Source organism: Schistocerca serialis, chromosome 5 (assembly GCF_023864345.2).
Source record: "Schistocerca serialis cubense isolate TAMUIC-IGC-003099 chromosome 5, iqSchSeri2.2, whole genome shotgun sequence".
In the NCBI taxonomy this organism is placed as follows: domain Eukaryota; kingdom Metazoa; phylum Arthropoda; class Insecta; order Orthoptera; family Acrididae; genus Schistocerca; species Schistocerca serialis.
The window spans coordinates 755,614,996-755,687,084 of NC_064642.1; the positions used below are offsets into that span (position 1 = coordinate 755,614,996).

The following is a 72,089-nucleotide window of genomic DNA, read 5'->3' on the forward strand; positions in this document are numbered from 1 at the left end:
AAACATGTGCCAACATCTTACCTCAGATCTGCTGTGTCATGCATTCAAATATGTGAAATTCTGGGTCACTTACTTCCTCCTGATTGGACATTTCAGAATGCAGCAAGGAGGTGAAAGTTGTAAACAATAGTTGCATATTGACAAATTTATGTTGAGTCTAGTAGAAAATATGGCCATACACTCTTTTTTACACATAATATGAAACTTCTAATTGCATGCATCAGTGGAGAGTTGCACTTCTCAACTCGCCCATGCAGTGAATGGATTCGAGATGGCCTGGAGTTTTGATATGCTGTTTCCCTTTTTGCCATGTTATATAGCTTCCTGCCTACATGTCCTTCGTCAACAGTACTAAATCAGATTTGATTCACTGGCCGATATATGCCCAATAAGGAAAAAGTCCACATGAGGAGAGGCTGTTGCTCAGCAGACACAGAAGGCACTGAGGGGCATACAGGCAAACCTAAAGGACTCTCCAAGTAGAGAACTGTCTGCTGTTGAGTGCTTCTTTCTCTGTCTGGTAAACAGTGATCTGTCCTCATTTTCATAATGTTTATAATAATATGGGACAGGCTTAGCATCATTTGTTGTCTTCTTTTATTTATGTAACAGAATGCAATATTGTATACAGGCGGAAAACACTCCCTCCCGCCCACATAAAATATTTTTTAGTCGAAGGAAGAAAGAGGAGGAATCACAGAACATAATGAGACATTAATGTATAAATGCGTAAATACACGACAGTATTCACACGACAGTATTCAACCAAATATTTGAGGAAACATTTAGGAAATACTGAATTCGGTTTTCCAACTATCTCAGGCCTATTAAGAACGTGCATAATAACCCATATTTCTTACTTTGTTTTCGATTTAACAAACAGATATATAACAAAGTTTACGTCAGTAAGAAAGTAGGCTTATGAACAAGTAAGTGAAATACACACATCAAAAAAAGTTTTGCATCATCACAGTTCCCAGAACGTTGACTGTGGATACTGTATTGCAGACACAGCCCCTTTGACTGTTCATAGATGTCACTAAATCTGCCCAAAGATGTAAACAACCATGCATAAGCAGCGCCTATTAGACGGAGGGGGTCTAACAGCCGATCACTTCCAGTCATTCCACCAGGGAGGAGGTACATGGCTCGTGTTGTTTGTAGTTCGACCATGCCTAGATGGTCAATACTGCAGTTCGATCGCGCCAGCATTGTTACTTTGTGCCAGGAAAGGCTCTCAACAAGGGAAGTGTTCAGGCATCTCAGAGTGAACCAAAATGATGCTTTTCGGTCATGGAGGAGATACAGAGAGACAGGAACTGTCGATGACATGCCTCGCTCAAGCCGCTCAAGGGCTACTACTGCAGTGGATAACCGCTACCTACGGATTATGGCTGGGAGGAACGCTGACAGCAACGCCACCATTTTGAATAATGCTTTTCGTACAGCCACAGGAGGACGTGTTACGACTCAAATTGTGCGCAATAGGCTGCATGATGCGCAACTTCACTCCCGACATCCATGGCGAGGTCCATATTTGCAATCACGACACCATCCGGTGCAGTACAGATGGGCCCAACAACATGCCGAATGGACCACTCAGGATTGGCATCACATTCTCTTCACCGATGAGTCTCGTATATGCCTTCAGCCAGACAATCGTAGAAGACGTGTTTGGAGGCAACCCGGTCAGGCTGAACGCCTTAGACGCACTGTCCAGCGAGTGCAGCAAGGTGGAGGTTCCCTTCTGTTTTGTGATGGCGTTATGTGGGGCCGACGAACGCCGCTGGTGGTCATGGAAGGCTCCGTAACGGCTGTATGATACGTGAATGCCATCCTCTGACAGGTAGTGCAACGACATCGGCAGTATATTGGCGAGGCATTCGTCTTCATGGACAACAATTCGCGCCCCCATCGTGCACATCTTGTGAATGACTTCCATCAGGATAACGACAGCGCTCGACTAGAGTGGCCAGCATATTCTCCAGACATGAACCCTATCGAACATGCTTGGGATGGTCTGAAAAGGGCTGTTTTGAGACGGCGTGACCCACCAACCACTCTGAGGGATCTACGCCGAACCGCCATTGAGGAGTGGGACAATCTGGACCAACAATGCCTTGATGAACTTGTGGATAGTATGCCACGATGAATACAGTCATGCATATTGCAAGAGGACGTGCTACTGGGCATTAGAGGTACTGGTGTGTTCGCAATCTGGACAATCACCTCTGAAGGAGCTCTATTCCAATTTTCTGTACAGTTTCCGGAACTCTCGGAACCGATGTGGTGCTAAACTTTTTTTGATGTGTGTAGAATGTAATATCTCTATTTGTTGCCAGTTAACAATACACATTAAATTAAGGTTTCATTTAAACGATATAAATTAGGTCAAAATACATCAACAGTATACACATACAGAATAGCTGGATGCAATTACTGAAATTCGTTTTCATTACACACAATGTGGAAAAATATCCAAAAGAAGGATCATATGATATTAAAAATTGCTATAAACAAAAATTAGGAAAGAAGTTGATATGACACTTCATCCTACAGAAAGGGGATACTTGTAAGCAAATGTTTTAGCAGCGCTAAATTTTACCTGCCACAGAATTTCTCAAAGCCACAAATTTTACAAAAGCAGGCTACTGTACGCTATATAACTTTATGCTTGCACTAGTGCCTGTCCTACCACCTAGGAGCAGCCAATCAGTAAAATAGTGTTCAGTATTAAAAATAAAACTTCTAGAGCTTTAACCGACAGTGTACTTGCCAAGACAATGCATAAAGGGCCTTTACTATACATGGGTAATATATTATTGATATTTAATTACAACCCACCATATCTAAAACGCGCAAAGGTTCTCTGTGTAGTCACCATTTACAATACCAGTTCCATAAAAATCAGACGAAGAAGAATATGCAATAGGCATCTTCCCAGGCCGGCCGAAGTGGCCGTGCGGTTAAAGGCGCTGCAGTCTGGAACCGCAAGACCGCTACGGTCGCAGGTTCGAATCCTGCCTCGGGCATGGATGTCCTTAGGTTAGTTAGGTTTAACTAGTTCTAAGTTCTAGAGGACTAATGACCTCAGCAGTTGAGTCCCATAGTGCTCAGAGCCATTTGAGCCATCTTCCCAGGCCCAACTATTACCCTTGACAATATTATTCCACGTTTGCATTAACGATTACACAGAATGTACCATATAAGTGGAAACAAACGTATTCGGAACTGATGACAGCAACTTTTTAATTACTGTAGAGTCTCACCTCAAGAAAGACGACCTTACGATGTGAGTGCTGCCTCTGTGCGGGGACATCTTTAGGTGACATCAGGTAGGTGGACAGTTAGAAACTTGGTGCGTCACAGGACAACTAGGCCCCTAGTACGTTCGGCATTCGCATATAAATGTGGAAGGATAGGTGTAATCCGCAATAAAGCAGACGGAGACTACATAGGACGCTAGTTGCACTGAACATTGAATCATGTTTCCATTCGGTTGCCCTGTTCGCATCCTCTATGGAGGAAGACACGGTGGTCTGATGGACCCGGTAGGCCACTCGTGGCCTGAAGACGGAGTGCTTTTTTTTTATGAAAAGGAGAACTTCAAAAGATGTAATTCACATTCGGAAACTGAGGACGTTACTAACCCTTGTTAACGTTTCTTACAGTCAAGTACGATCTTAGGCTCTTCATTTATCGGTACTTTCCCTGCTGTGTGGACAGTTCATGTAGCGAAGAACACTACAATTTCTCCTCATATAAACCTTTTGTCAAAAAGAACGTTTTCAAACCATATGTGCACTGTGACAGGCAGTTAATGAAGAAAGAAACCCCAAATAATTAAAAATCAGTACATATCATTGTAAGTTCCAGGCACATTTTTAACGAATGGCACTACTTACAAGAACGCGCTTCAAGTGATGACTGCCGGCTGCTGTGGACTAGCAGTTCTAGGCGCTTCAGTCGAGAACCGCGATGCTGCTACGGTCGCAGGCTCGAATCCTGCCTCAGGCATGGATATGTGTGATGTCCTTAGGGTAGTTAGGCTTAAGTAGTTCTATATCTAGGGGACTGATGACCTCAGATGTTAAGTCCCATAGTGCTTAGAGAGGAATGTAATAGAGCCCTATACGTATTACTTAAACAGGGATCGCGAATACACGATTAAATTAATCACAGATCGCACACAGGAATTTAAACAGCCCTAATAACTGGCACAATGTAATGTGACCTCTGCCGCGCGCTTCACAGTGATTTTCAGAGCACAGATTCAGATGTGGTTAGATTAGTGAATTTAGTATCACGTTATCAATTTTGTTTCGAATCTCTCCAAATTTACACCTGATTAATTTACACCTGATTAAAAAATGAGAGAGAAAAGAGACCACAAAATAGATTCCTGACGTATTGAGGACCAGAATGCCGGAATATAAATTCAGCTGCGATCATTTTGAGATGATTTCATTATATGTCCAAAACTGCGACAACCATTAAATTCAGATGAAATTCAAATTGATCTTCTTCTTCTTCTTCCTAGAGGAATCGCAGTGCTTCAGATGCGACTGTTCCTAGGGTAAGATAGAAGCGCAAACATCTGTAGACAAAAGATGATGCCTATCTTCCAGGTCTGAACAGGAAGTCACTGACCACTGCCACTTCCAGCAATTGGTACTCGCCTTATGTTTGTGGGTCAGAAGCACAACACCGTGTTGACGTTTACAAGTCATAAAACTTCGGAGTGCAGTCAGCCCCAGTTTGTTTGCCAGCTTCTCTTTGGGCCAATGGCTGCAGCAAAACGAGTCTGAAGTGCACGCGGTATACTCTGGGCATTTTCTGTCTTCAGTCATAGCAATGTTTGCTTGCTCAGTACCTTACAATAGTCAGTCGCATATATCCATAACTGTTTATAGTCGGCGAGCATAACAATGGTCTTACAGTGCGAAGAATCGCCCCATCATGTGATAAGCCATCATCGCAACCATCTGCTTTCCATCTCCTCCAATGCCAATTCATGGATGGACCTTTCTTTTAATTACGTTAAGATTCTCACATGAATTCAACTCTCTCATGCACTTTAAACACCAGGGTTCGTTAAGTTATTGGTTATTTGGTTATCAAACCATGGATGCTGGTTCTTGCATTCTTTGATTACTATCTTTGTATGTGAGCAGTTTATCTGGTCAAAGAAGACTGCTCTCAGCTATATGTTTGCAAATTCTAGAAGAATTTATCTTATTGTTTAGCATTTGTCTCTTTTAATTAAAGCTGTATCCCCTGTACAGTCCCCTCAGTCTCCTAATTAAATGAGATCACAGAAAGGTGTACGGGTTTATGCTCTGTCAGTACAAGGATGTTCAGTGTTTGTTTCGATTTCTATAGACTGAAAAAGAAGGTGCGAATATATCTGATGCGATTTAGCAAAACGATGAAATATAAAGAAATATTTTTGTAATTTCTGGTTTTCATATTTATATAATATAGATTTTTTATATATGTGTTGATAACCACATGTATTACGTTTTCCTTGTGGGAAGGAAAGGTTTTTGGATAATTTGTGTTTATTACAAAGGCATTAGATATCATATTTGATAAAAAATTATCTAATATTGTTCAAAGTGCTGTAGTTGTGAATTTTATATTGTTGATCACTAAAAGAACCTGAATCATGTATCTTAATATAAGACAACAGAGAAAAAGTGAAAATTTATATTTCAGTAGAAAGGAAACAAAAGTGATTACTCAAAGATTTGAAGTTAGAGAAGATATCAATTCAAGATGCACTGAAACTCAAAAAATATATCTCTTTAAAACCAATCGAGGTGGGTAAACTCTGGGAGCACTATTTTATTTCCCTCCTCAACTCAATTTCCCAGCAGCCTAACATTACTTTTAAAGTGATTATTGTTTGATGTACAATAATATACAGCCGAAAAGTCTACAGTGTGCATCAAAATCAGACCAGTAGTTTGGGTTCAGTTCAATTTCAAATGTTATGAAACAGTCGTATTCATAGACGAACAGTAGGACCACGTTTTTCATTGTTCCAGTAGCGTCGAGAGGAAAAACAGCATAGCTACCAAAGGCGATGGCGAATAGGATGACATTATTAGCTTTTGTGTACAGAAGGGGTTCGATGTGGTTCAGATCGTCGTTGTTTGAACCTTATAGAAGGTTGGCATATATCACTATGCCAGTTTAACTAGTAGAAGTACGCAATTTAAGTGAAGCAAAATCTCTTGAGTCGAGACTGATGGACTCATCCATTTCTCTGAAATGGGGAGTATGCAGAATTGTGCTTCGGATGTTGTAATATTTGGAAGGTAAGTAGAAATAATAAAAATTTCTTATAAAGATTAATTGTATAGGAAATACGCATTTGCTACACTTTTTACTAGTGTTGCCGAGTTCTTCCAAAATGTTGATAAGTGTGTCTTCAGTGATTGTAGCAACAGCTGCTTCAATCCGGTTTCTTAATTCAGGGAGGTCTGCTGGTAGCGGACACATATACACACGATCCTTGCTGAAGCCCCTAAGGAAAAAAATCGCATGGCGTTAGGTCGGCTGAACGTGGAGGCACTGCAAAGCAAGCTCTGTCATTGGTCCCCTTGGGGCCTATCCAGCGCTTGGGCTATAGACTTGATGTGTGCCATGTGACAAATTGTACTCACACTTAACATTTCTAAGGTTCTTGGTAAAACTGTTTGAGTTGCTCTTTCATTTGACATATCATTTATAACTGTAAGTTTGATGTAATAAATATTATAAAGCGTTAAAACCCCGATTTTCATTTATAAACACCCTGTATATTGTAAGAGACAAAACAAAATAAAGGCCTAATGATTGAATTGATGGTGATGATGGTTGAGATGCCATTCACTGTACAAAGCGGTGACAAAAGTCACGGGATAGCTCCCAGTATCGTATTGGACTTCCTTTTTGCCTGGCGTGGCAGGGTCTCAACAAGTCATTGGAAGTACCCCACAGAAAAATTAAGCCACACTGTCTCTAGAGCCATCCACAATTTCGAAAGCATCACTGGTGCAGGATTTTGTGCGCCAACTGACCACTTGATTATGTCTCATAAATGGTCGATGGGACTCCTGCCCACCAATTCTGGGGGGGGCAGACCTATCGTTCGAACTGTCCAAAATGTTCCTCAATCAATCGTGAACAATTGTGGTCCGTTGATATGGCGCATTATCATCCACAAAAATTTCCATCATTGTTAGGGAATATGAAGTCCATGAAGACGAACATAACCATTTCTGTTAATGATCGATTCAGTTTGATCAGAGGACCCAGTTCATTCCACGTATGCCCACACTATTTTGGAGCCACCACCAGCTTGCACAGCACCTTGTTGACAACTTGGGTCCATGGCTTTGCATGGTCTGTACCAAACTCAAACCCAACCATCAGCTCTTATCAACTAAAATCGGGACTCATCTGACCAGTCCACAGTTTTCCAGTTATCTATGATCCATGATCCAACCGATATGGTCATGACCACGAGAGAGGCGATGTCATGCTGTTATCAAAGATACTTGCGTTGGTCGTATGCTGCCATAGCCCATTACCGCTCAATTTCTCCGCACTGTCCTAGCGCATACGCTTGTTGTGTGTCCCACATTGATTTCTGCGGTTATTTAACGAAGTGTTGCTTGTCTGTTACCACTGACAACTCTATGCAAACGCTGCTGCTCTCGGTCGTTAAGTTAAGGTTGTCGCTCACTCCATTGGCAGTGGTGAAAGGTAATGCCTGAAAGTTGGTATTCTCGACACACTCTGGACGCTGTGGATTCCGAATTATTGCATTCCCTAACGATTTCCGAAACGTAATGTCCCATGTATCTAGTTAAATCTACCATTCTTCATTCAAAATCTGTTAATTCCTGTTGTGCAGCCATAAACACGTCAGGTACCTTTTCACGTGAATCACCTGAGTACAAATGACAGATTTGCCATTGCATTGCCTTTTTACCTTGTGTACACAACACTATCGTCATCTGTATATGTGCATATCCAGGCCCATCTTTAAACTATTGGATGCCCTGGGAACATTAGTATAATGGAGCCCCTATGACCTTGACAGATAACTATTTTGTTAGAATAGACAAATAAAGTAGATAAGCGAGGTTCTAGATATATTTTTATTTCTTTACAGTGACATTAAATGAATAGATAATATAATAAAATCCACAAAAGTAATTCACAGGTTAGTGCTAAAAAATCTATATTGATTGAAGAGGTACCCATCTACATTTGAGATGGGCAAAATCAGTAAACACTTCTTCAAAATCTATATTCCATGGACATCAGCAATAAACTGGTTAATCTCTCTTGAAGCATTGTACTTCTTAATGCATTTTTTATCCTTTTTCAATTTGGAGAAGGTGCATTCCACAATGCAGTTGGTTACTGTCATGCTTAAAAATATTCTCAATGCGATTTCTCCATTTGGGAATGTGTCTTCAATTTTGTTTTCTTTTAGAAAGTGATATATTTCCAGTGTAATATTAGGTCCCCCATTTTTACTGTGAACAATTTTCAAATGTTCTGTTAAATGCAGACATTCCATTTCCAACTCTTGCTCATTAACATCTACATAATAGATTTCAGCAAATTCTTTGCAGTTTTGTCTCAGCTATTCGGACTCCAGAGTTTTGAAGGGAAAAAAATAAACCGAAACGTTCGCTAATGTTCTCATATGAACCCAATCACTGTTTTACATGAACGCTCAGAGCATCAGTTACTGAAAGGAAGGTTTCTACTTTCAATTTCTCTTTTTCATTCAGTTGGACTGACGGTGCACAGCCATAAAAAAACTCTGTCGTGAGCTTCTATGTTTTCTTCTTTGAGATAGGACTTTGTAATAGGATTTTGGGTTTCTTTCTTTGCCAGACGATCCGAAGTCATTAAATTTATCCCTGAGGTTAAAGATAAAATCGTCAAGTGAAGCAAACAAATTAGTTTCAACATGCAGTGTTATTGTTTCTTGCTGAAGATAATTGCTTGATTTGTCTGTTCTTTCCAATATAGAGCTCCAAATGTCCGTTAGTATAGTAAATTATAGCTTTCCCATTTTTCTGGCAGACAAAGGGCTTCGTCTCTAGTTTCTTGTAGTGAAATTGTATGCTTATGGAACATTGTCTCAGTTATGTGACTGTATTTGTGATTTCCTGTCAGAGAGGTCACAGTTCGTAGTAAATGATGGAAAGTAATCGAGTAAAACAGAAGTGAGTTCTGACGTTCCCCAAGGTAGTGTTATAAGCCCTTTGCTGTTCCCTATCTATATAAACGATTTGGGAGACAATCTGAGGAGCCATCTTCAGTTGTTTGCAGATGATGCTATCATTTAGCGACTAATAAATTCATCAGAAGATTAAAAAAAACTGCAAAACGATTTAGAATAAATAACAGAATGGTGCTAAAAGTGGCAGTTGACCCTAAATAACGAAAAGTTTGAGGCCATCCACATGAGTGCTATAAGAAACTCGTTAAACTTCGGTTCCACGATAAATCAGTCTAATCTAAAAGCCGTAAATTAAACTAAATACCTAGGTATTACAATTACGAACAACTTAAATTTGTAAGGAGCACAGAGTTAATATTGTTGGGAAGGCTAACCGAAGACTGCGCTTTATTGGCAGGACACTTAGAAAATGTAACAGACCTACTAAGGAGACTGCCTAGACTACACCTGTCCATCCTCTTTTAGAATACCACTGCACAGTGTGGGATCCTTACCAGATAGGACTGACGAAGTACATCGAAAAATTTCAAAGAAAGGTAACACGTTATCGTGAAATATGGGAGATAGTGTCACAGAAATGATACAGGATTTGCGCTGGACGTCGTTAAAAGAAAGGCGCTTTTCGTTGTGACGGAATCTTCTCACGAAATTCCAATCACCAACTTTCTCCTCCGAATGCGAAAATATTTTGTTGACACCGACGTACATAGGGAGGAACGATCACCACGATAAAATATTAGAAATCAGAGCTCATACGGAAAGATATAGGTGTTCGTTCTTTCGGCGCGCTATACGAGATTGGAATAATAGAGAATTGTGAAGATGGTTCGATGAACCCTCAGTCAGGCACTTGAATGTGATTTGCAGAGTATCCATATAGGTGTAGATATAGATGTAGATGCAGTGATCGCTGTTTCTTTAGAAGTTTCTTTACAGTGACTATGTACCATGGAGGGTCCCTCACATTATGAGCTGTCCTACTGAGTACATATTTATACAGTTCATGGTCAAATATTCTTTTAAACTTGAGCCATAGTTCCGCTATGTGCTAACGCCCTGTGTCAAAGGTTTCATGTTTCTCATTGAAATATGACACAACTGATCTTTTTATCTAGTTTACTGAACATATACGGTTTTCTGCTTGGTGTAATTGTCCTTTGTTCTTTGGTACTCACAGATGCCACAATCATTTCATGCTCACTGATACCAGTTTCAGTGTAGTCAGCCTCAAAGAAGACAGGTCTATTTGTTGCCATTAGATCCAATATTTTTCATCATAAGTGGGATTCCCAACTAATTGTTCTAGGTAGTTTTCAGAGAATGCATTCAGCAATGTCTATGTGATATCTGATCAACCCCACCACTAACAAAACTACAATTTTTCCAATTAATTTTTGGGTAATCAAAGTCTCCAACAATGATTACAGTATCATTGGAGAACTGGCATACAAGTGAACTGAGGCTTTCTCTAAAGTTTTTGGTTACATCAGGAGATGAGTATGGTGGATGACAGAAGGATCCAATTATCATTTTATGCTCACCCCTGGTATTGAGTCTTACCCAAACAACCTCATATGCAGTTTCGATTTCTACCTCAGTGAATTTGAGTCTCTTGTCTACCATGACAAATACACCACCTCCATTCCCCATTTCCCTATCCTTTCGATATACACTCATATTTTCCTCAAAAATCTCACTGCTATCAATTTCAGGTTTCAACCAGCTTCACAATAAAGGATGGCAGCCAAAAACAGTTGCAGGATAGAATTTTTTTATTAAAATTCTTGACCAGCTTTCTAAAATTATGTGAGCATCACTGCTTTTCAGAAGCACTTCAAACTCTGGTACTTTGTTGTGAATGCTTTGGCAGTTAACCATTCAGCGTTTAATACTTTTACCTGGGGAGACATTTCATGCGATCTTACACTGATACTTCTGCAAAGTGCCCAGCGATTGATCATTTTGAAATTCAAGGTTTTTCCCAGGTTTTTCGAGGTAAATTTGTTCTATGTTGATTTTGAGACTAAAACATCCTTTTGTCAACACTTTATATTGATAATTATTAGAATATGCATAATTAATTACAAATTATTTCTTCACTAATGTAATTGACATTTTCAAATTAAAATTTTACAAATAATATTAAATACTGCATTTTGATTTACAGGCAATAAAAAAAATACAAATTCTACTTATATATATATATATATAACAAATATAAATGATTAACAAATATATATGATTAAAAAGAACAAACTGTAGAAATTTGTCATGATAAAAATGAATAAGTCATTTCTTTAAATTTTCTATCTATGCCAAAATCTTTGAGGCTCTGTTCCTCATGTGTGCACTTTTTGTTTCTAATTCTTTGATTTCAGCTTGCTTTTGTTTGTTCAACATTCACTCCTGCTTTTTGTCTTTCACCTTCCTTCGCCTTATGTTTCACATTGTCTTTATATATAGAATGTGTGTTGCAATAAAATGTACAAGACTTTTGTCAATGTTGAAATTGACAGATCCGTTTGTGTCCTAGACTGCATCATATATGTATTTTTGAGCAATAAGGCTTTTTCTGTTTTATTTTCAACTATAATTTCGGAGTTCACTGGAAAGCCTCGCTCAACAGAAGCATTTCGATGTGAGATTATTAAAATAATTTGGACAAAATCTCGGAAATTTTGGCATGTCTTTGAAGATAATTCGATTATATTAATCCAGAATTTATCAAGAAGATTTTCACTTTTTATAGCATTTCATCTCGTCCTCAATTTTTTTCTCTGCAAATCTCCACAAATTCAAGTCTGACATGGTCTCTCTTTGAACCTGACATTCTTCCATTTGATGTCAAAATTTGAAATTCGATCTTCATAGAGCTACTTCCTGGTTTAATGTGATTTCTGAATAAAGGCAGGAAATAGCACATGTTAAGTCACAACTTCTCTACTATGCTGTTTATACATGTTCACATGTTTTCCTTTAGTAACAATATTTCATCTTCAGATGTATTCTTAATTTTTTCAGCACACTTCATGTAGCAAAATCCAGATTGAACTGTTTTGCTGTAGTTAGATTTCTTACCTCATTTAAGTCGTTTTTCATTAAAGATAATTTTTTGCTTTTTAAGACATCTTGTTTCACAACTCGCTGCATCAAAATGTTCATAAGATTATGTAGTACCTCATACAGAAATGGAACCATTGAGACACCACTCTAAAATTGAGTAAAATGGTTGCAAAAAGTTTGCTGTTGAACTGAAGAATGCCAGTTTTGGAGCTAGCAATTTGTCATTGACAGCTTCAGAAACAACTATGAAACTTGATAAGTGAGGAATAGTTTTCAGTTTCTTTTAGCAGTAAAGTAAATTCGAATATGTTCAAGAATTTCCACAGCTTAGTCAAATGCATTTGCAGATTCGATCACAAACCCCTCATAGGCGCTATCCATAACACTTGGCTACAGTAAGAAGATAGCGAGGTGCAGGACTTCTTACATGATATCTCCACAAACCTATCTACAGTTTCACTATGGCTGCCTGGGGCCACCAGTCCTATAATAATATTACATCTCCACAAGTAATATGCGCCCTATCATCCTAGCTATTATGCAAAGATGAATCTTCTCAATACACAATCTGGTACACCTAGGCATTAAAGCAACAACACGTTTGATTACAGAACGTTTAGTCTGGCCAAATGTTGAGAGGAACTGCTAGGCATGGTCATCCATGTGTGACTCGTGCCAAAAAATTAATCTCTTCTTCCTGCCATGCTCCACTAAATTCATTTTTTCTGCTTTGTCTGTAAATTCTTGTAAGTTTTCACTCATTTCCTTTTATTTCTCAATGTTGAAGCCATAATCTGTAGATATGGATGTTAACAGCATACTGTAAAAACCTATCAAAGCTTATTTTATAACTGAAGCAACTAATCTGCTAACCACAAACTGTTTATCCAGTTTCATCGTCACGAAGACGGTTTGCATTACACAAATTTATTTTAGATTTAACTTTTACTTTCCGCTATGTCGGAAAGCACACTCTGTGTAGCAGTATCGCCGACGATACCGCCAACAATGGAGTACCCAACTGTGCTGCTTGCTGCCGGGTTCGCGTCGCAATTGTTGTGTCGGTATTGCCACTTGGTCTCTATGACAGTGTTGCAAACTCTCCCCCTACTGCCAGGTGCTGATGCTTGGCAGTTTCTTTGGAGAGAAACAATGCTTGCTTGTTTTGTTTGTTAATGGACTGCAACTAATTGTTAAGCAGCGAGTGAATTGCGATAGAGTGGTCGAACTCTGCTTTGTGTCGTTGATATAAGTTTATACATGCTGTGCTTGTTACAAACATATTTCATGTGCCACTCACAATTTATTTTGGCGATTAACATCGAACAATAATCATGTATGTGAAGAAGGTTCAGTCACTGGTCTTATAATTCCTCTTGTAGGATATCCAGCAAAGACAACAACAACAACAAAAATTGTGTTAGATATTAATATCTGTACATTCGGTTGACAGTATTCAGGGATTAGTATTTTAATGTGCAAGGGCTTTCTCATTGCGATATGAAGTGTTTCCATTGGGCTATATTGTGGATGTTATAAACTCGTACAAACTGACAAGGACACACTACAACAAAAGTAACATTTCAACATAGGCCTAACTCAAGCACTACAACACAGTTGTATCGAGAAGCACTCTATGCATCAAAAACGACCACAATAGGAGTGCCAGGAATACAGAGACACGAAAAATAAACAGTAAAATCTTAAAAAAGAATTTTGGAACATTACATAGGGATAGTATACAGTTGAAGAGACAAACCAACGAATTATAAGAACACAGGGACAGGATTATTTAGAATGCTGACTGCCATTCTATGGACACTTACATAGAATGAACAGCAACAGACTCACAAAGAGGATTTTTGATGTGCAGACCAATTCACACTGGCCACCTCAGCACTGTCACGCCACAGTACTGTACATCAGAGTGTATTCACACTATCTGCCACATCTCAATCATCATGTCAGGTCTATTGCAGTCATATGATCTCAGATCACATACCTGTTCTCAGCTGTTTTCAACCTATAACAAATAACAAAAGATAACAAAGAATGAATAAAAAAGACGTAGAATAAGAGCTGATATCAACTATGGAAACTACGACCTAACGAAAGCATGATGAAACGAAATATGGACGATGGGAGCATGGCTGTATATCAGGAGGAAATGAGTTTGGGGTTCATGTGATCAACAATGGACAATGATGTCACCCATCAAAAATTTGTTCCTGAGAATCTTTGATGGTGTTGTGATGTGACATGATGTAAGTGATGTGACGGCCAGTGTGAATGTCGCCATTTGAAATGCATTGTTGAATGTTTCAACATGATGTGAGGATCAGTGTGAATTTATCTGAACAGCTCAATAAAAAATTATGAATACGAAATTTGAAATAAAAGAAAGGAAGAAAACAGGGAAAATATAGACACAGCAAAGTAAACAGAAACACAGTCAAAAATTTAAGAGGTTTTGGGAAGAGATAAAGAGAAGGAAACAAGACGAAATTGGTTAACAAGTGACTCTATAGAAAACAGAGACACTCATGCCCATTACTCAATATCTGATTAAAATACACAATAAAGATGGATTTTGATTACTTACATGAGGAGTGTTCTTTGGAAAGAATTGTAAAGCGTTGAACTAAAAGAGTTGAACACAATAGTCATATCAATTTACAGAATTCCAGGAACTACAAATACTAACATTTCTTGTCGAAACTCCATTGACTTCTCGAAGAACTTAAGAAAGAAAGGAAGAAAAATATTACCATAGCAGCTGATTGTAGAGGAATGTGATAAATTATAGCGAATGCTCTAAACAGTTTATTGACTTAATTGCTGGCCGGTGTGGCTGAGCGGTTCTAGGCGCTTCAGTCTGGAACCGCGCGGCCACTACAGTCACAGGTTCGAATTCTGCATCGGGCATTGATGAGTGTGATGTCCTTAGGTTAGTTAGGTTTAAGTGGTTCTAAGTTCTAGGGGACTGATAACCTCAGATGTTAAGTCCCATAGTGCTCAGAGCCATTTTTTGACTTAATTGATATCTCTGGTTTTGAACTAAACTTTTGTGAATTCACTAGACCAAATGCCCATTCAGCTACTCATATGGACAATATCTTAATAAATTATACGTTTGACAGTGAAAAGAAGTTCTGTTTTTACCATTCTGCATTGTTTATTCACCTGCCAGGATAAATTAACCAAATGTTAGGAAAGATCTTATGAAAAGAAACTTTTGTAAGAATAACTTGAATCTGTTCTGTGCCAAGACAGATGCAGTAAAATGGCCCATAGACAGTGGTGAGTACAGTACTGAGAACTCTGATAAATTTGTAAGACATTTCCTAAAAATATTCCGTGTATCATTCCCACCTATGATCTGGCACCGAAAAGTCAAAATTAAACTAAACTGGATTACTTCGGGCATTAAAATATCTAGTGTGAGAAAAAAGAGCTGCCTAAAGATACAAAACACAATAAAAACCTTGACTTTACTAACTATTTGAGACATTACAAGATTGCATTTAAAAATGTTGTTAAAACTGCCAAAAGAATGTGAAATGATAAGATCATTTTATGACAAATAATAAGTCTAAGTCAGTATGGGCTGTTATTAAATGTGAATTAGCTACAACAGTTAACTGAAAGGAAATTTCAAAAATGCTATTTTCACCTCTGCTCAGATATCTCAATGCTTTAGTAAATTTCTTATAAATGTGGCACAAACTAATGTAGATGTGATTACCTAGCAGAACACTGTGTATTTCTTTGAACTGGATTAGAATAATAAGATTTAGTTGTTTAAATTCCAGATGCAAAAAATGCTATTTTGCCCTTAAAATTCTAAAATGCTGTAGGGTGGGATCAGATACAAAAAAATTAAATCTGTGTATTATAAAATACCACATCCTCTACCTTTAATAATCAAGCAGTCAACTGAGCAAGCCAACTTCCCTGATGTCCTTAAGTATGCAGAGGTAAAACCACTACACAAAAAAGAATCAACAGAGGGCATGGGAAATTATTGTCCTATCTATTCCAATGTCAGCCACAGTATTTGAAAAAATAGCTGCAGCCCAGCTACCAAATTTTATCACAGAATGTGATTTTCGTCTCAAAAACCACTATCGATTCCAAAAAGGAAAAAAACACCATGAACACAATTAATGAATTCATTAAAAAATGAGCTCATCATTGGACAAAAGCAATAAAGTGGCAGGTGTCTTCTGCAACCTTACAAAGGCATTCAGTTCAGTGAATCACTCCATGTCTCTCCATAAATTAGAAAAATAAAGCATCAAACATAATGCTCTGCAGTGTGTAGTGATTCGAGAATTTCTGCGTAAATTCTAGAACCTCTCGGCCTTCTACCATCTTGAACACACGATATTTTAGATATGAGTGCGAGAGAATTTGAATCCTACCTACTACAGGTCACATGTTTGTGTGTGCAGGTTGGAACTGAGTCACGAGCAGAATGTAGACGCGCGGTCGAGCTGCACTGACAAGTACTTGCCCTTGGAAATTTAGTGAAAGGGGACAGAAGAACCATGGAGTGTTTATGCTACTCTGTTATAATTGTATTTTGACCATTGTTATAGTAACGAGAACAGTTGAAAAATAACCATTAGAAACTTTCGTCTTAGGCTTAGTGTAGGGAAGATGTGTATTCTGTTTCATGTTGAGAATGGACATGCTTTTTAATCCAACTTTGAAGTTAAAATATACGTCGCTAATTGAAGCAAATGAAACTTGGTATGTCTACTTATTTTTATAAGTAGAAAGAGTCTTAAGAAATTCCTGTACCTAGCAGCATACTTCAGAGAAGAAGTGAAAGAGAGTTTGCAGCAGCAGGCTAACCAGCAAGGAAGGTCGGCCGAGCATCTCAGGTAAGTCATCTCGGAAAAGAAATAGAAGTTTGCATATGTACTTTAACACTTTAAGTCGTCCAAACTGTTAGAAAATGACGGCCAGTGAAAAAGGACTGAAAAACAGGAATTTTAAGAGCAAAAAACGAGAAAAGAAGATGTAGTAAGTTTCCATTGCAACTAAACCAAATACGACAAAGAATTTACTCCAAGACATCGGAACATTCTAGAGTATTAAAAAAAAGCAAAAATTTGAATTGAAAAGTAGAAGATTCCAGTGTGGTTCTCGAAGGAGAAATACGCCTAGATCATTTTGATTAAAAGATCTAGTGCGGGGAGTGGATAGCTCTCGCACACATCGCAGGGATGCAGACATGGAAATCAACATCCGACGCATTCGGCACCAATTTCTGATCACTGGCGCTCACCTGCCTCCACATCCGCTCATTGACATAGCGCAAATTCTCCGCTGGGTGAGTGTAAAACAGAACTGTATTGTTTTAGTACAAAGTGGTACAATCTGTTGAGTGAACTTTAATAGTGTAGTTATTATACTTAAAGTTAATCTTTAAATGATCACGAGGTCTAAAGTTCGTAAAAGTATGGATAACATACAGCAAGTTGGGGAAACTTCAGAACCAGCCATGGCTATGAAAGTACCAGACTGGTCTGAATTAGTAAATCTAATCAAAGCTCAAAGTCTGCAGTCAAATGCTCAGAATGAGGCTTGGAAAGAAATAAGTGCTCAATTAAATGCCCAGAGTGAAGCTTCAAATCCTCAGACTGCTGCTCTAAATAAGAAGCTAAATACAACTTTAAGTGGAAAACTAGACTCAGTACATTCCCAATTCAGTTCTCAATTAAGTGTCCAAACAACAAATTTAGGGTTGTTAAATGCTTAAGTAGACTCACAGAGCAGAGAATTTAGTAATCTATGCTAAGTCATGGATGCTTTAAAGACTGAATTTGACACCTTAAATAGTAAAGTAGAGAATTTGAAATTAGATTTAAAGGATGGATTGACTAATTCCTCAACCATACATGTAAATCTAATGTTTACTGACTTCAATCAGAAACAGAATAATAATTTTTAGGAATTGCCAAAAAGATTAGAATTGAATATTGACGATAAATGTAACAGTGTACAATCAGAGATAAATGAAAAGTTAGGATCATTTGAGAATGTCTGTAATATTAAATTTAATGCTGTAATACTTTGAAAGATAGTGTTGATAAGCAAGATAAGTTAATGCCAATAATCCAATCGAAAATTACAGGTGCTGATACACGAGTAGAGAATGTGGAAAGGAAATTCAAAGAGAAATTAGCGAACTCCGACTTCATAAATGTGAGTGGTTTGAAGGAACAGGTGGAGGAAATAATATATCACAAAGTTACTGCGAGTGTAACATCTGGGAACATAGCTCATTCTATCTCCAGACCTTAGTGCTGTTAAGAAGGATATAGAGGACCAGGATAAAGAACACAAAAGGGTAACTTCACCTAATGTGGTATTAACTAGTGAAGTAATGACTGATCTACAATAGGAGTCTAATTCAGGATTATCCAGGCAATTTTCTAAATTCAAGCCCGATGGAGAAGTCCATCCAACCTATTTTTTGAAAAGATTCAACCACGTTTTGCCAAAGAATTGGGAATATTCTAAAAAGATTGAATTTGCTGTAGGTTACCTACTAGGGGAGGCATCAGAATGGGGCACTGTGAATATTGAGAACTTTTCGTCTTGGGGAGACTTCCAGAAGAAATTTAAAGAGAAATATTGGTCTGCAAGTGCTCAAGAAAATTTAATACCAGATATTTGGGACCCAAAATACTACAATAATACTTGGGGTACTATGAGGAAGTATTTTGATTGGCATCCAACATGGGCAAATTATGTAGATAAGCCGATGGGAGAAGAAGGGTTCATAAGAATTTTAATTAGATGACTACCCATCTATGCAAGGAAAGACATCTTATGAAGTGGTTGGAAAACGGTAGAGGAGATGTTATCGTTCGTTGACGCACTGGATACCATAAATAAGGACCGTAATGAAACTTTACATCAAGGGGAAAATTCAGACTATAAAAGAAGTATGGAATATAATTTCAAAAAGCATGATGTGAACCTTGCTAAAGTACACCATTACAATAAGTCGAATTGTAATGACAATTATCAAAAGAAGCATCCACTGTCAAATTTAGATCAAGTAACTTCTCAGGAGTTTGTACCAAGTAACAAAAGGAATTCAAATGGTAATGTAATATCTCAGTTTGATAACCAACCGGTAATTAGTAATAATGAGGAAAACGTGGTGCGATGTGGATCCAGGGCCGGGACCCAGATCTTGGAAATACACTAGGATGCCTGGTTCATTATATGTCAATTTCACGCACAGAATACCTACAAAGGAATGGTTGCTGCTTGAAGAACCGAGCTTAGTTACTAACAATCATCAACCTATAATAGCAGGGACCATGGGGACTTCCGAATTTAACATATTTATAGACTCAATGAGTGAGGTATCACTCAAATCTAACACATTCTTTAACTTATTACAGACTAAACAGCGCTTACTATTATTGCCAGTAACTAGAGTTTACATGATCTGTATAACAGGAACAAAAAGTAAAGTTGTGAAACACGAAACCCAAATGAACTGCAGTGTTGGAAATATATTATTTCGTCATACACTCTTGATAGTAATGGAGATGTATTATTTGGTTTAGATTGGTTATTAGAATCTACAGACATCTTAAACTTTGAGGAAAATCTTATTTGTTTTGGTAAAGGGGACAATAGATACTGGATACCGTTTATGACAGACAACTACGTTGGAAAACATTCAGCTGAATGTCAGTGATAGCGATTAACAGCTACAGCACAATTGTCACCTAAGATCGATAATGTAGATCCAGGAACACATCAAACTGAAATCCAAGACAAAGTTAATGAATCCTTAATATTAACCGAACAACAAAGACGTGATTTATATAAAATTTTAAGGGCGAATGAAGTAGTATTCTCCGATTGTCCTGGTAACATCAGCGACTATATTTGTAAATTCAAAATCAAGGATGACACTCCATTCTTCTGTAAGCTGTATCCAATACTGGTAAGTTTGAAGGAAGCAGTTAGGGTTGAAATCTATAAGATAATTGATAATAATAATATAGAACCAAGTTCTAGCGTCATGAATAATCCATTGGTTGTGGTAAAGAAAGCTACAGGCGGAGTACGATTAGTATTAGACGCTCGCACATTGAATCGGCATATAGAGACACAGAGAAATCGATCAAATAATATTGACGAATTGTTATCCTGATTTGAAAAGGCAAGATTCTTTAGCACAATTTATTTGACTATGGGATATTGGCAAATAAAATTACACCCAGAATCCAAAAAATACACAGCATTTTTGTTTGATGGCAAGTCATATCATTTCAATGTACTGCCCTTTGTACTTAATATCTCTGTATCTGTATTTATGCGTGCATTAGATGAAGTGCTAGGGAGAGATTTGTTAAAGGATTTGATAATATATGTAGACGATTTCCTAATAATATCAGGTACTTTGTCAAACCTTGTGCAAGACTTTGAAAAGATTTAAAGAAAAAGGCATTACAATAAAGCTGTCTAAATCGCATTTTGCGCGCCAAGAACTTAAATTCTTACATCATATTGTAGGGGTAGAGCGAATTAGACTGGGCCCGGATCGCATAAAAGCTATTAAGGAATGTCCACACCCCAAAAATGTAAGTCAGCTAAAAGGATTTATAGGTATGGCTGGATACTATAGGCAGTACGTACGAGGGCAAGAACTGAATGACTCGAACATTTTACGTTTACCAAGAAAGGGAATACCATGGATTTGGAATCAAGATGCAAATGATGTGTTTGAAAATGTTAAAAGAGTGCTTGTTGAATCGCCCATATGACATCATCCCATTATGGGCGAACCGTTTAAAATTTCGACAGAAGCATCTGATTACGGTATTGCTGCCGAACTTTTACGAGGAGAGTGGGATCCAAATAATGTAGAACACAAAGTCACAGCCTCTGCAAGTTGTAGCCTAAATAAGCATGAACTAAATTATATTGCTACTGAAAAAGAACTATTGGCAGTTGTATGGAGTATTCACAAATTTCAAACACTAGTATGGGGATCAGAAATCCATGTTTATACTGACCATCAAGCTCTATCCTTTCGAATGAGTAGTCGATTATTATACAGTAGGTTATGTGATGGATGCTATTCCTACATGAATATGATATTAGGATACAATATGTAAAAGGTTCCAAGAATATTGTACCTGATGCTTTGTCTAGGTTACCCAAGGAAATGGAAGAATTAATATGTACGGAAGGACCTGGCGTTATTTTTGCAATTAATTTTGTGTCTGCAGTATCTGAACATCAGAGTTAAAGAGATGGCTCAAAAATAACAGAAAACATTCATCATGATCCCTATTTTACAGAAATATTCTCTATGTGTATCCAGAACTCCTTACCTCCTATTCAAGCAGGAAAATGGGAAATTATAGGTCTTAATTTGTATTAGAGAGACAGCATAACATCACAACATTGGCGCTTATGCATTCTGAAGGTAATGGAAGACGCACTTGTGTGGTATGTTTATACAGGATATGGACACCAGAATCAAAAATCGTATAGCCCATATGAATAAGTTGTATTGTTTTAAGAAGGTAGGGCATAAAATAGCATCTTTAATTAGAACCTGTGAAATATATCAGAAAGTGAAAGAGAAAAATACTCATGTGAAATACAAAATGTATCCTACTATTCCGAAGTCGTTACACAACCTCACAGCAGCAGATTGCTTTGGGCCAATTCCAAAAGGAAAGGGAGGAATATTATACATTTTGGTCATCATAGAGTGCTGGTCGAAGTATGTTAAACTATACCCCATCAAAAGAGCAAATACATACACAGTTTTACACTGTTTACAACAATACTTTCTGGAAGTAGGTAAACCAATACAGTTTCTTATGTATAATGAACCACAATTCATGAGTAACGAATTTAAAGAATTCCTAACATGGGAAGGTAGTCGACAAGTTTTGATATCTTACTATAACCCATCATCATACCCGTTTGAAAAGGTAATGAAAAAAACTGGAAAATTGTGCCATACTTAGTGTCATGAGAAACATACTTTGTGGGCAACAAAAATTAAGGACTTAGAACTCATCCTAAATGAATTACCACGCCTATCGACTGGGTTGGCACCTTTAGAAGTTATAGGCAAACCTTTTATAGGAGAACCTCTAATTACATGCTATAATTGGCCTGAACAACATAGTGTCTACTTTGAAGTAAATCAGGAAATAGTTTCTAAAAATTTAATTGAAAAACCACAACAAAGAGTAAATAAGCATAATGAAAAGGCTGTAGAACCTCAGTACAAAGTCGATGACCTAGTTCTTAAAAGACAACATATTCAATGCTCTGCTCTGAAAAAAGAGACCCATAAGTTTTTTCAAAAATATGAAGGACCATACTGAGTACAAACGGTGATCCATGCTAAGACATTATTTTTAGTAGATCCTACAACTGGATCAGAGAAGGGGAAGTACATTGTAAAAGATGTAAAGTTGATAATCCCCCAGGGATGTTAACGTTCTGAGTTAATGGGCAGAGTGACGACCATCGGATCCCGATTTGTTTTCAGTGTTTCTTCCAAAATAGTTTTCCTGCACCGAATTCCTTTAAAATCTTATACTATTCTGTCAGCCATTCCTAAAATCTGTCCTATAATTTTAGTACTTAGAAAACCAGATATGACAATAAAGTAGAAAACTATCCAGGAGAATCCCAGAATAAGAAGGAAAGTGGTATCGACTTGAAAATAAAATGAATTAAGTAGTATATGTGTGGAAAATATATTACAATGTGACTATCTAAATAGTTATTATACAACAGTGTACCAATTTTCTATTTTGCATATAATATTTTATACCTATGTAAGAAATGTATACTGTTAAAATTTAAAACGTTGTCATGTGTGATATTATGTACATAATGATTATGTATAAAAAATCGCGTGTTCGATACGAGGGGGGGGGGGGGGGATATGTAGTGATTCGAGAATTTCTGCATAAATTCTAGAACCACTCGGCCTTCTACCGTCTCGAATACGAAATATTTTAGATATGAGTGTGACAGAGTGTAATCTTACCTACTGCTGGGTCACATGTTTGTGTGTTCAGGTTGGAAATGTGTCACGAGCAGAATATAGATGCAGCGGTCGAACTGCATCGAAAAGTAGTTGATCTATGGAAGTTTAGTGAACGTGGACAGAACCATGGAGTGTTTATGCTACTCTGTTCTAATTGTGTTTTGCCCATTGTTATAGTAACGTGAACAGTTGAAAAAGAGGCATTAAAAACTTTTGTCTTAGCCTTGGTGAAGGAAAGACGTGTATTCTACTTCATTCCAGAATGGACATGCTTTTTAAGCCAACTTTTTTTCATTTGTAACGTATTTTGTTTCTAATGCTTGGAGACACCAGAAGCTTATGAAACAGTATTTATTTATGCGAAGTGTAGAATTTGTTGATCTATGGAAGTTTAGTGAACGTGGACAGAACCATGGAGTGTTTATGCTACTCTGTTCTAATTGTGTTTTGCCCATTGTTATAGTAACGTGAACAGTTGAAAAAGAGGCATTAAAAACTTTTGTCTTAGCCTTGGTGAAGGAAAGACGTGTATTCTACTTCATTCGAGAATGGACATGCTTTTTAAGCCAACTTTTTTTCATTTGTAACGTATTTTGTTTCTAATGCTTGGAGACACCAGAAGCTTATGAAACAGTATTTATTTATGCGAAGTGTAGAATTTGTAAAATGTCTGAGTTAAAATATACATTGTTAATTGAAACAAACGAAACTTGGTATGTCTACTTATTTTTATAAGTAGAAAGAGTCAAGAAATTTCTATACCTAGCAGCATACTCCAGAGAAGTTTGCGGCAGCAGGCTAACCGGCAAGGAAGGTTGGCCTAGCATCTCAAGTAAGTCGTCTTGGAAAAGAAGTGGAAGTCTGCATACATATTTCAACATTTTAAGTCGTCCATACCGTTCGAAGTTGCTCAGGTCTTGTCTGACAAACAAGAAGCAAAAGGATTAGGGCTACAACATTCCATAAATTACACGTCTGAGTGGGATACAATTTCGCAAGGCTTAATCTGAGGGCCAGTCTTGATTTTCTTTTATGTAAATGATTTATCTCTCAATTTCAGTGCTCAACCGGTGACAGAAATTCTAGATGGTGTAATAAACACACTAAACAACCTAGATACATTGTTTCAAGAAAACGGCCTTAAGCTTAACATTTCAAAGACTTTGTTTACACATTTTAAAACCAAACAAAAAAATCAGTGTCATTAGAACTGTATATAAAAGTGAAGCTATTGAAGAAGCTCAGTCTATCAAATTCAATAAAGAAAAAGCTAAATGATCTTATGGTGGAAAAATGCTACTACTCAATTGCGGAATTTATGAATGACGAGATGATCGTTTGAACAATGTGACTATAGTCTGCTTAAAATTACTTTAGGACTGGCAGTTCAGCAGGGACATGTAGAGGTGTGGAGCAGAGTTACCATGTCCAGCATGGAACTAATGCATAAACCTGCTTTTCATTCTACTTACTCAAACTCACAAACTATAAACTATGGAACTTACATCAATATGTTCTGGAAGTACTGCATTATCTTTTCATTTCAGTTTTACTGCTGCAATAAATTATTATAGTGGTATATGAACAGTTTATGGAAATGCATTTTCTGATAACATTGTCTAATTTTCATGACATGAGGACCTTGTTTGCTATTGATGTTACGTGAACACATTAAGCGAATGTAATCTTAAAAATACATCAAATTTTCATCTATTCCAAACTGAAACTCTGTCAGAGTTTTCCAACATGAGATAATTTCGGTTAAATATGATGTACAATGATCCACTCACATGTCCAATACCAATGTTTTCATAATGAAAAACATAACGCTATGTTTATAATTAACATATAATTAAAATTTCTTATCCACATGCTAGTTTCTAACACCAAAAATATATGATATATGTATGTTTACCACAGTGAGAAAATTTGTCTTAAATAGGTCAACCAATATTGGGAGGAACAAAAGCAATACAGAAAGCATTATGTCAGTATTGCAGCAGCTATATTGTAAACAGTAATACTTATTTTGTGTGGTATAAATTGAATTTCTTAAATGAACCACATGCGGAATTAGTTGCTGATAAGGCCTTTTTATTAAAATGTAAAAATTCGCGAAATTATAATTTTGTCATGTAGCTACTTTCCATTGCAAATTACCCACTTCAGACATGTAGCTGAGTCTGGCTATACTTCATTTCTATTGTGATAATGGAGAAACTCTGCTAACATTACTCTTGTCGTTATGACAAATGCTTGAAGTAGCACTGTGACTGTAACTTTTATTATTTAATGAAATTATCATCTCCTCCACAGATTGTTTAGTTATGTTCGTTGACCTTCTTAAAGTCTTCAGACATTATGTTCTTAACAGTGTCTCTCATGAGTGCTTAGACTACAGAAATGGTATATTATTATTATTCCTGACAATGCACGTTTTTAACATGGGCTCATATTAATTCTGTTGGGTTGATATGTCAGATGTATGGTGGTAGGTTTTACCCATATGTTTTTGCCAGTTCGTAGATTTCATACCATGGGGAACTGTGTTCTTTGAAGAGATATCACTTCCACAAGCTCCACTTTCCTAAGATTATTCATTTACAACAGTGTTTCAATGCTGAAGACAATCAATCACTTCCTCCTTTTGTTTTGTTATAGTAGCCTTGCCAACAACTGAATGGTAAGGAGCATTATCTAAAACAATTGTTGACAGTTTTCCCAGTTTTTGAATTAGTGAGTCAATGAACGACTTTAAAAATATAATATGGTCCATTTCTTCTTGATAATCCCCTCTCTGCTTTTATTTAAAAATCAGGAGACCTTTTGAGAGAAAACCTTGTAAAAAAGCTGTGGCACAAAGAGTAAGTCTGTCCCTCTTGCCAGAAGGCATTGCCTTATTACTTTACTTTTGTCACCTCCCCAGCCCTGCCTGACAACGAGACCACAATTGACGCACATTTTATCAAACCACACTACTTCGACGCTATTCATGCCACACATCCGCCTAAAAAGGCGGCATCGCCATGCAGCTACATCCTCCCTCTCCATCAACAGCTTATATCCACAGAAATGACCATACTAGAATGCTAGGTCGTGCAATACTGTGTGCAACTGTCTTGAAAAAGACCTGATTCCTTGATGGTGACTAATATCATAATGAGTTTCGGATTTTTCTTTTTACGATAATAATCATAAACAAGATGAACAATCGCATCCTCAGCAAATAAATCTGTATTAGTAATTCGCTTATCCATACAACGCTTTTTTTCCCAAGTATTTCAAGCTTCTTTTTTCCAGCTTCCTTTTTTTATTGACCACCTCCTTGCCAATCTTCACAATAGTCTTTCCATGTTCACAGCTGCAGCACTTCAATCGATTATATTGTTAACGCAGAGCACCAGGCTCTATTAAGTTTTTCAGTCTCAAAAAATGTACGTAACGAGCAAACTATGTATATTCCCTGGCCAAGAGAACTACATGAAACGTTCCCACTCGTAACTTTCGACGAACTTCCTTCTGGCGTTATTCTGTACCGCTCAACAAGTGTCAATAACGACAAATATAATAATGTCTACAACAGTAAAAATTGCAACAAGCAAAATGGTAGGGTGCAACGATCAATCAGGACAGCAACCTGTCTGAAACTCGAACACAGTGCAAGCGGGAAGTGTCGTGGTGGTGGGGTGAACGTTTGACAACTTTGGGCGCTTGTTGTGACTACAGTATAGTGAGGTTGTCGGCATGCGGTCCGTTGTCTCCAAGGGCATCTACTGGTTCCGCCGTAGCCGCCAGTCCTAATGTAATTTTGAACAGACCATACTTAATCTCACAGTCTTGTATGCAATATTGTATGCAGAAAATAATGTACTGGTGCATCATTAGGAAAACAATTTAATATTTTCGTGTTCAACATAAACCTGTGCTGGTAAAAATAGTGTTAGAGAGTTATGTAATAACTATGTACAGTCCTATCATAAGGCAAAAATTGAGATATCCCCTGTACAATACGATCGGATGGTCTGTAAAATATATCTTATGAGATGAATACAATACAAGTTGAATAAAAGTATAATATTCGAGTAAAACACTGTATTAGAAGCAAAAAGGTATAATAATAATAACAAAACAGATGAAGAACATTCTTGAAAAAAATCCCACTCATCATATAGCATTTGCAATGTCTCACGAAAACGAACTGGACAATAAAATACGCATTAAGAAGTACGAAATCCTCTGATGTAACATGTGTGAGCACGGTGAGAATCTCCGAGTTCCCAGACGGCGTTACAATCCCCTCCCAATGTAAGCCTCAAAACTTTCTTCCTAAGAAATACCGACGCTTCGTTTCTTTACTTTGACGGCCTATATGAATTCGCCCATTTGAAATGCATTGTGGAATGTGGAAAGTTTTGAAATTACGTCCAGTGTGAATCTTCGAGTTTTGCGAAAACATCAATTACGATATGTCTCTTCATTTGAAAATAACAGAAAACTTTACAGAACTGGTGACTGGTTGTATCTGATGTGTTTGCAAACGTAATACCACACGTGAAAATGCATTAAACATGAGCCCCATATCTTTGTGATTTCTCAATTACTGGGTTTAAAGTGAATGAATGAATATTGGATTTACTTGTGGAGCAAATTGATAGTAGGATCACAATTACCAATCCAGTAGCAAATAGGTAATTTTTAAGCAACTAACTGATCAAACTCCAGTAGCAGCTGACCACTGTTCGCACTTCACAGATCTCTTTAATCTTGGGTTGAACCACGGCCACTATACAGGTGGCCGTGGTTGAATTGATGTTTTATTGACTGCCTTTGCTTCTGCCAATCGAAATTAACTCCCTTCGAATTGTAAGCAAACCGTTTTGGACAGCTGTGTGGGAAAGTTCGTATTTAGGAGTCATAAAACAATAACCTGATCTCCCTAACGTAACTGGTATTTCCGTCGTTCGTCAATCAAATCGCTGCTAAAAACATGTGTAGTGGTTGTCGGTAGCTGTGTTATGAGGCTGTATAGTATGTTTAGTAATGTATTATCGTACCAATTTCATTTCAGGAAAAGCGGAGTTTACATTTGGTGCTTTTGCTTAAAGTAAAAAGGGAAATTACGCACTGACATAGCATTCGCTCGCTGGAATAGCGATCTATAAACGTTGCCGTATTTTAATTGCTGGGTTAATGTTAAACATCCTGCTTGTTGTTATTCAGATTTATCTTCTTTCTTGCAAAGAAACTTGCAATGACATTCAGCTGCAGCTTGTTATTGGTATTATTAGCTATCTCGTGATCGTCGAGCATTTACATCTATTTGACTGAGAATGGCAGGACAAGGAGCGAACTTTATTGCATCTATAGCCAAAAGATGTGTTGAGGCAAATGGGTTTGAAAGACTGCTAAACAAGGTGAGTTTTAATACAACCTTGTGGAAGCACTAGTCGTAATTTGTCGCGCGATGTGGCGTAAGCGGTGAAGGACGTTACGTTTAGTAAATTACTCAAGGCGATGAACCAACGATAATGAGAACACCGGTACAATTTTCTGTTATAAGAATAAGAGGTGCACGCACTCAGACGGAAAACGAAAGCACTCTTCGAAATCCCGCTGTGTGTGCATGACTCAGCATTTATAAGTGAAGATACTATTAAACTGAATCGCTCGTCCGATTCATATTCCATGCAAATTTATGTTCCAAACTGAAGACTATTCTTATCTTTTTCATGTGTGACCATATATCAAAGTGTAATTAATTTGTTTGTCAACACACACAAACAGTTACCGGTATATTATATTGCAAGTACAGAGATTTGATCTGGTCACTTTTGCGTGATAATGTTAAGAAAGATTGGAGATACATAATAATTACAGTACTGGGACACTGCTCACCTTTGGTTCTGTTTCCAGTTTTCTTTTTTTCCAAAGCCTGCGGTACTGGTATATGGAGTTTCAGCCCTTTGTTACAGATTGTTTATTGCTTTAGACTGTGGGTTCAAAAGCTCAGAGTATACAACATATTAACCTTCCCATGTTTTTGCCTCTTTGCTTTAGGAGATATAGACTTAGTATGAAGAATGTGTTTGCAATAAGCACTAGTTTTCATAAGCACTATTTCCTGTAATTGTGTGCAGCTGTTATTCCTGTAGGGCTTCAGTAAACATTTTAGCAGTCACTACTTCTATTTATGTAGTATACTGGTTTTCTGTTTTTATCTGAATCCATTTTGTAGATATATCTATAATAGCATTAGTACAGTGAAATCGTTAATATCAAGTAGGCCTACATCAGTTGGTCTCGCTAAGAAATTCATTGGTGAAATAGAAGGAATTGTTCACAAATAAACCCTTTTGGCCTGTCTTGAACTTTATAAGTAATGTAACATTTTTGTGGTTGCTGTGAATTCATTGAAAGTTTGTGTTCCTCAGTAATGGACACAGATTATTGTTGTTACTGTTATTAACTGCATAAACCTGAACTGTTGACTTGAGCGGTATATTATTAACGTCAAACTTCATTAAGGACTAAGTATACTGAGAAGCAGTTATTAATGTATCCAGTTCTTTGACCATGCTGCAGCAAGGTGTTCATGAATTTCTACCAAAATTGATTTGTGTTACAGACTTCAGGGCTCTGAAATTTGCATGTAAACAAAAATTTGTATGGAAGTTGCAGCAGTTTAGTTGTATTTCCCACCAACCAAATTTATCATTCATACTTCCAAGAATTTGACACTGTCCGACCTCTTGTATGTGCTTGTACTCCCATACATGTAACCTCTTAAAATTTCTGAACTGGGTATGGTGCATTTTTTTTTTTTTTTAAAGAATTAATGACAATGATTTGGCCATTTATTAATGCCTGTGGAAATTCAATAAAAGCTTTTGTTAAACTGTGTGTGTTTGGACTGAAAGCTTAAATGTATAGCAGGATTTTCATTGTGCCTGTTTGAAACTCAACATCTCATCTTTTTAAAACTACGTTTCATATCCTATTCATCAAATGTTTGTACCATTTTGCAAGGAGTCAAGTAACTTCTCAGTCTATGTGTGTATGTGTAACTCAATATCAGAACCATTTAGAAATCCAAACTGTGCCCTCAACCATGTTCTTTCTAAGCATGTAGTGGAATGAGTGTAGGTATGTTGATGTCTAGTCATGTTGCACATGAATAAGACATGTCTTCATATTTTCTAAAGTAGCATTTCAATGTACATAGAACTGCTGTAGTAACAGTGTTATTCTAATTTGCTTCAAGCATTAGTTATACCGAACATATTGCTTGATTGTAGCAGTCCAACTTCTGTCCTAACATAATGTTTTGCTTTGATTTGCAAAGGCAAAATAACTCTCCCAGTTATGCCTAGAATTTTATGTGCAGGTTACATGTACAATAAGTATGGTTTGTTAGACTTTGGAGATACATATTTTTCACACTTATTGAAACTAAATTAAGTACTGCCAATTATAGTACTCAGTTTTTGTAGAATTTGTTTTCTAGGACAATTTATCTGCAAGATAAATTGCATTTGCCTCCCCCCCCCCCCCCCCCCCCTGAACTCTCAAAGACTCACAACTTACCCTTACAGCTTTACTTCTGCCAGAACATCCCTTACCTTCCAAATTTCACTGAAGTTCCCCTGCATACCTTGCAGTACTATCACTCCTGGAGCAAATAATATTGTGGCCACAACCAGGGAATTGTTTTCAGAGTGAATTTTCACTGCGCTGTGGAATGTACTCTAATTTGAAACTTTCTGGTGGATTAGGAAGGGAAAAAGGTATTGGTGGAAGTAAATTTGTGACGGTGAGTCAGTCTTGGATAGCACAGCCTATAGAGAACTTGCTCACAAAGGCCAAAGGTCCCAGGTATGAGTCTGGTGATGAGTTTTAATCTGCCAGGAAGTTACAAATCAGCAAAGACTTTGTTGCAGAGTGAAAATTCATTCTGGAAATTATTCAATATTTACATTTTGTTTCTCTTTGTTTTCGCTTTAACACCATCGACTTTCCAATTTCAGATACGCATAATATCTGCTGGTGAGGGAAAATGTCTGGCAGAATTCACTGTTGCACAAGAACATCAGAATGCGGGTGGTACACTGCATGGTGGATTCACAGCAACATTGGTTGACCAGATTTCGACATATGCTTTAATGACATATGGAAAAGGCGTGCCAGGTGTTTCTGTAAACATCAATGTGAGGTAATGCACAGCAGGCTCTTTATCATTTGATTCATAATCTAGTTGTAATACTTTTCAATTTATAGTGGGGTATGCCTGGGACATCATTGTTTCTTTTCCAGTGTTTTGACTAGATGCCGTATGGCTGTTGTAATGGAAACTCAGTCTGACCACTGAGCCCAATGCTATTCCTTTTTATGTCCAGGACACAGTTTGTTGTAAAGCCAAAGCTGCAAAAGATAGTAAAATGTCTTCTAAATCATTCATAAATAAATTAGCCACCAGAGGTGAAACAGTATTTCCCATGGCGCACCATGCCTATAATTCAGCTGCTTTTAATTGTTGGCCATTACAGTTCTGCTTTATTATTAGGAAGCTCTGATGTGGTTTCTCTATTTCATTAGTTATTAGATGTTCCGTATGTGACTTTCATAATACCCATTATGGTGTACAACTGTTAACTGAGCAAAAGATTGCATAGGCAGTTTAAAAAAACAGAATCTTGTTACCTGTTGGCCATTTATGGGTTTCTTATTAACTGCTTGTTTCTATTTGAGAACTCTTCCGTGGTACAGAAGAAGTTATTAAGGAAAGATAACTTTATATTTGAAAATGCTTCTGCTTCTTCTTCTCCTGATATTATCACATTGAAACCACAATAGAGTTCAAATCTGAAGGCAGGGTTGTGAGTGAAGTATAACACTTACTACCAAAAGCTAGTTTATTATTGACACCAGATAACTTGAAAACCTTCAGAAAAGGGGTGTATTCTGTCATGGCTCATTGTGACATATTTCAGTCTGCTTTTGTTCTATAGCTACAGAATCAAAATGTGTGTTTTTTTTAAATTTGTTTTTTAACTTCACGGTTTAACTGTGCATTACCATGGCAGAGTCCCCCCTCCCCCCATGAACCATGGACCTTGCCGTTCGTGGGGAGGCTTGCGTGCCTCATTGATACAGATAGCCGTACTGTAGGTGCAACCACAACGGAGGGTATCTGTTGAGAGGCCAGACAAACGTGTGGTTCCTGAAAAGGGGCAGCAGCCTTTTCAGTAGTTGCAGGGGCAACAGTCTGGATGATTGACTGATCTGGCCTTGTAACACTAACCAAAACGGCCTTGCTGTGCTGGTACTGTGAACGGCTGCAAGCAAGGGGAAACTACAGCCGTAATTTTTCCCGAGGGCATGCAGCTTTACTGTATGGTTAAATGATGATGGCATCCTCTTGGGTAAAATATTCCGGAGGTAAAATAGTGCCCCATTCGGATCTCTGGGCGGGGACTACTCAAGAGGATGTCGTTATCAGGAGAAAGAAAACTGGTCTTCTACGGATCGGAGCGTGGGATGTCAGATCCCTTAATTGGGCAGGTAGGTTAGAAAATTTAAAAAGGGAAATGGATAGGTTAAAGTTAAATATTGTGGGAATTAGTGAAGTTCGGTGGCAGGAGGAACAAGACTTTTGGTCAGGCAAATACAGGGTTATAAATACAAAATCAAATAGGGGTAATGCAGGAGTAGGTTTAATAATGAATAGGAAAATAGGAATGTGAGTAAGCTACTACAAACAGCATAGTGAATGCATTATTGTGGCCAAGATAGACACAAAGCCCACGCTTACTACAGTAGTACAAGTTTATATGCCAACTAGCTCTGCAGATGACGAAGAAATTGAAGAAATGTATGATGAAATCAAAGAAATTATTCAGATAGTGAAGGGAGGCGAAAACTTAATAGTCATGGGTGACTGGAATTCGCCAGTAGGAAAAGGGAGAGAAGGAAACAGAGTAGGTGAATATGGATTGGGGCTAAGAAATGAAAGAGGAAGCCGCCTGGTAGAATTTTGCACAGAGAACAACTTAATCATAGCTAACACTTGGTTCAAGAATCATTAAAGAAGGTTGTACACATGGAAAAATCCTGGAGATACTGACAGGTTTCAGATAGATTATATAATGGTAAGACAGAGACTTAGGAAGCAGGTTTTAAATTGTAAGACATTTCCAGGGGCAGATGTGGACTCTGACCACAATCTATTGGTTATGAACTGTAGATTAAAACTGAATAAACTGCAAAAAGGTGGGAATTTAAGGAGATGGGACCTGGATAAATTGACTAAATCAGAGGTTGTACAGAGTTTCAGGGAGAGCATAAGGGAACAATTGACAAGAATGGGGGAAAGAAATACAGTAGAAGAAGAATGGGTAGCTTTGAGAGATGAAGTAGTGAAGGCAGCAGAGGATCAAGTAGGTAAAAAGACGAGGGCTAGTAGAAATCCTTGGGTAACAGAAGATATATTGAATTTAATTGATGAATGGAGGAAATATAAAATGCAGTAAATGAAGCAGGCAAAAATGAATACAAACGTCTCAAAAATGTGATCGACAGGAAGTGCAAAATGGCTAAGCAGGGATGGCTAGAGGACAAATGTAAGGATGTAGAGGCTTATCTCACTAGGGGTAAGATAGATACTGCCTACAGGAAAATTAAAGAGACCTTTGGAGAAAAGAGAACCACTTGCATGAATATCAAGAGCTTTGATGGAAACCCAGTTCTAAGCAAAGAAGGGAAAGCAGAAAGGTGGAAGGAGTATATAGAGGGTCTATAGAGGGGCGATGTTCTTGAGGCCAATGTTATGGAAATTGAAGAGGATGTAGATGAAGATGAAATTGGAGATACAATACTGCATGAAGAGTTTGACAGAGCACTGAAAGACCTAAGTCGGAGCAAGGGCCCGGGAGTAGACAACATTCCATTAGAACTACTGACAGCCTTGGGAGAGCCAGTCCTGACAAAACTCTACCATCTGGTGAGCAAGATGTATGCGACAGGCGTAATACCCCCAGACTTCAAGAAGAATATAATAATTCCAATACCAAAGAAAGCAGGTGTTGACAGATGTGAAAATTACCGATCTATCAGTTTAATAAGTCACGGCTGCAAAATACTAACGCGAATTCTTTACAGACGAATGGAAAAACTGATAGAAGCCGACCTCGGGGAAGATCAGTTTGGATTCCGTAGAAATATTGGAACACGTGAGGCAATACTGACCCTACGACTTATCTTAGAAGCTAGGTTAAGGAAAGGCAAACCTAAATTTCTAGCATTTGTAGACTTAGAGAAAGTGTTTGACAATGTTGACTGGAATACTCTATTTCAAATTCTGAAGGTGGCAGGGGTAAAATACAGGGACCGAAAAGCTATTTACAATTTGTACAGAAACCAGATGGCAGTTATAAGAGTTGAGGGGTATGAAAAGGAAGCAGTGGTTGGGAAGAGAGTGAGACAAGGTTGTAGCCTCTCCCTGATGTTGTTCAATCTGTATATTGAGCAAGCAGTGCAGGAAACAAAAGAAAAATTCAGAGTAGGTATTAAAATCCATGGAGAAGAAATAAAAACGTTGAGGTTCGCCGATGACATTGTAATTCTGTCAGAGACAGCAAAGGACTTGGAAGAGCAGTTGAACGGAATGTACAGTGTCTTGAAAGGAGGATATAAGATGAACATCAACAAAAGCAAACTAAGGGTAATGGAATGTAGTCAAATTAAGTCGGGTGATGCTGAGGGAATTAGATTAGGAAATGAGACACTTAAAGTAGTAAATGAGTTTTGCTATTTGGGGAGCAAAATAACTGATGATGGTTGAAGTAGAGAGGATATAAAATGTAGACTGGCAATGGCAGGGAAAGCGTTTCTCAAGAAGAGAAACTTGTTAACATCTAGTATAGATTTTAGTGTCAGGAAGTCGTTTCTGAAAGTATTTGTATGGAGTGTAGCCATGTATGGAAGTGAAACATGGACGATAACTAGTTTGGAGAAGAAGAGAATAGAAGCTTTCGAAATCTGGTGCAACAGAAGAATGCTGAAGATAAGGTGGGTAGATCACGTAACTAATGAGGAGGTATTGAGTAGGATTGGGGAGAAGAGGAGTTTGTGGCAAAACTTGACTAGAAGAAGGGATCGGTTGGTAGGACATGTTCTGAGGCATCGAGGGATCACAAATTTAGCATTGGAGGGCACCGTGGAGGGTAAAAATCGTAGAGGGAGACCAAGAGATGAATAAACTAAGCAGATTCAGAAGGATGTAGGTTGCAGTAGGTACTGGGAGATGAAGAAGCTTGCACAGGATAGAGTAGCATGGAGAGCTGCATCATACCAGTCTCAGGACTGAAGACGACAACAACCACCATGGCAGTGGAGACCATGGTAGTAAAATTATTGGATGACACTGCAGCACTCTCCATGTAAATAGCCTTCGGGTTTGTCTCATTGTGTAAATTTTGGTGAAAGTCACAGCAGTCTTCCTGACATTTTTCGGGATTGATTCATGTTCTAGACAATTATTAGTAATGCAACTGATGAGCTAGTTTAATTCCAGTTTAAGGTATAGCACACTTTGTGTTAGCATAGTTTGCAGTTTGTGTGGGACATTAGTGTATTGTTGAAAATTGTATTAATGTATTGCTGTGGTCCATGATGGCTTAACCACCACTTGTTCCTTTTAAAGTGAGGAAACCAGCATCCCCTTTGCCCAGGAGCTGTGCAGCAGCAGCCACTGGCGGGTTTCCCTACCATGGTTTACTGAGCCTGACAAGGGTTTCTTTACACAGGATCCCAAGCCTAATAATACATTTCAATAAGTGTTTGAGACCAAAGATAAAAGAGGATCCAAAGCTTATGTTTACTACAAGCTACTAGAATTTTTACCAGTTTAATTAATTTGTGGTAGCTTATCGAGGAAAACTATACTGCTGGTCATATGTCGTCATGGATGGGATTGTTTGGGAACAAATTTCAACAAGACAGAACCCAAAAATTTACACTTTTCAAATGTGATTGCGTCAGATTATCAGAGCCATGAAAAAGAGAAAACTATTCATTGGATTTCGTATTCCATTTAATTTTTTATAAAAGGAGTTTTAGAGCTGACTGCTGTAGAGATGTCTAAAAAACAAAAAAGACTTCTTATTTGCAGTTTCTCTGACTCAGTTCACTTCATGGTTGTCAAGAATTTTTTTCCACATAGAGTACAACAAAAAAAGATGTCAGATTTTAATTTGTGTTCCAGCAAAATTGGGCCCGTTTTCAATGCACTTCCATCTTGTTGCCATTATTCAGGGCCATAAATGCTTGCATTGCTAAACCAGATCTAGATTTTATAAGGTTTAGAATGTGGTCACTCTAATGCAAACAGCTTAAAAGAGTTTGCAGAAGACTTTTGTTTGTAAAAGTGGGCCAAAACTTTATCCTCAGTTTGTAAACTGTTGGAAAGTGGTAGGAGAATGAAATTTTATATTCTAAGACTTTGTATTGGTAGTTATTACATGCAAAGTTTCAGGTTTATTCTGCTATTACTTCCAGATGTATAAAAAGCTAAACTTGACATTTTTTCGAGCGTCTATTTTTTCAGCCATTTTTGCTTCAGATTATCTCAAAGAAAATTGACGACGAAATGGATTTTATTATTTCACCTAAGAGTGTAAAATGTTTTGCAAGACGGCCCATTTTTTTTTTACTTTCAAGAAAATATTGCTGAAATATTATGTCTCAAAATTGCCAAAGACCCATGGGTGCACTGTTGGTAGTTGCGCTATGGGGTTAAAGAAATGAGTATATCTCTGAAAGTATTAAACTAGTGATTGTGAATCTTCACCAGAGTTTATTGGAAACTTTAATGTTCACACAAAATTCATTACGATTATGCAGAAACTTTTCCCGAAAGTAGACCACTTGACATGGAATGGCCCACTGGTGATACTCACACGCCATCTGTGAATGTTAGTCAGTAAGCCCCACCGCGTGCAGCACAGCTCATGACTCTGCTCCCTCTGCAAAGCTTTACAGTTGTCAAGTGGGTCTTCAGTTTCATTGAACCTCCCGTTGTCAGTCAGCACCTTTGGACTATAGTTTGGCTTCATATAGAGCACATTGACAACATCTCTGCATGCTTGTCGTATTGATGAAGGCTCATATTCCTAAAGTTGGTATGTGACATCAGTAGCACTTTAGTAACTTTTTTTCAGTACTCCCCATTACCTGTACATGTATAAAAATCCATAACAAGTCTTTTGGGCTATATCTCACTGGCTGGCCTTTGGTGATATAATGCCGTCAGTCTTTCTTCTGGGTGTCCAGGATCCATGAGCAAGCCAGCTGCCTTGCTTCTTCAGCCCTGCTGATGAGGTGTTTCACATAATCATTCTAAGTATCGTTCAGTTGAAACAGGAACAGTATATCCATTTTTGTTGTGGCCTCCTGACTATGGAGCAGAAAGTACAGCATACATAGAGAGAGAGTATATCTGCCAACTTCTTATTGAAGCATTGTGTGAGGTCATTCACCTGTGGATGGTTGCTGTTCTGTGGGTGATGTCACAATGTGAAATTACCTCTAAAACTAGTCTTGATTGGAAAACTTTTCCACAGTCCGGGGTAATCAGATGGGGTGCTTCGTGCTTCAAACTGATGTCTTCCACAAGGAACTCTGCAATTTCGAGGGCTTCGGCACTGGCACAGCTTTGGTGAGAGCATAGCGGGTGCAGACTATTATCCATAGATTCCAGTTTATCCACTCTGAGAACTTCCTAAGAGGTTCAATTACAGTTCAGTGAAATGGTGCTACTGTATATGGGATTGGTACCAGGTGGCCCAGAGGCAATTGTGGCAAGTCCTTCCATTATTGGCATTCCTTACAGGGTTCACATAGTGTCTAATGGATCAGTAGAGACCTGGCCACCCTATTGGATCATAGTTCCTCATATACAGTGCTCCCTGTTTTTTAATTGGAGTTCTCCTTTGGTTGGTTCCTCTTCTTTTCAAGGCTTCCATTTGTTCAGCAGCAATGTCATCTCATGCACCCATGACTGAGATTTCAATAACACTCCTGTGTTCCACCAAAGAATTTCTTGAAAGTCATTCAACGTATTTGTGTTTGCATCCACTTTGACAATGTACTTCTGAAGTTACAGTACCCATTTCGCCGGTCAAGCCAACAGATCCTTCAGACTAGGCAGCCATTATAGGGAATGGTAGTCTGTCACAGCAGTGATTGGCTTAATAAATAAATATGGTCGGAGCTGATTGATGGCCCAAACTACTGCAAGCCACTCCTTCTAAGTTGTAGAGTAGTTCACCTAGGACTTGGAGAGTACACTGAAAGCCTAAAGTATCACAATTTCAGCACCTTTCTAAATGTGGACTTAGAACTGCACTTATCCCATAACGACTAGTGCCAGTGTGAAATTATGTCTTGGCATTCTTGCCATACAGTGTTAGAAATGGAGATGATGATAGCACTTCCTTAAGGAAAAGGAATGGTCTTCATCGCACCTCACTTCAAGAAAATTTGGTGTCCCCAGCAGTAGTTATTTCAAGGAATATGCCTTGATACAGAAGCCCTTTTGTGAATTGCCGTTAGTAAAAGCACATTTCGAGAAAACTGCTTAAATCATGAATGTCCCAAGGGGCCAGAAAATGTGTGACTCCTCTTATTTCCTCTGGATCAGGATGGACTCCATAGCTGTCCACTAGGTGTCCCAAGATTCTTATTTCATGGGTGGCAAAGAGGCACTTTTTTTTAAAATTCAGGCAGCGGTCTGCAGTCTCAACACACTTCAACATGGTTGTCAGGCATCTGAGATGTTCTTCAAATGTCTTTGAAAAAACAACACCCAGTTAGCAGAGACACAGTGCCCATCGAAGTTGTTGAAGTTGGTAGTCAATCATATAATCCGAGGTGGCTGGAACATTATACATTCCAAACATTATAACTTTTAACTATGGAGCTATGAAGGCAGTCTCTTCCCAGTCAGTCTTCTCATCTTTAGTTTGCCAATAACCTGTCTGCATGTTCAGAGTTGAGAAATACTTTGCTTCTTTCAAGTAGTTTAGGGTGACATCATTATGGGGCAATGAATATTCATCTTTTTTAATGATTTTGTTCAATCATCAGCAGTTGACACAGAAACGCCATGTGCCGTCCTCCTCCTTCACAAGGACTACAGGAGAGAGCCAAGGATTCTTTGAAGGTTTAGGGATATCCTCTTGCTGCATCTTCTCCAGCTCCTCATGCATTATCTATCATTCAGCTGGCAACATTCCATATGAGAGCTGGCTAATTGATGGCTGATTCCCAGTGACGGTATGGTGCTTTGCAATTGGCCTCTTCGTCTATCTTTTTCTCCACTCAGGATATGAAAGCACCGAAAATTGACGCAGAGTGGCTGTCACTTGCTGGTATTGTTCCTCGGTCAGTCCAGATTGTATTTGCAGTTTGATAGTAGTGTCCTCCCCTGCATTGTCTGTAGTGGTAGTGGAGCATGATCCTTTCTCACTGGCCTTCCTGGGTGGGTTCGGCTGTTGTGCCAATTAGTGATTCAAAGTTCTTGACCACGTACAATGCTTATGATCATTGCTGGCATGTGAATTTCTTTTGTATGTCTGAGTAGCTCTTTGCAATCAAAAAAAAGCTTCACAGCATCTTGATTGTCAACTGGAACTTGTATCACTGATTATTGTGGCAAACAACCACGCAGACCAATCTTTGTTGTGTGTGCTTCTTGGAATAGCTTTGTCAATCTGGATCTCTGATCTTCTGCATTTTGTGACTGCTTGTGATGCCTGCAAGAAGTCCAGTCTGAGAATAACTTTGAGTGCATTATATTAAAATGACAAATTCAGAGGGCTTTGTTGTGTCATCGATACTTCCTGCTGCAAGTGTTCCTGTCGGCTGGATGTATTTCCCATTTTTGACCTGCAGTACAATCACTTTTGTATCATGGAACATAGTCTCCTTTAGTTAGTGTCAATAGCATCCAAAATTGAACAAAAGAAAAGCCAGAGTCGACTGGCACCCAGACAAGTTGGATGTTGTTGATGACATTGGTGAGGTTTCCTGACATCTTGGTGACTATCTTCCATGGAGAATATACATTTGGTGGCCTCAGCCCAGTAGGTGGTCACCTTGCTTAGTTTTCCTTAGTCAAGTGGTTAGTGAGCACTCAGGACCTCAGTATGACGGTGGGGAATGGCTGTGGTGTGTCGGGGAGCACCCTCTTCCAGCATACAGCAATGGGCTTGGTCCCACAGGTTGGTTATAATCCTTTGTAGCTGACTAGCAGGAATAGAACTGTTGTGACGGTTGACATTGTGCAGCGCAGCAATAGTCGAAAATTTGCCTTCTTTTCAGTGCAGTATCATGCAGCGTGCCCAATGCATCCACAGTGGAAACCCACCAGCACATTGTCCTCTGTCCTCAAAATGTTTTTTCTCTTGCAGGGCACTATATTTGGCATGGGAGTTGGTTGCACTTGTGTTGGTTGGGTGCTGGGTTGTTATTTGATGGCTGCGGCATAGTCAGAGTTGCCCATGTCTGTTCTTCCTGGCAGATTTGGCTGGTGGCGAAGACCAGTGTTAAAGATTGATACTCCTCTTCTTCAACATTTTCTGTTACCTCCTGACATATGGGTTCGACGTTCATGGCCCCTATCTCTTGTGCAAACAGTCCAACATTTCTGGCTTCTCTTACTATATGGTGCATGGGAGAGGCAAGCTTATGGTGGTCTTCCACAACTGCCATAAGGACCAAGTTCGATAGTTAGTCATACTTCTGTCTGCCTCTTTTCTGTTGAATTTCCTCAGTTCACTGGCATCACTCAATAAATTCCACTGTCTTTGTGAACCCTTTACCAGAAGAGCTTGGTACATGTATTCTGCGACTCCTTTCATAGAGTGTGAGATTTTGTCAGCTTATGTCATATTCAGATCCATCATTTGGCATAAAGCCAAAACACTCGGTATGTACGACTGGATCATTTCTCTATGATGTTTGGCCCTGTTCTTCACTTGTTGTTCTGCTATATGGACTTGCTGCTGATTTTCGCCAAACATTTTTTTTCAGTTTGGTCTCTAATTTGTCCCAGCTATTGAGCTCTTCTTCTAGAATCGTTGCTTGGCTGTGCCATCCAAGCAAAAGTACACTTTTGCCAAACACATCATGTCATGTCACTTGTTGTATTTAGTGACTTGGTCAGATTGTTTCAGCCATTTTGATGGGTCCCGACCTGCGTCTCTGGAAAACAATGATGGATGCCTGATACTGCTGTTTGGTACTCTGTGTGTCCTAAATATGCAAGTATTAGGAATAAAGTACAGCTTGTATTCTGGTTCCTGCCTTTGTAGTTGGCGGCTTTTATATTGTGTAATGGAAGCCATAGTGATGTAGATGTTTTGAAGTACCCTGTGTCCCCACAAAACAGTGTCACATTGAAACCACAATCAAACCCAAATCCAAAGGCAGGGTCATCAGTGAAATACAACACTTAGCAATGAAAGCATATTTACTAATGACAACAACTCCGGGGCAGCTATTTATACAAACTTCAAATATTCCGGAAATGTTGATATTTATACATACGTTGAGTATTCTACAATGTAGAAATGTAAGATATTTCAACAACCTTCCAGAAATGGATAACACCGAATAACAAATAATTGCTGGTAGTCAGGTTAGAACTGGTGACCCACAGCACACCAACCAGTGATGCTAATAGCTACGCCACTCTACCTGCACCACAGAAGGGTCAGTATTTTATTTGCTTTGGCAGAGTGTAAAAGAGTACTTTATCCATGTACTATGCACCTTCCTGTGACAAAGATAATCACTAGTGGAATGTCCATATTATTATTATTATTATTATTTTTCCTTATAGTGTTGTGTTTTTGAATGCTTGTTATCTATAAACTGCAGTGGTTTGTTGACAGCAAATTTCATCAGTGAATAAATTTACTGTGAGGCCGTGAATAATACTCCCAGTTGTTTTAACAGATGCCTGAAAGTTGTATATACATAAATGACAAAAATGTTTCTAATTACTTTCTTCATGTTGTGAATACTTTTTGCATAAATGAGGACCTACCTGAAACATTTTTGCATTGACAATGACTACGATTACAATGATGATGATAATTGCCATCATGCATTGAAATAAACAAATTACCTCAAATTAGAACTTCTCTTTTCTTTGTTTTCAAAATTTTTCAAGAAATTTTTGCACAGTGGACTACTAACCCTTGTTGCGGATATTAACTTGTTAACTGTTCCTCAGTTTAGCTCCCATATATGGTTGAAAAGTAAACTGCGTATGACCTCACAAGTGCTGAAGCCTATGCTAGTGCAAATTTTAAAATTTTGCTACAGAAGCAAAAATGTTGAGACATTAACAGCATCCCTATTGCATAAATGGAATGTTGTTACCATCATAAGAGACAGTTATTGAGAAATTGTTGGCAAAGAGTAAAAATGAAGTATGTATATGAATTATAAAATATGGAATGCCACAATGTTCGATAATGTGTATTTATAAAAATAAGGACTAAAACTCCACTGTAACAGCCAAACTTGTGTTATAGCTCAGGCAGGCGGCCTAAGTATTACTCTCATGAGGTATTATGCAGTTGCAAACACATCAAATTATATTATGCCATCAGAAATAGTCATTAATGGCCATTTATTAAATGATGAAAACTTTCGATGCCTGGCATCTTATCGAATTGTGTTAGCAGCCAGTACAATATAGCAACTAAAGTACTTTTTCATCAAAGGAAGCAATAAGAGTATTGTGAGAAGTATGTAGCCAATGTCTTGCAGAGGTATCTCTGTAGATCTCGGAATGCTTACACTAACTCCTTAATAGTGTACCTGGATAATAAAGTGTTAATATCCATTTGTAATTTGTGTAAGGAGAAACACAATATACAGTTTATTATTATTATTATTATTATTATTATTATTATTTTTTTTTTTTTTTTTTTTTTTTTTTTTTTTTTGTAGTAGTAGTAGTAGTAATAGTAGTAGTTCTTGTGCAAGCTATCATTAGTGCGTGTGCTTCAGTTGATCAAGATGTGAATCACCATGCTAGAAAAAAAAACAAAGTAAAGATATTGTGTTTTTTAGAATGTAAAGATGTTCTCAACCTCGAACACTGCAGTGATTTACTAGGCACATCCTACTGGAAGTGGGTATACCTTGGCCTTTCTTGAATCTTTGCACTCACTTAACGCTCCAGGTACATGGGAACCTACAGCTAAACATGGACTCCGAATCATGGTGCTTCTTGGCATTTATCTCATTAACAAATTATTGTCAGAGGTGAATGGAAGCTATAAGTGACAGAGTAAAATACCAGGATCAACAGGGGATGGAACCCTGGACCATAGTTGTAGTCCAACACTTACGTGCTGAATTAAACAAGTACAATTTATGAAAATTGCAGTGAAATGCATGGCATTAATGCTTGGCAAGAAATGATTCATTAGTTATAGTATATACAACACTGCAAGAATACCATTTCTTCTGTTTTGTTTTATATGGCATGTCATAATTAGTATAATCATCTGGTATTTATTGATGTGGCAACATAAATTTTGTAATGGGTGGTGTTTGTTGCTTAACATCTGTAAGAGGAATCTATAGAAAATAACTGATGGGGATATTTATACTGTGAATGATTTTTACACAGCATAATTAGCATCAGTTTTTATTTATATTTGTTTCAGTTATATGAAAGCAGCATCAGCGGGTGAAGAAGTCATTATAGATGCACAAACACTGCGTGCTGGAAAGACGTTAGCATTCCTGGAGGTTGATCTAAAAAAGAAAGCAACAGGAGAGTTGATTGCAAAAGGTTCACATACCAAATTCATTGGTTTTTAATTGTGTTCTTTGCAGTCTATACACAGGAAGAAGTGTAGGATGGGGTATTAGCTTTAATTAGCTTTTATTGTTTTTTTTTTTTTTTTTTTTTTTTTTTTTGCATATAATTGTCATGAAACATGACTGCCAGGGCTATGTATGTGTCTGAAATGTACTGTGATATTATTATTTCACTCTCTTGTTCCTACAAGCAGTATTCAGTAAACAAAGGAAATTAACATACATTGCTAAACAAAACTGGTATGTGGCTATTTTATGTAGGAACTTACAAAGAGAGATCTTTTATGTGATATATGTGTACATAAGTGAATCTTGTAAGTGAAATTTGAGCAGCATAACTTGATTTTTAATATTCAGTTACTGATGCTCTTAGGTACTGCTTCCACAAATTTTTTATGGAAGTTTTTTTTTAATGGAATTGATAGGAGTGTCATCTGTTCATAGTTTCTTTGAATTACTGTTGTGATTTTCATACCATGAAATACATACGTCAAATATTCAATTTTGTAGTAGATTATTACAGATTTCTTCAAAAATATAATTCCTTTTGACATACAAGACCCTTATATTTGCTACCATTTACATATCGATATCAGTTAAAAATGTCTGCAGTATTAGTGAGTTTCCCTGTACTATTATTAAATTAATTCTAGTGAGGGACTTGTATGGCACCTAAGTGAGAATAATTTATTACAATGAAAAAAAGAGTGTTTGCCACTGGAAGTGGCATTCATAATTCACTTAGGCATCTTTATAACCATGTCTAGCTATTACTATACAACTTTCATGTATATCCACAGATGAATCCAGGATTGCATATAATATTCCCAGTTAAGTGGAAGCTTCAGTAACTAATTCTCTTAACTCCTCTCTCTCTCTCTCTCTCTCTCTCTCTCTCTCTCTCTCTCTCTCTATCTCTTTCCCTTTCTGTGTGTGTGTGTGTGTGTGTGTGTGTGTGTTTTGCAAGTGGAGGGGGAGGGGGGGAGAGAGAGAGAGAGAGAGAGAGAGAGAGAGAGAGAGAGAGAGATATCCATTTGTGTAGCCGCCCAAAGGCAATTACAGTCGATGTTGCTGGTGTTTCAAATAAACAACAGATTTTGGGTGGTCCCGATGTATGTAGGGAATGTGGGGTCCTGCCCACTCGTCTCTTATAGGGTGTCCAAAGGCACTTACAAAGAAGGTCTTCTCGGATAGCTATACAACAATTCAAGCAAATCACATTAATGATTTTTATTACAATGAAGTAGATTGACAATGCTCAACTTTGATTTCCAAGAAGTTGTCGCAAGCGATGGGCGACATACAAATAATATCCTTCACTATAGGCAATGTCCATACAAGCAGTTAATATAAGGCACTTGTCTCGGCATAACAGTTAGGATGACGGCTCTTCTGGCCCAGGTCTTCTAGTGTGCGTCTTTTACTGTCTGGCCGAGGCTGGCAGGAGCGGCGCTTATATTCTCTTTGTATAGAGGCTGCTCCTGTCTTGGTGCGGTCCTAGTCAGTGGGCTATTGGCTGACGTTGTCTCACAGCCTTCTCTGCTCTTGCGTTCTTCATCTTCGTGCCATTGCTTGTCAATACGCCGGAACAGGGAAAGTCACTGGCCCTTAAATAAGTCCAGTTCCAGCTCACCAAACTATCTTCGAAGCCGCAAGTCTTAGCATTTTGTTCTAAATCTGAGTCGTGAAACTTATAGCAAGTGAAAGCACAGTATTGGTGATGCAAAAATCATGAATTCCTACCAGAGAAATACCCCAGGTGTTGATAAATTATTCAAAGAGAGATAGCCCTAGTGTTGATAAATTACTCAAACTATCATTAAAGGAAAGATTTACAGTAACCTTTGACTAGAACTGCAGACAAGGAAAAGGGAAAGAAAAGATCCTTTTGTGCGAAAGATAAATCACCTCTTTGACATAGCTCATTATGGTGTTGTGGAACAAATGAGAGAGAGAAGAGGATAACTTTTGTGATGCTACTACACCAGAAAGGAGAACAGGCCTCAATGATTTATGTAGCTAAAAAAAACCTAAAACAGATGAAAGATTACTGAAGCCCATTCCAGTGGAACCTTTTCATAGGAAAAGGACTTATGAAGAGATGAAACAGTGTTTCTCTACTTGTCAGTTTGGCGCATAATAATATAGATGATTTTAATCTAAATTACTGTTAAGTAGTAGTGTTGCACTGTAATGGAAAGCTACTCACAGCAGTCACAGTTACTGAAAAATTTGATACACACAATAATACTAGCTTCTCAAGGGAAGTAGCAATTACTGGGATTCCCTTAAATCCTAATACCTTCAGTAGAAAAGACCATGGTTGTTTACCAAACAGTGGAGAAGGGAAGTGCAAATTTAGGCAGTATATTGTATGACAGCAAACTACACAGTTCGACAAAATAGTGCCTTTTCAGACGTAGAAAAAATGTTCAACCATGATCTGTTCAGCTTTCTTACTGTCATCACATATTTTAGTTAGATTCCAGGAGCTGTTTTGACTTGCTGTTTGAGACAAGCTGTTTTCCAAGATTTAGAGAAACCTGGATAATGACTATGTGACTGGTAGCAATGAAATTCCAGTCAATTTTTATTTTACCATTCACGAACACTACCTTCCCATGCAGAAACAACTCTAACCTTTAGTGTTAACTGGTGGCAGTCCGAAGAACAGGATATCATTCAGTATACCAAAACTTGTACATCATGCCAAAACATTAAGACTGCCTGCTTAATAGTGCATTGGTCTGACTTTGGAATGCAATACAGCAATGATTCTGTTTGGCATAGATTTGACAAGTGCATGGTAGGGTTTCTGGAGGTGTGTGACTCTAGATGTCTTCTCACAGGTCACACAATTCCCAAAAATTATGAGCTGGTAGTTTCCCAGATTTGTTCAGGTTGGTTCAGATCCAGTGAGTTTGATGGCCAACACATCGACCTGAGTTCACTATCATAAGCCTCACTCCATTATAGCACAATTCTGGCTTTATGACATGGCAGACAGCTAACCTACTGGAAGGTACTGCTACCACTGGGGAAGACATTAACCATGAAGGTATGCAACTGGTTGGCAATAATGGTCAAATAGTCCACAACTGTCATTGTAGCACTGATTACTACTGCAGGTCTCATGGAAGCCCAGGTGAATTTTCTTATACAATAGTGGTGTCCCTTCCAGTCTGCTTTCTGGCACAGTCAAGTTTAGAGCAACCATTCACCAGGATGATGGATCATCCAGTGTAACAAGAAATGTTGATCATCTAACCAGGCAACACATTTCCATTGATCCATGATCCAATCTTGCTGAACCCCTTCCCACTGGGAGCATAACTCTTGATGTCTTTGGGTCAGCATGGGAACAGGCACAGTCCGTTTGCTGTTCAATAATGTGCACTGAATGAAGTGCTTCAAAACACTTGTTCCTGCACAGGCTTTGTATTCTGTTGTCAGACCTGTCACAGATCACTTTCTGCGTTGCTGTTTAGAATGGGAAAACATCCAGCCTCCATGTTCTGTTATGAGAGCTGGATGTTCAACACCATGTTGCATACTTGGGGTTTCACTGTTCTTCAGCCACTTTCCATAGATGTTGCTGACAATAGCACGGGAACAGCCATTTTCAAGATGCTAATTTCCAAGCACGAGGCCATAACAATCACCCTCCCTCCCTCCTCCCCCCCCCCCCCCCCTCCACCCACATCAAAATTGCTTCTCTCTATAGATTTCCCCTATGTGGTCTTTATGGCCACTAGATTGATTCCCCATTCATCTCTGCTCCAGTGATATACTTTCCTTACCATGTCATGTGTCTGCTATGGCACGAGGCAGCATTCAGACTCAGTGGGCAAGATCTATTTCAGTTACCTGAAGGAAAGATTAATCCTTTCAGAAGCATTGTGTATTTTTCTTGCTTGAATGTATGTATAAGCCCAGGCTTCTGTCAGCAGAAGCAATAAAAGCACAGTGTTATAATTTCCATTGGGGAAATGGCTGCTCGAAATTTGACAGTGCCAGAATGCAGGGGACACCGCTTTTGTATGAGGAAATTCACCTGGGCTTCCATGAGATGTGTGGTAGTAATCAGAGGTATGATGACAGTTGTGGACTATCCAACCATTATTGCAAACCAGCTGCATACTTCATGCTTCGTGTCTTCCCTATGGATTAGAAGGTAAATTATCATAATATTAAACTGCAAATCAGTAAGGTGGCTGTGAAAGATTTCCCAACAATCCTTGGTACACAGTTCCTGAATATATGTCCTGGTCCTAATTGATGATGATGATGATGATGATGAACCAACAGTAATTAAGGCAAATATGGCGTAAGTTATGTCACAAGCAGATGAAGCTGAACAAGAGAAAGATGAAATGTCAGCTAGAAAGGGAAAAATAGCAAAGAATTTTTCTTCCTTTACAAACATGAAGTTTGTCATCTTTTTTTAACACTTGATAGCAGAGCATTCTCCAGGAGATTTTCTGTCACCACTGACTTAATCAAAAAAGGTCCTTCAGCATGATGCAATGCTTCTGGTTACAAAAGTAGAATGGAAAAATTTTGAACAGTTCTGTAAAGAAAGAGTGTCCAACACTGCTTGAATGTCCTCACAATAAGATGAAACTTAGAAGTAAGGAACGATTTATTTTGCAATTGTTATCAAATCCTTTCTTGAGAGAGAGAGAGAGAGAGAGAGAGAGAGAGAGAGAGAGAGAGAGAGAGAGAGAGGGGGGGGGGGGGATGTTTAGTGTCTTTTCACACATTTTGGTAGAAGTTTGGTGTGCAATATAATGCGTCATCTTTACGGTAAGTAGCAATGTATCTTTTCCTTACATTGTTGATATTTTGACCTGGAGTTACCATTGTTTCATAAAAAAATAGGAAATTTGGGAGATGTGTCCAGGATAAAATGAAGGAACACAGAGTTTCAAGATTTTTCAAATTGAACATTTGGCTACAATTGACTGAAATAGGAGAAAGGAATACAATAGAAGATGAATGGGTAACTTTGAGAGATGAAAAGTGAAAGCAGCAAAAAGTCAAATAGGCAAAAAGACAAGACCCAGTAGAAATCTGAGCATAACTCAAGACATGTGGAATTCAAAATATCCATGAGTGTACTGCCGGTCTACAGTGTCCAACGGGCACAATATTTCGGTGATCATACATGTCGCCATCATCAGGTGAACTGACGGACTGAGCTCCTGTGAATGTGCCGGCACGGAGATCCGTACGCTATGGCTGCTCAGAGGGAACTGGGTTCGGTTGCGGCGGTGGCCGATTTAAATACCCTCCGCCCGCGGCGTGCTCCCTCCAGTGTCCACTCCCGGGATTGGAATGACTCCTTACCCTCTCCCTTAAAACCCACATCCTTTCATCTTTCCCTCTCCTTCCCTTGTTCCTGATGAAGCAACCTTGGGTTGCGAAAGCTTGAAATTTGTGTGTGTGTTTGTTTGTGTGTTTTTTATTGTGTCTATCTACCAGCACTTTCTCGTTTGGTAAGTTACAGCATCTTTGTTTATATATAATATTAAAACTGACCTAGATTCTACTTTGGGAGAGTCTGTTTCTTCATTGACAACAGTAAAAAATTGGGTAACTGAGTTTAAATGAGGCCGTATGGGCTGCCGAGATGAGCATCAGTGGTCAACCAAATGAGGTGACGACTCCAGAAATAATGAAGAAAATCCATAAAGGGTACTGGATGATCATCAACAGATGGTGCATGAGCTAGCACACACAGTAAGCATTTCAAAAAGTGCAGTACAGCACACATTATCTGAAAATTTGGATATGAGAAAACTGTGTGCAAGATTTGTGTCATGTTTGCTCACACTCGAGCAAAAACAGTGTCATGAAGATGTTTCAGTTGAGTGTTTAGTGAAGTCTCACAGCAACAAAGCTGATTTTTTTTGTGCCGGTTCATAACTAAGGATGAAACAAGGGTCCACCACTTCACTCCTGAGACAAAAGAACAATCAAAACAATGGACACAAATTAGAGAACGAGCTCCAAAGGAGGTGAAGACCGTTTCATCCAGAGGCAGAGTCATGGTGTCAGTTTTTTGGGATGCATGTGGGATAATCTTCATTGACTACCTTGAAAATGGAAAAACTATCAACGGTACGTATTATGCAAACTTATTGCAATGTTTGGGTGAGGAAATCAAGAAGCAAAATCGGCCACATTTGGCCAAGAAGAAAGTGTTGTTTCTTCGGGACAATGCACCAGCTCACAAGTCCGTTATTGCAATGGCCAAAATTAATGAATTAAAGTTTGATTGCTACCTCATGCACCCTATTCGCCAGATTTAGCTCCCTCGTATTATTTTCTGCTCCCAAACTTGAAAAAATGGCTTGGTGGTCAAAGATTTTAAACGAATGAAGATGTGATGTTGGCAGTTAATAGCTATTTTCAATAGTTAGACAGTTCTCATTACAAAAATGGTACTGAACTTGTTGAACGTCGCTGGGAAAAGTGTATAGAGCTGGAAGGAGATTATGTTGAAAAATAAATCCTTTTTTTTTTTTTTTTTTTTTTAATTGTGTTTTCTTTGTTGGGTTGGGTATTTATGGGACCACACTCACACACAGCAACTGACCATTCATACTTGAATGTCAGAACAAATGGTGGGGAGAAAGAGTGAGGTAGCAGGTAGGGGGAAAACATGTGGGGCGAGTAGGAAAATTTTAAGAGGTGGATGGTGGCGAGATGGTGGCCAGTCAATGGAGAGGACTCGTATTAGTATAGGGGGATTGTGGGAGAGAATGATGTGCCGACTAGAGGTATTCGTTATTTGAGGAGAAGGGCATGTCTGAATTGTGCTCATGCTGAAGCAGCTCTGAAAGATATATTGTGGTGCGGAGCATGGTCAGGAATGACATAGCAGAATATAGAGACCAGTCATTCATTTAGGTGAACGTCTAGTTAGCTGTCTGAAACATAGCAGTTAGAGCACAGACCCTTCCAGTGACCCCCTACCTCACTTTGGACGTGGAAGATCTGTGATTGTGTAGCAGTAGGAGGTGACAGATGAGTGTATGTCATTTGGGTCTGTATAACAGAATGACCTGTGGGGTGCAGTGTTGGGAGCAGGGCAATGTAAAATTTGCATAATTGTTATGCAAGTTCTCTGTCTGCGTGGAAGATATATATGTGTGGAGTCAGTGAGATTTGATGAGGGCCTACAGTTTTTTTTTATCATTTTGCAGCCTTTTATATCACTCATTCAGGTTCTCTGAGCTTTGGTTGTATTTTTGTATTCCACAAAGGATTGCTCCACAAATGCAAAATTCTTAAAGATTAATGGAATGGTTGTTTAGCAGGAAGTACAGATGCATAGGTTGCTCACACAATTCTGTTGTAGATTTCAGTATCAATGAGAGTGTAAACATGACAGTAAATGCACCCATCAAAATGGCCTCTAAGGCGAAAACTAGCCAGTCATGATGTACTAATAAATTTTAATTTTTGACAAAAGCAGATGGTGTGACGTGTACAGGTTCATAACCAATAAAGTTCACAAGGATTCCATCTAAATAGTATGAAATTTTATTAGCAAATTGTGAATAAAAATTTACTTCAACTGTACTATTTAATGGTGACATTGAAATCTGTGCCAGACGTGGACTTGAGAATCCAATTCCCCACTTATTACTATCATTTGTCCTAACCTCGCCGGCTATGCATGCATGTCTTCCAGACCGACCCAAACCCCCATGTGTCAACTCTTGCACACAAATTTTCTTATGTCACAATCAAATAGTAAATAGTTAATTTAGATTCACAAATTGTGAATGAAATTTTGTAATATTTAAAGAGAAGCAGTGGATCATCAAGCAGTGTAAATTCCTTCAGACATGGATGCATATCTGGAGGAACATTATATAATGTAAACACTGAAATTGTACATTAAAATAATGAGGTTTCGATCTGACCAGTCATGCATTTGTGCTAATCGCCTTCATTTGGAATATGAGTGAATACACGGGCATGCTGAAAAGCAATGCCCTCAGATCCATGTCAAAACTCCCAAAGCTTCTTAAATGAAACAAACATTATTAACATTCTAAATCTTTTTCTTCATGTCTACATATTTCTTTCTCAACATAGTCACTCTGGCACTGAACACTTTTCTTTCAACAAGAGGCAAGTTTGTTTATACAGTTTCTGCAAAATGGTTGGCTCTGTTGACGGAGCCACAATGTCATGTATGATTACGATCATAAAACTTTACAGCATCGGTGATTTCAGCCGTAAATAGAAATATTAAAAAAGGTAGGAAGAGTTTTCTGTTTAGCAAAAGTGACAAAAAGCAGAGTTCAGATTACTTGACAGCTCAACACAAAAGTTTTATCTCAAGTACAGATAGTGTTGAGGATCAGTGGACAGAGTTCAAAATCAACGTACAATATGCATTACATAAGTATGTGCCAAACAAGATCGTGAGAGATGGAAAAGTGCCACTGTGGAACAACAAAAGAGTTAGGAAACTGCTACGGAAGCAAAGGGAACTTCACAGTAGACATAAACATAGCCAAAGCCTTGCAGACAAACAAAAATTACACAAAGTGAAATGTAGTGTGTGGAGGGCTATGCGAGAGGCGTTCAACGAATTCGAAAGTAAAGTTCTATGTACTGACGTGGCAGAAAATGCTAAGAAATTTTGGTCTTATGTCAAAGCGGTAGGTGAAACAAAACAAAATGTCCAGACACTGACCAAAATGGTACTGAAACAGAGGATGACAGACTAAAGGCCGAAATACTAAATGTCTTTTTCCAAAGCTGCTTCACAGAGGAAGACTTCACTTTAGTTCCTTCTCTAGATTGTCGCTCAGGTGACAAAATGGTAGATATCGAAATAGATGACAGAGGGATAGAAAAAGAATTAAAATCGCTCAAAAGAGGGAAGGCCGCTGGACCTGATGGGATACCAGTTCGATTTTACACAGCGTATGTGAAGGAGCTTGCCCCCCTTCTTGCAGCGGTGTACCATAGGTCTTTAGAAGAGCGTGGCATTCCAATAGATTGGAAAAGGGGGCACAAGTTATCCCCATTTTCAAGAAGGGGCGTTTTACTCTGTAGGACTCAGCATGGGTTTCAAAAAAGACAATTGTGTGAAACCCGGCTTGCGCTATTCGTCCATGAGACTCGGAGGGCCATAGACACAGGTTCCCAGGTAGATGCCCCCCAGGGGGTCCACAACTCTTTCGTGGATACGTGCGTGGCGAGCACGGGGCCCCGAGCCATTGCAGCCTTCTTTCTCTCCCGGGCTGCATTTCCTTTCCCTTCCCCTCCTTTCCCCTCCATACCCCTTTCCCCTCGCCCTCTCCTCTCCCTCTATTGGTGTCCTTGCTTATGTTGGCCCCCGCTATCCTCCTGGTTCTGTTGGTTTTACACTCTGGCTTTGTTGCGTAATCATCTCCTCCTTTTGGCATTCCTTGGTCCCCCTCTGGGGTTTGACCTCCATTCCAAAATTTCTCTTTCCGTAGTGTGAGCCATTTGGGGAAGAGCACCTTACCTAGTGTCTCCGACGTGTGCCCTCCTAGTATATTCCACCTTTTCTTCTACGTCGTTGTCTGATGCTAGGGTGCATAGCCAGCACGGTAGCCAGCCCGTGTGGTGGGGTCGCTATGTACCCTTTTGGTTGAGCCCCCTGAACACACAGGGATCACACTTCTGATACCTGAGCTGTGACCTCCTCATGCATGCCTTGGAGTGGTTGCTCGTCATCCTGGAGCATCGGAACTCCCGGCAATGGCCGCCGTGCCAGACGGCCCTTGCTGTGGCTGGGTGGCGCCCGTGAGGAGAGCCCCTGATCGGAGTGGGTGGTATCAGGGCGGACGATATGCAGATGAAACGCATAAGGGTCCAACAAACCTCTGGCCGCTCTTCTGCGGCCGTCTCTCTGCGTGGTACTGATTCCTCAAGTGCTGCTACTCTTGCCCCTTCGGCCTTCCCTTCCGTGGCTACCCCCTGGGAGGAGGGTCAGGCCCGTCGTCTAGGGGCAAAACCTTTCCCCCGTTATCTAGTTTGCACCAGGACTGATGGAGATACTTTCACCGGTGTCAAACCTTTATTCTTTGTGGAACACATTGAAGACAAGTTCGGCGAAGTGGACTCCCTGAGCAAGATGCGGTCGGGTTCATTACTGATAAAAACTGTTTCTGCTGCCCAATCTGCGGCCCTTCGTGCCTGTACCCATCTTGGCACAATTCCCGTGTCCATTACCCCTCACCAGTCTCTAAATATGGTACAAGGTGTGATTTTTCACAGAGACCTCATCCTTCAAACTGATGAGGAACTTCGGGACAATCTCGGACGGCGGGGTGTTCACTTTGTTCGGCGTGTTCAGAAGGGTCCTAAAGATAATCGTATTGATACTGGTGCCTTTATCTTGGCCTTTGAAGGGGATACCCTTCCTGAGAAAGTTAAGATTATGGTCTATCGCTGTGATGTGAAGCCGTACATCCCACCTCCTATGCGGTGTTTCAAGTGCTTGCGTTTTGGCCACATGTCTTCCCGCTGTACCCAGGACCCTCTCTGTGGTGACTGTGGACGTCCACTCCATGAGGGGAGTCCCTGTGTTCCCCCTCCTGTATGTGTAAATTGTCATGGTAGTCATTCTCCACGTTCAGCAGATTGCCCAGTCTATAAGAAAGAAAAAAAGATACAGGAGTATAAGTCTCTTGATCGTTTAAGCTACACAGAGGCCCGTAAGAAATATGCACGATTGCACCCTGTGTCCATGACATCTAGTTACGCCTTGGTTACATCTTCATCCCTTCCTCCCCCTTCCTTACCCCCGTCCCGGACCCCTCTCCTTCCCCCCTCCCCTGCGGCTCCCACACCTTCTCCTCTGGGCGCCGCTCCCCCTCCCCAGCCGGAGAAGTGTCCCACTCCTTCGGCGTCTGCCGGTCAAGGGCGCCTCTCCCGGGATGCCCCTCCCCGGCACCTTCCAGGTCAAAGGTCTGCTGCAGCGCGGCGACCGCGAGAGCCGCGGTCTATCGGCCCTCAGGTCGCCCGGTCTCTTTCTGTTCCTGATCTTGCTGCAGCTGGCTCCATTATGCCACACAGCCCTCCTCGATCTCAGCCTGAAAAGAAGAAGAAACATAAGTCCCGGGACAAAGAGCCTCTGGTGTCACCGGAGGTCCCTTCCCCGGCTTCACAACCGGATTCTGACCTGTCGTTTATGGATGTCGCCCCCTCCTTGTCGGTGACGGGTGGGGACCCGGTGGTATGACTGGATTTAGCGTGTTCAGCCCTCATTTAAACCATCGTTCTGTGGTTCTCCAATGGAATTGTAATGGCTACTATCGTCACCTTCCGGAATTGAAATCCCTTCTTTCGTCCTACTCAGCAGCTTGTGTGGTTCTCCAGGAATCTCATTTTACTGATGCTCACTCACCGACCCTCCGTGGGTTCCGTGTTTTCTGTCGAAATCGGGTCGGACCCTTGCGGGCTTCTGGCGGCGTTTGTACGTTGGTCCGTACAGACATTGCTAGCACGTGGATTCCTCTCCACACTACATTGGAAGCAGTTGCTGTTAGGGTCCACCTAGACTCTGCAGTCACAGTATGCAATCTTTATCTCCCTCCTGATAGGACTCTTACACCTGCTGCCTTAACCACCCTTCTTCAGCAACTTCCTCCTCCCTTCCTCCTCCTTGGGGATTTTAATGCTCATCATCCTTTGTGGGGCAGTGCCTTTCCATCTAGACGAGGTCTTCTTATCGACCAATTTATTGCAGACCACGACCTGTGCCTTCTTAATGATGGCTCCCCTACTCATTTCAGTGCTGGTCATGGTACCTTTTCTGCCATTGATCTTTCTCTTTCTTCTCCCTCTCTCCTCCCTTCATTACACTGGTCGCCACACGACGACCTTTGTGATAGTGACCATTTCCCGTTGATTATCACGCTCCCTTCCCGCTCCCCGATGGAGAGGTTACCTCGTTGGTCTTTCCACCGCGCCGATTGGCCTCTATATATTGCACAGGTCGAGTTTTCTCCCTCTTTGTCGGGTTGTATTGATGACGTCCTACGTGACGTGTCTGACGCGATTGTTCGCGCTGCTAACCTTGCTGTCCCGCGCTCATCTGGACAATTTCGTCGTCGGCAAGTCCCGTGGTGGAGTACGGCCATTGCCATTGCCATCCGTGATCGCCGTCGAGCTTTGCAACACTTTAAGAGGCACCCATCAGTAGCCAGCCTTTCTACCTTTAAGCGCCTTCGCGCTAAAGCCCGTTATTTAATCAAGCAGAGCAAGCGGATATGTTGGGAACGATTCGTTTCTTCCCTTGGTTCCACTGTCCCTCTGTCACGGGTATGGGCTACACTTCGCTCTCTCCAAGGTTGCCATCGGCAGTCCACCCTCCCAGGCCTTCACCTCCCAGATGGCATTTGTACGGACCCATTAGTTCTCGCAGAACATCTTGCGACCCATTTTGCAGTGGCATCAGCGTCGGCCTCCTATCCAGCTGCTTTCCTTCATCAAAAACAGCAGGCTGAAGCTGTCACCTTATGTTTCACCACTTGTGAGTCAGAATCTTACAACGAACCTTTCACTGAATGGGAATTTCTTTCTGCTCTATCTTCTTCTCATGATACGGCCCCTGGCCCAGATTCCATTCATAACCAGCTGCTTCAACATCTCAGTGCTCCACAACGGCACCATCTTCTTCGGGTGTTTAACCGTATCTGGCTCCAGGGTGACTTCCCTTCTCAGTGGAGGGATAGCATTGTGGTTCCTGTCCTTAAGCCTGGTCAGAACCCCCTATCTGTTGACAGCTATCGGCCAATTAGTTTGACCAATGTTGGTTGTAAGTTACTTGAACGGCTGGTAGCCCGTCGGCTCACTTGGGTCCTCGAATCTCGGGATCTATTGTCCCCTTACCAGTGTGGCTTTCGAGAGGGACGATCTCCAATCGATCATTTGCTTCGCTTGGAATCCGCAGTTCGGCAGGCTTTTTCCCAGCGCCGCCATTTGGTTGCAGTGTTTTTTGACCTTCGCAAGGCCTATGACACGGCCTGGCGCCATCACATCTTACTAACCCTTCATCAGTGGGGTCTTCGGGGCCCACTCCCGATTTTTATCCGCCAGTTCCTGATCCATCGGTCATTCAGAGTTCGAGTTGGTACTGCTTTTAGTTCTCCACGGACCCAGGAGACGGGCATCCCACAGGGTTCTGTCTTGAGTGTCCTTCTTTTCCTCATTGCTATCGATGGGCTTGTGGCCTCTGTCGGTCCCTTGGTCGCCCCTGCCCTGTATGTGGATGATTTCTGCATTTGGGTTAGTTCCTCCTCGATGCCATCTGCAGAACGGCAGCTCCAGGTGGCTATACGGCGTGCCTCTGCATGGACCCTCTCCCACGGGTTTCAATTCTCTCCTTTAAAATCGCGGGTGGTCCACTTCTGTCGCCGTACTACGGTCCACCCTGATCCAGAGCTCTATCTCGCTGCACAAAGATTGCCTGTGGTTCCACAGTTTCGTTTCCTAGGTCTTCTTTTCGACAACAAGCTCACTTGGCTGCCCCATATCAGACTCCTGAAGGTAGGATGTTTCCGTAAACTCAATGTCCTTCGCTTCCTTGCCCACTCCTCCTGGGGTGCGGACCGTTCCCTCCTCCTCCGTCTTTATCGTGCTCTAGTTCTGTCACGTTTGGACTATGGTTGTCAAGTATATGGTTCAGCTGCTCCTTCCACGCTGCACGTGCTGGATCCAGTCCACCATCGTGGTGTCCGTTTGGCCACCGGTGCCTTCCCTACTAGCCCTGTTGATAGTCTCCTGGTTGAAGCTGGGATCCCCCCCCCTTTCTGTTCGGCGGTCCCAGCTTCTGGTGTCTTATGCCCTTACTATCCGTTCTTCTCCCGCTCATCCTTCCTATTCTATCCTATTCCCAGACCATGGACGTCGCCCGCCTGACTCCCGCCCTCGGGCGGGTTTACCGGTTGGGCTGCGCCTTGCGTCTCTTACCCGTGATTTTCGGCTTCCTTCTTTGTCCTGTCTTCCTCGCTCCCTCCCCTCCACCCCTCCTTGGTTAGTTCCTCGGCCTCGAATTCGGATGGATCTCCGCCGCGGTCCGAAAGATTCCATCCCCCCGGTGGTGTTCCGTTCCTTTTTCCGCCAAATTTTATGGGAGTTTCGGGATGCTGTTGTTTTTTACACTGATGGTTCTAAATCTGCTGATCATGTTGGGTATGCCTTCACGTCCTTTGTTGGAACGGAAAATCATCTACTGCCACCCTCATGTGGGGTGTTTACTGCGGAATTGATGGCAATTTCCCGGGCCCTTACCTTTATTAAACAATCCCAACACAACCGCGTTTTGTTATGTACGGACTCGATGAGTGGCCTTCTTGCTATTGACCGGTGTTTTTCGCGCCATCCCTTGGTCTCTGCCATCCATGACCATCTCGCTGATCTTCACCGTGCTGCTTGTTCCATTGACTTCCTATGGGTCCCGGGCCATGTGGGTATCCCGGGTAATGAGCTCGCTGATCGTTTGGCTGGGGGAGCAGTTACTTACCCCCCGTTTTCTGTAACCCCTCCTGCAGCGGATTTACGGCTTCACATCAAATCCCACTTTGCACAGTCATGGGCCAATTCTTGGGAGGCTACTCCACTGTCTAATAAACTTCGTGCCATTAAGGTGAATACAGGCCCATGGCGTTCTTCCTTTAGCCTCTCCCGCAAGGACTCGACCACACTGTGTCGTCTCCGCATTGGCCATACCAGGCTGACCCATGGTTTCCTTTTGCGTGATGAGCCACCCCCGCTATGTGGTTGTGGAGCCTTCCAGTCAGTGGCCCACATTTTGGTTGAATGCCCCCTTCTTTTGGCTCTGCGTGCTAAGTACAGACTCCCCCACACTTTACCTTTGATGTTGGCTGACGATTCCCGGATGGTCTCTCTGGTTCTAGGTTTCCTCCGGGAGAGTGGTTTTTATTCTCAGTTTTAAAGTTTTTAATCTCCCTCTGGTGTTGGGGCAGGGCAGTGAGTGTTTGGGTGTCTCCCACTGTAGGCAGTGTTCAGAGATTCCCGATTCACCTCCCTGACCGGAATCCTCTTTTCTTTCCCTTTTACTCTGTTTTTACCCCTTCTTTTTAAGGCTTGGTTAGTTTTTCTATTCCCATACGTACTTTCTGCATTATAGCAGTTGTACCTTTTAAGTCACAGGTGGTCTTGCCTATGCTGTTTCAGCATAGTGTTGGGTTCGTTCTCTTGCCAACTTCCCTCATTTGTTTTTACTAATGACAACGTGACTGCCCTTTTACGTTTCCCCTTTATCCGTTTTATTTTTCTGACTATACTGAGATGTCCCGTTAGCAGAATGGAGTCTATTTGAAACAAGGGACTGATGACCTTGCTGTTTGGTCCCTTTAACCTCAAACAACCAACCAACCAACCAACCAACCCAGGTAGATGCCGTGTTTCTTGACTTCTGCAAGGCATTTGATACAGTTTCCCATAGTAGTTTAATGAACAAAGTAAGAGCATATGGACTATCAGACCAATTGTGTGACTGGATTGAAGAGTTCCTAGATAACAGAACACAGCATGCCATTCTCAATGGAGAGAAGTCTTCTGAAGTTAGAGTGATTTCAGGTGTGCCTGCAGGGGAGTGTTGTAGGACCACTGCTATTCACAATACATATAAATGACCTTGTGGATAACATCAGAAGTTCATTGAGGCTTTTTGTGGATGATGCTGTAGTATATTGAGAGGTTGCGACAAAGGAAAATTGTACTGAAATGCAGGAGGATCTGCAATGAATTGACGCATGGTGCAGGGTATGGCAATTGAATCTCAATGTAGACAAGTGTAATGTGCTGTGAATACATAGAAAGAAAGGTCCTTTATCATTTCGCTTCAATATAGGAGGTCAGCAACTGGAAGCAGTTAATTCCATAAATTATCTGTGAGTAGGCATTAGGAGTGATTTAAAATGGAATGACCATATAAAATTAATCTTCAGTAAAGCAGATGACTGAGATTCATTGGAAGAAAGCTAAGGAAATGCAGTCCGAAAACAAAGGAAGTAGGTTACAGTACACTTGTTCGCCCACTGCTTGAATACTGCTCACTGGTGTGGGATCCGTACCAGACAAGGTTGATAGAAGAGATAGAGAAGATCCAACGGAGAGCAGCACGTTTCATTACAGGATCATTTAGTAATCGCGAAAGCGTTACGGAGATGATAGATAAACTCAAGTGGAAGACTCTGCAAGAGAGACGCTCAGTAGCTCAGTATGGGCATTTGTTGAAGTTTCGAGAAAATACCTTCACTGAGGAGTCCAGCAGTATATTGCTCCCTCCTACGTATGTCTCACGAAGAGACCATGAGGATAAAACCAGATTAGAGCCCACACAGAGGCATACCGACATTCTTTCTTTCCACAAACAATACGAGACTGGAATAGAAGGGAGGTACTCAAGGTACCCTCTGCCACACACCGTCAGGTGGCTTGCAGAGTATGGATGTAGATGTAGATCACTCTCAAAGTGATGTCCTCGTTGGTATTCTTTAAGTTTTGGAAACAGATGAAAATTGGATGGGGCCAAGTTGGGACTTTGTGGAGGATGACTGGTGACAGTGAACCCAAGGTAACAGATTGTTGCAGATGTTGTGGCACTCATTTGTGGTCTGGGTGTATCAAGTTGAAGGAGAGGGTGCTCCATGTGCGGACGAACTCTTAGAATTTGAAACTAGGTTATGGAATGCCATTTTACACATACCAACGTAAGTTACGCTACACACCACCATTTTATGTCTACAAATTGGAACCCTTTTGCAGCAGAGGGCTGCAAACATGTAGAAATAAAAATAAAGATATAGAATGTTAATAAAATTTGTTTTATTGAAAAAGCTATAGGAGTTCTCATATTAAAAAATTTGGAGGCATTACTTTTCAGCATTCCCTCTTAAAGCTGTGTGGCACCTGAAATGGACTAAGTATTCATCTTTACACAGCAGTGGAATTATCTGTCACCATGTAAGCTAAAGAGGCCGACAGTGATATTAGAACTACCGTTGACTACATCTTCTGCTAAGACTGATCGCCTATGAGGTATCTTGAGGTAAGGGATATCTTACTCTAGTATTATTTCATGGTCCATCCAACTTAAGAAATAACCTTGTCCATTCCTATGCCAACACTGTAACCCTGCTCCCAATCCTGCACCACATGGGTCATTCCCCAACAGATGCGAGACAAGTACTATACACCCACCCACTGCTTCCTCTTGCATTTCAATCTTGGGAATTTCTTTTTCTATATATGTTGGGTAATAAATCCAAGAATGATTCTCTGTAGGCATAACAAGTAAGCAATTGTCCACTCACAAGAACAGGCACTACCAAACTGTAGGTAACCACATACTCAAGTACCTAGTTGGACGAGTGAACAGAATGCAGCACATTAAATACGGAAACCAAAATATATTAATTTCTTTCTTTCAGCTGATATTTAACCTCTGCCTGTCTTGAAATTTAGGACACCATTCTGAATATGAAATCAGACTGTTATTTGATTTTAAATGGATGTAGTTGAGGGATTCTACACCAAAGTTCCTTTAGCCCACTGAACATTCTGAAGCACCTTAACAAAGGTAATGGGGAGCAGTTTTGCAAAATTGGCAAGCTATCTTTCCTAGGTACATGTGCCAAGTGTATGGAAAAGCAAAATCTACATATCTGAAAATTATGGACACTGTTCGTTGTGGGAGGGATCTATGTAATCAAACTGTGGTTAACTCCTTGCCTCATGTTGGCATACAAGTTGCGCTTCAAACAACAGCCTCCAGTCTTCTTCTTCTTCTTCTTCTTTTTTTATAAAGTGACTTGTGGAAATGACTTTTTTCAATATCAAAGCATTCTAAGGAAGTCCTTGGGGCATATGGTGTGTACCAAACAATCAAGGGGTGGAGTTGGAAGCTACTCTTGGATGCTCATGAGGACCAGAATTATTTTAGACTTACTGTAATATAAGTGGTCAGCATTGTGGCTGTGTGTTTAACATGAAATCTGTGAGTCCTCGGTGGCGGCATGTCCAAATAAAATCATCTCAGTCTCACTACTGTCTCTTGCAGTCGTGAAATGCGTCGTGGAGCACTTTGAGGAGCAGGCTCTAAACTCTGTGGTGTTGCACCCATCTTGCTTCGTAAGGTATGTCTATGACACCTCCCTGATATGATCACATGGTAAAAATAAACTGCAGCAGTTCATGGAACACATGAACGGTGTCCATCCCAACGTTAAATTTACCATCGAGATTGAGAAGGATGGCAAGCTACCGTTCTTGGATGTGTTAGTTGAGCAGAAAGCAGGAGGCCAGTTCAGTCATTCAGTGTACAGGAAACCGATGGTACTCATAGATATTTGAATGTCAATAGTTTTCACCACCTTGTACACAATAAAGCAGTCCTGAACACATTAAAACACAGAGCCAAAGTTGTTTCTGATGATGGCCACCTACAGTATGAATTGAAGCACTTGAGACATTGTTCAAAGAGAGTGGTTATAGCAAAACAGACATTGCAAATACTTTCAGGTGCCACTGAAGGATGCCGCCTTGTGAATCGCTGGCAGAAGCCAAGCCAACGGCTTTCCTACCATACTGTGGGCAATGAGCAGCAAGTTAGGATGTAAACTGCAGAGACGTGAATTGAGACCAGTTTTCTGGCCTGCCCCCCAAGATATATGAGATATGTTGCGCTCTGTTAAAGATGGTATAGGTCTTTGTGTGTCCAGTGTATATGGTGTTCCTTGTGAGTGTGACAGCATCTTTGTAGGCCAAACAATTCGCACAGTTGCAAAGCAATGTACTCAGCACAAGTGACATATTAAACAAAGGGAGCTGGACAAGTTGGCCATAGCTGAACATTGCCTGGAAGACAGACACAAACATCTACATTACTCTGCAAATCACACTTAAGTGCCTGGCAGAGGGTTCATCAAACCATTTTCGTACTACTTCTCTACCATTCCACTCTCGAATGGCATGTGGGAAAGAGGAACACCTAAATCTTTCTGTTCGAGCTCTTATTTTATTATGATGATCATTCCTCCCTACGTAGGTGGGTGTCAACAAAATATTTTCACATTCGGAAGAGAAAGTTGGTGATTGAAATTTCGTAAATAGATCTCGCCACAAAGAAAACCGCCTTTGTTTCAGTGACTGCCACCCCAAACTCGTGTATCATAACAGTGACACACTCACCCCTCTTGCGAGATAACATGAAACAAGCTGCCCTTCTTTGCACTTTTTTGATGTCCCCCGTCAATCCTACCGGGTAAGGATCCCGCACCACGCAGCAATATTCCAGCAGAGGACTGACAAGTGTAATGTACACTTTGAGAACATGAGAGTCTTGGCTCATGCATCAACATACTGGGATCCCATTATAAAAGAAGCATCTGAGATTAGAATGAGATGGAAGCAGCAGCAGTTTCAAACGTGGCACTAGCTCCTCACGCAACCTGATGTCACTTGGTCCCACAGTGGGTGGGGCTGCTATGAGCTGCCCAATTCATCTTCCATGCACGCGTCGTTTTGGTCCTCTCTGATTAGTGCCAGTAGTCATCATCATGGGTATATAAGCAGAAAATTGTGCCAGCCCCAGCAGTCGGTAGTTTTACTCCTGACGATGATGGCGGAGATAGCTTTCGAAAGCTCAAGAATTTTATTCGAATTGACCCGGCTTGAAAACTGAGAAGATTTTATTCATGAAATCTGTGAGCCTATGTAGTTGACACTGATGGTTAAAGGAAGACGAGTGAGTAATATGTATTGTTATAAGGCTAGCCACATCTCCTTTAGCTCTCTTGTCCTTTCTGTGAAGACTGTACTCATTACTAGAGTCAGTGCCTTTCAAGTGGCTCTCTTATAGATGCAAGTCTAACAGATATTTCCTGTATCCAGACTTTCACTTTCTCTACATGCATCTTAAAGCCACTGCAGTAGGAGAGCTTTTACAATAATTTTTTTTTTATCCTCCAGCTGTCTTTGTCATGGTAATTGCGTTCAACAACTATGGAAGTGTGAAGACGAATTCATCCAAAAGCTCAGCCAGTAATTGCACTTTTTTACAAACCTATGTGCTGCTCAGTACCTCTTCTGTTCTGTGAGAAGGGACCTGCTACAGTGCAATTATTTATGGAAATGACTAAAGTACCTACTTGCTAAAACAAGTTAGTTGAATAATGCATATAGTCTGTATCAGAAATCACGTTACGGCCTCTTGTTAGTACAGTTGCCTTTCAATGGGATTTGTTCATTTATAATATTTAATTATTATTAACTTTTTCTTTTGTATACATGGATGCACAGTTGCTGTGCATTCCTTTATGGAAGTCATTTTTACTGTGTGTGTTGCTTTTATTTTTGTAATGTCACCTCACAGGCATTTTCACACTATCTCTGTTACTTGCATCACAGTATAAAACTATAATCATATATTGTCTTTTATTCCACATGTCTGTATGAAGGACGCAACACCTGATGGCGTACATAAGTTTCTTAATGATCAGGGTAGTTATGGGCACAACTACTTCAGATGTGAATTCCATATGTAAACGGAGGAAACTGCAACCCTTATGCAGGTTTTGTCACTGAGCCAGTGTAGAACACATTAAAATGTGTTAGTTTCACATTTCAAATAAAACTATACATGGTGTGGTCAAGTCTTAAAATTATACGTGGGACAGGGGCTGAATTCTGGCACTACCAAGGATTGTTCCTCAGTGGGAGGACTAGAAGAGGTGGAGTCAATTTCGTGCTGCTAATTGACAAGCTACTTCAACGAAAAGTAGCAGCACCACATCTGCTAACGTGACAGTGGCCTGGAGAAAGGTACGCTGGCATTGAGCCACTCCATACCATGTCGATGACGTCATTCTCTAAGGACGATATGGCGGTCAGTCGGGCCCAGTTGGCCTGGCTTTGGGCAAAAAAAAAATGAATAACATAAATGCAGTAGGACAAAAACAATTTATGTAGAAGACACCATTTTCGAGCAGCACGTATGGGGTTATTTATTACCAGCAGGCAGAGAATTCAGAGAAACAACAGGTAGTGTGATCAGTACAGACTTGATTATATACATTTGCATGTTGCATTTGCATATTTGGCTTCTTTTCGCCAGTTATTGCATATTTTAACTAAAAACTATTGACGATGCATATTTTCGCTCTATGTTTACAATATTTTAAAAACTTAGACAGGCGGTCTATGGCTCGATCTAGTTTTGATATCTCACAGAGTGACAGCTACCTAGAACTGCGTGCATTCGCTGAGAGGCCACTGCCTACCAAAATCATTACAGAAGCCCCCGCTCCACTGTCATACTGTACGCGTCGGCAACAGTTAAATTAAACTACGCAAGCTTTTAGTCGCACGTCCATAGTTTGTTTAGCTTTCTATTTACTTGTACACTGTTGAACATGTTTATGATGTGTAGTGTGTAATGTGTTGTGCGCCATGCCATCCAGAAAAATAAACGTCGTTTCGTGCGTAGCTGGCCATCCTGGAACATGTACGTATGACAGAATTGTCTTATATTGTCGAGTTTGTGAAAAAAATGTTTCGTGCAAAAAAAGTTTCAAATAGATCATGTTAAGACAAGTTTTCCTATCCCAGGAATGCAGAAGAAAGGACCACGACAACAACTTCTTGACAACAGCAAGTTGCAGTAGCAGGGATTTGCCCAAAGGTAATCAAAAAAGTCAGTTTAACATGGACCTATGTGAAGCATTCATTGCAAGAAATATTCCTCTTCACAAACTTACTAACACTATCCTCAAAGGCTTCTTGTGCAAATATTGCTTCAAAATATACTAGAGGAATCAACATTGGGTAGAATGTACATACCAAAAATTTACGTACATGTTCTGGAAGAAATATTCATGAACTCAAGGGCAAAATTATCTGGATTTCAGTTGACGAAACTGCAGACACTTGTGGCCATTACACTGCAAATTTAATTGTTGGTGCTTCAAAAGAAGAGCCTTCTTGTTCCTATTTAGTGGCCTGCAAAGAACTTGAAAAAGTAAATCATTCTACAATCACCAGATTTATGTATGACGGTATTAGAAAAATATTTCTCGAATCTTCTGCAGATGAAAGGGTGTTTGTGTTTATTTCAGATGCTGCTCCCTATATGATCAAAGCAGGAAAAGCCCTCCGAGTATTTTATCCCAGTTTGATTCATGTGACGTGCTTTTCTCTTGGAGTACGTCGCCTTGCTGAAGAAGTCTGTTTCACGTTTGTGAATGTAAATAAACTGATTTCATCCACAAAGAAAGTATTTCTAAAGACACAATCTTACTACCGAACATTTGGAACAGTACTGGGTTGTTTATGTTTACAATAGTAGAAAAATGTAAAATAAATTGTAAATGATACTTTGGTCCAATAGTATTGTTCAAAAAATTCATGATTATATGTTGTTTATTAAGTAAAATATTACAGAGTTTTTGAGTGTGCCCTCTGCATGTGATATATTTCCAAGTTGGTCATGTACATATTGATTGCTACGCTGTGACTCACTCGCATCGCATCTGCTTGTTACTGTCAACCATATCAAAGAAGGCACAATTCTTGAAACCCAGGTTGCGTCCCCATTTTGCAAATTTTTAGAAAATAATCCCAGAAGGGCCCCCTTCCTAACCTGTACTAGAAAGTATCCAGAAAATGGTATCAGCGTTCTAAATGTATCGATCTTTCGCGTGGCCAGCGCTTTTCATCGTAACTGATATGCACAGGTTCGACTTTCAGATATAATACACCCAGTAACTACCATGTTTTTGTATTATTTGATATGGCATATTTTGACACTTTTCATGCATTTTTAAGTATTTTTCACGCATATTTTAAGGTTTTTATGATTCATTCCCCCCCACACCCCCTACCCATGAACCATGGACCTTGCCGTTCGTGAGGAGGCTCGCGTGCCTCAGTGAGACAGATAGCCGTACCACAGGTGCAACCACAACGGAGGGGTATCTGTTGAGAGGCCACACAAACGTGTGGTTCTTTAAGACAGGGCAGCAGTCTGGATGATTGACTGATCTGGCCTTGTAACACTAACCAAAATGGCATTGCTGTGCTGGTACTGTGAACGGCTGAAAGCAAAGGGAAACTACAGCCATAATTTTTTCCAAGGGCATGCAGCTTCACTGTACGGTAAAATGATGATGGCGTCCTCTTGGGTAAAATGTTCCAGAGGTAAATAGTCCCCCATTCAGATCTCCGGGCGGGGACTACTCAGGACGTCGTCGTTATCAGGAGAAAGAAAACTGGCGTTCTACGGATTGGAGCATGGAATATCAGATCCCTTAATCAGACAGGTAGGTTAGAAAATATAAAAAGGGAAATGGATAGGTTAAAGTTAGATATAGCGGGAATTAGTGAAGTTCAGTGGCAGGAGGAACAAGACTTCTGGTCAGGTGAATACAGGGTTATAAATACAAAATCAAATAGGGGTAATGCAGGAGTAGGTTTAATAATGAATAGAAAAATAGGAATGCGGGTAAGCTACTACAAACAGCATAGTGAACGCGTTATAGTGGCCAAGATAGACACAAAGCCCATGCCTACCACAGTAGTACAAGCTTACATGCCAGCTAGCTCCGCAGATGACGAAGAGAGTGATGAAATGTATGACGAGGTAAAAGATTATTCAGATAGTGAAGGGAGACGAAAATTTAATAGTCATTGGTGACTGAAATTCGATAGTAGGAAAAGGAAGAGAAGGAAACGTAGTAGGTGAATATGGAATTGAGGTAAGAAATGAAAGAGGAAGCCACCTGGTAGAATTTTGCACTTAGCATAACTTAATCATAGCTAACACTTGGTTCAAGAGTCATGAAAGAAGGTTGTATACATTGAAGAGGCCTGGAGATACTGGAAGGTTTGAGATAGATTATATAATGGTAAGACAGAGATTTAGGAACCAAGTTTTAAATTGTAAGATATTTCCAGGGGCAGATGTGGACTCCAACCACAATCTATTGGTTATGAACTGTAGAAACTGCAGAAAGATGGTAATTTAAGGAGATTGGACCTGGATAAACTTAAAGAACCAGAGATTGTGGAAAGTTTCATGGAGAGCATTAGAGAACGATTGACAGGAATGGGAGAAAGAAATACAGTGGAAGAAGAATGGGTAGCTTTGAGGTTGAAATAGTGAAGGCAGCAGAGAATCAAGTAGGTAAAAAGACGAGGGCTAGTAGAAATCCTTGGGTAACAGAAGATATATTGAATTTAACTGATGAAAGGAGAAAATATAAAACTGCAGTAAATGAAGCAGGCATAAAGGAATACAAACGTCTCAAAAATGAGATCGACATGAAGTGCAAAATGGCTAATCAGGGATGGCTAAAACAAATGTAAGGATGTAGAGGCTTATCTCACTAGGGGTAAGATAGATACTGCTTGCAGGAAAGTTAGAGACCTTTGGAGAAAAGAGAACCACTTGTACGAATATCAGGAGCTCAGATGGAAACCCAGTTCTAAGCAAAGAAGGGAAAGCAGAAAGGTGGAAGGAGTATATAGAGGGTCTATGCAAGGGCGATGTACTTGAGGACAATATTATGGAAATGGAAGAGGATGTAGATGAAGATGAAATGGGAGATACGATACTGCATGAAGAGTTTCACAGAGCACTGAAAGACCTGAGTCAAAACAAGGCCCCAGGAGTAGACAACATTCCATTAGAACTACTGACGGCCTTGGGAGATCCAGTCCGAACAAAACTCTACCATCTGGTGAGCAAGATGTATGAGACAGGCGAAATTCCCTCAGACTTCAAGAAGAATATAGTAGTTCCAATCCTAAAGAAAGCAGGTGTTGACAGATGTGAAAATTACCGAACTATCAGTTTAATAAGTCATGGTTACAAAATACTAACGTGACTTCTTTACAGATGAATGGAAAAACTGGTAGAAGCTGACCTTGTGGAAGATCAGTATGGATTCCGTAGAAATGTTGGAACACGTGAGGCAGTACTGACCCTACGACTTATCTTAGAAGATAGATTAAGGAAAGGCAAACCTACTTTTCTTGCAATTGTAGACTTAGAGAAAGCTTTTGACAATGTTGATTGGAATACTCTCTTTCAAATTCTGAAGGTGCCTGGGGTAAAATACAAGGAGCGAACAGCTATTTACAATTTGTACAGAAACCAGATGGCAGTTATAAGAGTTGAGGGACATGAAAGGGAAACAGTGGTTGGAAAGGGAGTGGGAGAGGGTTGTAGCCTCTCCCCGATGTTATTCAATCTGTACATTGAGCAAGCAGTAAAGGAAACAAAAGAAAAATGCGGAGTAGGAATTAAAATCCATGGAGAAGAAATAAAAATTCGAAGTTTGCCGATGACATTGTAATACTGTCAGCGACAGCACAGGACCTGGAAGAGCAGTTGAACAGAGTGGACAGTGTCTTGAACATCGACAAAAGCAAAACAGGGATAATGGAATGTAGCCGAATGAAGTCAGGTGGTGCTGAGGGAATTGATTAGGTAATGAGACAAAGTAGTAAATGAGTTTTGATATTTGGGGTGCAAAATAACTGATGATAGTTGAAGTAGAGAGAATATAAAATGTAGACTGGCAATGGCAAGGAAAGTGTTTCTGAAGAAGAGAAATTTGTTAACATCAAATATAGATTTAAGTGTCAGAAAGTCATTTCTGAAAGTATTTGTATGGAGAGTAGCCATGTATGGAAACGAAACATGGATGATAAATAGTTTAGACAAGAAGAGGATAGAAGCTTTCGAAATGTGGTGCTACAAAAGAATGCTGAAGATTAGGTGGGTAGATCACATAACTAATGAGGAGGTATTGAATAGGATTGGGGAGAAGAGAAGTTTGTGGCACAACTTGAGTAGAAGAAGGGATTGGTTGATAGGACATGTTCTGAGGCATCGAAGGATCACCAATTTAGTATTGGAGGGCAGCATGGAGGGTAAAAATCGTAAAGGGAGACCACGAGATGAATACACTAAGCAGATTCAGCAGGATGTAGGTTGCAGTAGGTACTGGGAGATGAAGAAGATTGCACAGGATAGAGTAGCAAGGAGAGATGCATCAAACCAATCTCTGGACTGAAGACCACAATGTTCAACAACAACATGATGCATATAATTTAGTCTCTACTGATCAGAATAATTCTTACCACTGGGGGTTAGCACTTTCACTTGCCAATCGCTTCATATATTCCTGGGCTTTTATTCCTGTTTATGATTTATCTTATATGCAAATGTTGCCAGCAAATATGTAATCCAATGTAGTGATCTCCAGAACTCCAGAAATACGCACATCAAAAAAATGTTTGCATCACCTTGGTTCTGACAGTTTCGGAACCTGTACAGAAAATTGGAATAGAGATCAACAAACATAAACATCATTTCCACCCTTTTTATTGCTCATGAAAACCACAATTTGCATGTTGTACCACCATACAGCGAGACCCTCAAGAGGTGGTGGTCCAGATTGCTGTACACACCGGTACCTCTGATACCCAGGAGCACGTCCTCTTGCATTGATGCATGACTGTATTTGTCAAGGCATACTATCCACAAGTTCATCAAGGCACTGTTGGTCCAGATTGTCCCACTCCACATCAGCAATTCGGCGTAGATCCCTCAGAGTGGTTGGTGGATCATATCATTCATAAACAGCCCTTTTTAATCTATCCCAGGCATGTTTTATAGGGTTAATGTCTGGAGAACATGTTGGCCACTCTAGTCGAGCAATGTCATTATCCTGAAGGAAGTCATTCACAAGATGTGCACGATGGGTGTGTGAATTGTCGTCCATGAAGATGAATGCCTCGCCAATATGCTGCCGATATGGTTGCACTATCGGTTGGAGGTTGGGATTCACATATCGTACAGCTGTTATGGCACCTTCCATCACCCCCAGCGGCATACATCGGCCCCACATAATACCATCCCAAAACAGCAGGGGATCTCCATCTTGCTGCACTCACTGGACAATGTGCCTAAGGCAGTCAGCCTGACCAGGTTGCCTCAAAACATGTCTCTGACAATTTTCTAGTTGAAGGCATATGCAACACTCATCGGTGAAGAGATCGTGATGCCAATCCTGAGCGGCCCATTCGGGCCCATCTGTACTGCAGTACCTGGTGTCGTGGTTGATGGACCTTGCCATGAATGTCGGGAGTGAAGTTGTGCATCATGCAGCCTATTGCTCACAGTTTCAGACACAACATGATGTCCTGTGACTGCACGAATAGCTTTATTCAACATGGTGGCATTGCTGTCAGGGTTCCTCTGAGCCATAAATCATAGGTAGCGGTCATCCACTGCAGTTGTAGCCCTTGGGCAGCCTGAGCGAGGGATGTCATTGACAGTTCCTGTCACTCTGTATCTCCTCCATGTATGAACAACATTGCTTTGATTCACTCTGAGACTCCTGGACACTTCCCTTGTTGAGAGCCCTTCTTGGCACAAAGTAACAATGCGGATACGATCGAACCATGGCATTGACCATCTAGGCATGGTTGAACTACAAACAACACGAGCCGTGTACCTCCTTCCTGGTGGAATGACTGGAACTGATTGGCTGTTGGACCCCTCCGTCCAATAGGCGCTGTTCATGCATGATTGTTTACACCGTGGGGCAGGTTTAGTGACATCTCTGAACAGTCAAAAGGACTGTGTCTGTGATACAATATCCACAGTCAAAGTCTATCTTCAGGAGTTCTAAGAACTGGGCTGATGCAAAACTTTTTTTGTTGTGTGTAAATGAAAAAGCATATTATTCTGATCTCTCTTAT

The 72,089-nt window shown here is 40.0% G+C and overlaps 1 protein-coding gene across 2 annotated transcripts; it reads left to right on the top strand.

The window, feature by feature from the left end:
- Window positions 1-28,256: 28,256 nt before the first annotated feature.
- On the top strand, window positions 28,257-44,837 carry LOC126481534 (acyl-coenzyme A thioesterase 13-like). 2 transcript variants are annotated; one of them, XM_050105343.1, is made up of 3 exons: window positions 28,257-28,801; window positions 31,412-31,596; window positions 44,132-44,837. In XM_050105343.1, exons 1-3 carry the CDS (start codon window positions 28,718-28,720, stop codon window positions 44,286-44,288), a joined length of 426 nt encoding a protein of 141 aa, XP_049961300.1. In that variant the 5' UTR covers window positions 28,257-28,717; the 3' UTR covers window positions 44,289-44,837. The 2 variants fall into 2 exon arrangements, with proteins under 2 accessions (XP_049961300.1, XP_049961301.1); XM_050105344.1 differs by lacking the exon at window positions 28,257-28,801 and adding an exon at window positions 28,811-28,927.
- Window positions 44,838-72,089: the final 27,252 nt, after the last annotated feature.

Bases quoted from the DNA above. Each gene is read 5' to 3' on its own strand.
- LOC126481534 (XM_050105343.1), top strand. From the start codon at position 28,718: ATGGCAGGACAAGGAGCGAACTTTATTGCATCTATAGCCAAAAGATGT. The intron at 28,802-31,411 runs GTGAGTTTTAAT...TTCCAATTTCAG, and splicing joins TTGAAAGACTGCTAAACAAG to ATACGCATAATATCTGCTGG. The intron at 31,597-44,131 runs GTAATGCACAGC...TATTTGTTTCAG, and splicing joins TCTGTAAACATCAATGTGAG to TTATATGAAAGCAGCATCAG.